The following is a 60948-nucleotide window of genomic DNA, read 5'->3' as shown; positions in this document are numbered from 1 at the left end:
AGTGGTTTTATATCTATATTTCATATTAGTACAGTACAGTAGCAATTTTTATTATTAAAAAAATTATAAAAAATCAACCAAATAATATTTTTCAAAACTAAAGGTTGTAGTATGTTTATCAGGTGTGTCTTTGATGACTACAAGTGATTTTATTTCTATATTTCATATTAGTACAGTACAGTAGCAATTTTCAGTATAAAAAATTAATAAAAAATCAATCGAATCATATTTTTTAAAATTAAAAGTTGTAGTATGTTTATCAGGTGTGTCTCTAAAGACTACAAGTGATTTTTTATCAATATTTCATATTAGTACAGTACAGTTGCAATTTTTAGTATTAAAAAATTCATAAAAAATCAAACGAATCATATTTTTCAAAACTAAAGGTTGTAGTATGTTTATCAGGTGTGTCTCTAAAGACTACAAGTGGTTTTATATCTATATTTCATATTAGTACAGTACAGTAGCAATTTTTATTATTAAAAAATTAATATAAAATCAACCGAGTCATATTTTTCAAAAATAAAAGTTGTAGTATGTTTATCAGGTGTGTCTTTGAGGACTACAAGTGATTTTATTTCTATATTTCATATTAGTACAGTACAGTAGCAATTTTTATTATTAAAAAATTAATATAAAATCAACCGAGTCATATTTTTCAAAAATAAAAGTTGTAGTATGTTTATCAGGTGTGTCTTTGAAGACTACAAGTGATTTTTTTATCAATATTTCATATTAGTACAGTACAGTTGCAATTTTTAGTATTAAAAAATTAATAAAAAATCAACCGAATCATATTTTTCAAAACTAAAGGTTGTCTTATGTTTATCAGGTGTGTCTCTAAAGACTACAAGTGATTTTATTTCTATATTTCATATTAGTACAGTACAGTAGCAATTTTTATTATTAAAAAATTCATAAAAAATCAACCAAATAATATTTTTCAAAACTAAAGGTTGTAGTATGTTTATCAGGTGTGTCTTTGAGGACTACAAGTGATTTTATTTCTATATTTCATATTAGTACAGTACAGTAGCAATTTTTAATATAAAAAATTAATATAAAATCAACCGAGACATATTTTTAAAAACTAAAAGCTGTAGTATGTTTATCAGGTGTGTCTCTAAAGACTACAAGTGATTTTATATCTATATTTCATATTAGTACAGTACAGTAGCAATTTTTATTATTAAAAAATTAATATAAAATCAACCGAGTCATATTTTTCAAAAATAAAAGTTGTAGTATGTTTATCAGGTGTGTCTCTAAAGACTACAAGTGATTTTATTTCTATATTTCATATTAGTACAGTACAGAAGCAATTTTTATTATTAAAAAATTAATATAAAATCAACCGAGTCATATTTTTCAAAACTAAAAGTTGTAGTATGTTTATCAGGTGTGTCTCTAAAGACTACAAGTGATTTTTTTGTCAATATTTCATATTAGTACAGTACAGTAACAATTTTTATTATTAAAAAATTTATAAAAAATCAACCAAATCATATTTTTTAAAATTAAAAGTTGTAGTATGTTTATCAGGTGTGTCTCTGAGGACTACAAGTGATTTTATTTCTATATTTCATATTAGTACAGTACAGTAGCAATTTTTATTATTAAAAAATTAATATAAAATCAACCGAGTCATATTTTTCAAAACTAAAGGTTGTAGTATGTTTATCAGTTGTGTATTTGAGGACTACAAGTGATTTTATTTCTATATTTCATATTAGTACAGTACAGTAGCAATTTTTATTATTAAAAAAAATTTAAAAAATCAACCAAATCATATTTTTTAAAATTAAAAGTTGTAGTATGTTTATCAGGTGTGTCTTTGAGGACTACAAGTGATTTTATTTCTATATTTCATATTAGTACAGTACAGTAGCAATTTTTATTATTAAAAAAAATTTAAAAAATCAACCAAATCATATTTTTTAAAATTAAAAGTTGTAGTATGTTTATCAGGTGTGTCTTTGAGGACTACAAGTGATTTTATTTCTATATTTCATATTAGTACAGTACAGTAGCAATTTTTAGTATAAAAAATTAATAAAAAATCAATCGAATCATATTTTTTAAAATTAAAAGTTGTAGTATGTTTATCAGGTGTGTCTCTAAAGACTACAAGTGATTTTTTTTATCAATATTTCATATTAGTACAGTACAGTTGCAATTTTTAGTATTAAAAAAATCATAAAAAATCAACCGAATCATATTTTTCAAAACTAAAGGTTGTAGTATGTTTATCAGGTGTGTCTCTAAAGACTACAAGTGGTTTTATATCTATATTTCATATTAGTACAGTACAGTAGCAATTTTTATTATTAAAAAATTAATATAAAATCAACCGAGTCATATTTTTCAAAAATAAAAGTTGTAGTATGTTTATCAGGTGTGTCTTTGAGGACTACAAGTGATTTTATTTCTATATTTCATATTAGTACAGTACAGTAGCAATTTTTATTATTAAAAAATTTATATAAAATCAACCGAGTCATATTTTTCAAAAATAAAAGTTGTAGTATGTTTATCAGGTGTGTCTCTAAAGACTACAAGTGATTTTATTTCTATATTTCATATTAGTACAGTACAGTAGCAATTTTTATTATTAAAAAATTTATAAAAAATCAACCAAATCATATTTTTTAAAATTAAAAGTTGTAGTATGTTTATCAGGTGTGTCTCTGAGGACTACAAGTGATTTTATTTCTATATTTCATATTAGTACAGTACAGTAGCAATTTTTAGAATAAAAAATTAATAAAACATCAATCGAATCATATTTTTTAAAATTAAAAGTTGTAGTATGTTTATCAGGTGTGTCTCTGAGGACTACAAGTGATTTTATTTCTATATTTCATATTAGTACAGTACAGTAGCAATTTTTATTATTAAAAAATTTATAAAAAATCAACCAAATAATATTTTTCAAAACTAAAGGTTGTAGTATGTTTATCAGGTGTGTCTTTGAGGACTACAAGTGATTTTATTTCTATATTTCATATTAGTACAGTACAGTAGCAATTTTTAATATAAAAAATTAATATAAAATCAACGGAGACATATTTTTGAAAACTAAAAGTTGTAGTATGTTTATCAGGTGTGTCTCTAAAGACTACAAGTGATTTTATTTCTATATTTCATATTAGTGCAGTACAGTAGCAATTTTTATTATTAAAAAATTAATATAAAATCAACCAAATCATATTTTTCAAAAATAAAAGTTGTACTTATTTTTCAGGTGTGTCTCTAAAGACTACGTATGATTTTTTTTTATCTATATTTCATATGGGCGTGTTACAGTAGAAATGCATTAAACGGCGCTGTGAATGTTTACGTTTTTAATCAGGGTCCGTACTTTGCAGACGGTCCCTTAAGAGCTTCAGCGCCCGCTGCAGCGATTCCTGCCATTTTCAGTAAATATTCTCGGAGAAACAGAAAGGTTGGGTGTTTTCAGAAAATCTGACGTTTGTAGTTTGTTCTCTGTTCTTCTGTGGTTTGGAAAATGTAATTTGGGAGAGTTTAGGACATTGCCTGTGAGCAAGAGAACGGCCGAAAGGCGAATCTCCGCTGAATATCGAATATCAAACTAACTTTACTCCGCTTTTAAAGACCTGGGGGCTAGAGGCATCCTGCTGCCCAAAGCAAGAAATCAGGTTATCGAAAGAAAGGAAGGAAAAAGAAAGAAGGCAGAAAGAGGGCAAGCAGCTGATGGTGGCTTTCTTTCCCGAAGGTAAACAGAGTTTGCTTGTTAAGCAAAAGTCCAATTAAAGTAAATGTAGTTCACTTCAGACATTTGCTGCTGATATTTTATGCTCGCATTAGCTTAGCTAGTTGCCAAACAGGTAAAGACATTGAGCCTCCTAACGTAAGATATCATCATTAACCAGTTTATAAACAAACAGTGGTATATATATATATATATATATATAATAACTGATCTCGATTTTAATCAAAAGGGCCCAGAATCTGCTACGCCCCTGGGTCCGCCTCGCCTGCAGTGATCGAGGTAACAGAGAAAAGAATCGAGGGAACAGAAAGGAGCCATAGCGGCCCTTAACAGAAAATATACATTAGTAAAGCCGAGCGTAGGGGTCCGCCTCGTCGGCAGTGATGGAGGTAACAGGGAAAAGAATAGAGGTAAGGGAAAAGAATAGAGGTAAGAGAAAGAATAGAGGGCAGAAAAGAGAGCCGTCACGTTCTTTTAAAAATAAATGTACATTAGTAAAGCCGAGCGTAGGGGTCCGCCTCGCTGGCAGTGATAGAGGTAACAGAGAAAAGAAATAAATGTACATACACTGAAAAAAATCATGTGTTGGATTTACTTAAAAAAATCAAGGCAATGTTTTGCACCAATTTTTTAAAGTAAATTCAACTTGATGAATTTTTAAGTAAGTTCAACTAAAAATATTTTGTTACACCAACTCATTTGTATTAGACTCATACAACTTAATATCAAGTCAGTCCAACTCAAAGAAATCAAGCTCAATTTACATATTCACCTTTAAATATTAAGTCAGTCTAACTCAATGAAATCAAGTTTAATTAACATATTCACCTTTAAATATTAAGTTAGTCTAACTCAATTAAATCAAGCTTAATTTACATATTCACCTTTAAATATTAAGTTAGTCTAACTCAATTAAATCAAGCTCAATTTACATATTCACCTTAACAAATTATAAATGTACAAATTGACTTATACAAAATGTATTACTTGAATTTATTTTTATTAATACATTTCTTACTCATACATTAACAATGCATGAAGTTGAGGTACAGTATTTTTAAATTCCTAAAATATTTAAGAATTGAAACCAAAAACTCAGTTTCTCAGTTCAACATACAGATTCAGATTAAGTGCAAAATGAACAAAACATGCAACAGACTCCTTAAAGAGGCCTTGAGACCTGCTGTATAGTTTTAAATGAACAAAAGCTTGCCAGTTTTAACAGTCAACTTTAACAGTCAATCATCTGAAAAATCCAAACATTTTAGGAGTTTTAAAATCCTAATGATTGATGGCTGACTAGTAAAAGTATGGAGGGGGGGGGGGAACTACAGTGCAAACAATAAACTGACAACTTCTTACAAAGACAACACTGTCATTAGAATATGCCAACAACATCAGTGACCATAAATTGCAGCAAGTTACACAAAACTAAAGAAAATCCATTTAAAATATTTTTTTTTCACTGCTGTTAGCCTATAAAGTGCATAAAACAAACTGAAAGTTGTAGTCAAGACAATGTTTCAATATTACAACATGACAACATGTCATTAGCCAAAAATAGCATCACTTTACACAAAACAAAAGTCCCTGAGACCTACTGCTTAGCAACTTGCACATACCTCTTTTGAGACACTGATATCCACACATTTAACTCAGCAACTTGGACTTCAGTGCGTGCACTTTTGGTGAAAGTTTCCCACTGTCCAGTTCTAACAGCATCTTTTGACAAAATTCAAACGTGTACCTGAGTTGTTTGGGGTAACTAAGGTTCACAGCATAGATCAGACCTAGTAACAAGGCACACGCCCTTGCTACACTGGACAACCCAGACAGTACTTCTCTGCCTTCCAGCACAATCCCAACATCCAACGGGTCATCCTCCGTAGAACCACCTTTGGTGACAATTTTGATTGTATGCTGTGCAAGATCCTCTTTTACTTCATCAGATGGAGCACCCTAAAATAAAAAAAGCATATTTAATGCTACATTTGGACAAATTTCTGCATTTCAAAATTAAGGGTTTTACACATTAAGCCTGAAAGAGGAATTAAACTAGCGACATTTACAATTTACACTAACTAGTATTGTTGTTGGGCCCCTTTTAGCACGTGGTCAGTGGCCATCTGGAGGGATATTAAGCTATGCAGTCTATATAGCCACCCACAGCTCCATGGTACTTTTGGTGCAGCACCTCTGGTGTGAATGGACTTCTACACCACATGTTGATACATTGATAGTTAATTGCTGTGTAATTCCTATCTTGTGACTGAAAACCATATTCACAAACAGCTGCAAAGCTATTGCCCAAACACTATTTAGAACCATGAATCTCTGTAAGTTTACTTACATGGTAATCCTTAATAAGATCATCTACACTTTCGGAGAAGTACACTAATAAGCAGCGGATCACCACATCTCGGCGCATTTCAGTAGTCTCTTCCTATTAATGAAAAAAGAGAAACATTTACAACATGTCTAATGTGTCTAAACTACACAGAGCTGAATTTTACCCTGCGTCTTTTCATTACATAATGGTATTATGATACGCACACTACTGGATACATTTTAATTGCCATACCAAATGAAGAATGTACCACCCAATGCTGATGCAGTCAAATGTTTTGTGCAAAAATTTATATTTATTCCATAATGTTTGAGGTTCCTTGATTTGTGCATGACGCTCACCATGGCTAAACAGTCTTTGTCCAAAATATCAATAAAAACAGAATGCAACAATGTACAAATAATTTAAAACGTATTTTTAATACTAAAATAATTGTTAAAAATAATACTGTTTTTGTTTTTTAATGCCCAGTTTGAATTTGATTCCAGCAACACCTCTCAAACCAAATATTTGTTTAATTGGCAATGATTGAATAATAAAAAAAAAAAAAAGAGACAGATTTTTGCAGAATTATAGGGGGGGGGGGGGGGGGGGTTCGTCACTCTGTAAAAGACAGCATGGGCAGTGCAACAATTCAAAAATAACATTTTTCAATGTAAAATGGTAAACCTTGGGACTCTTTTTACACCAATCATATATCTGGCTTGTAACCAAAAAAAACTATTTTGTTAAGTAGTATTACACAAATTAAAATCTTTTGCTGTCCCATCCCAGAATTTCTGGAATGTGTTGCTGGAAACAAATTAAATTGAGCATTTATTTTATTTTAAACCGTAAGATTTCTCAATTTTAAAATCAGAAATGTTGATTTTGTACTGCTTTCAACTAAATATATGTTTTGCAGTTTTTATTTGCAATTGGGGTGGGCAGTATGCCACACCTTGCAACCCAACGCAGTTACATTCTGGCACCTTGTAGATTTACAAAAGCACCAGTACATAGTTGTTGCACCATGTTGAAACCATTTTAAAACCATGGTAGTGCAACCCTGAAATCAAGATGTATTTTGCTTTTAGTGTGACTATCAATAGAAAATTTAAGGATCAGAGAGACAATACAAATTTCCTTTGTAGTTAATGTATGTAAACCCTAAAACTGTTTACGCAATACTAAGTCTTTTGCTGTTTGGTAATCCCATCATTAATTTAATTGGAAATTTAGTTTGTATGTATATGAAAGGAACTAGCTCTAAAAGGGTATATAATGTCTGTACAACCTGCAAGTTTGGCAGCATGTCAGTATCCTATAATATACAGTATGTCAACCACCATAATACCTGCTTCAAAAGATCCAGAAGTTGACTCATTTTCCGTCCAGCAGCACCTCCTTTAGCAAAGAACAAAGACAGGAGCCTCACTGTGTGCTTGTCCAAATTTGCAACGAATGTTGTTTCCAGCTCAATGGTTGTAATTTGAATTCTTCTTTTATCTACAAACATTGACAAATAAAAAAATCATTAATTCGATTGTTTAATTATGTCAATAAAAGTAATATTAGCATATTCACATTTCACATTAAGGGTAACTGTATAGGGTTTTTTAATGGTTCATAAATGGATAAGAAACAACAAGCAATTGTTATGTACCATTAAGTCAATTAATTAACAGTTAATGATAATGTTTCAAAAGATCACCTTTTTTAGGAAGAACAGTGCTGCAGAATTTGCAGTGCCACTTCATGAACACTAGAAAAGAACAAAAACATAACAGATGTTAATGCAAAAATGTTAAAATTAGATAGGGTGACACATATGTGAACAATCTTTGTTGACTTAACAAAGCCAATTAGTGTTTGTTGAACAGCGATTACAGCTGTAAAGGTGGATTTAATAGAAGTGTTAACAAAAACTACACCTAAGCAATGGTGCAGTTGGGGTTGGATCTTTGCCTGCCGGGAGACGGGCGGCAGTGGTGGGTCTGCGTGACGTCACCCGCCAGCCACTTTTTCATCGACCCGGCAGTGCCAGGCACGTACCCGGCAGTACTAAAAACTGACAGGGGGCTTCCTGACAGTACGCCGGCAGTTTTAAAAACTGTCAGGGGGCTTGCTGACAGTACGCCGGCAGTACTAAAAACTGTCAGGGAGCTTCCTGACAGTACGCCGGCACTACTAAAAACTGTCAGGGGGCTTCCTGACAGTATGCCGGCAGTTTTAAAAACTGTCAGGTAGCTTCCTGAAAGTACGCCGGCACTACTAAAAACTGACAGGGGGCTTCCTGACAGTATGCCGGCAGTTTTAAAAACTGTCAGGTAGCTTCCTGACAGTACGCCGGCAGTATTAAAAACTGTCAGGTAGCTTCCTGAAAGTACGCCGGCACTACTAAAAACTGACAGGGGGCTTCCTGACAGTATGCCGGCAGTTTTAAAAACTGTCAGGTAGCTTCCTGACAGTACGCCGGCACTACTAAAAACTGTCAGGGGGCTTCCTGACAGTATGCCGGCACTATTAAAAACTGTCAGGGGGCTAGCTGACAGTACGCCGGCACTACTAAAAACTGTCAGGGGGCTTGCTGACAGTACGCCGGCAGTATTAAAAACTGTCAGGGAGCTTCCTGACAGTACGCCGGCACTATTAAAAACTGTCAGGGGACTAGCTGACAGTACACCGGCAGTATTAAAAACTGTCAGGGAGCTTGCTGACAGTAAGCCGGCAGTTTTAAAAACTGTCAGGGAGCCTGCTGACAGTACGCCGGCAGTTTTAAAAACTGTCAAGGAGCTAACCTAGGATGGACTCTTTCATATGGAGGTGGACCTGTTTTGGCATTATGGAAAAATCATGAGAAATTTAATTTTAAACATGAATAAAATAATAATAATAATAATAATAATAATATAAACAATACAGTGAAATTTGCCCAAACTTGCAGAGGTGATAGCCTATGTTTTGGCATCAAATGCTAACAGTGGAACTGTTTTGGCATTATGGGAAACTCATGAGAAATTTAATTTGAAGCATGGATTGAAAAAAGTATTATTAATATAAAACTCTCTCTCTCTTAAACACTGATGGGATATTATATCAAATAGATAATGTACTGCACAAAATATACAGTGAGGTGAGTTATTTTAATTTCTGGGCTTAATGTATGTCTGAATTAATATAATAGACTGAAACGTGTCGGTCTCCCGTTCTCTGTGTTTTTTTAAGCGTGCTCTCCGCCTGCGGCTGTTTACCGTAAAATCGCACGTATACGTGAATCTTAATTTAAAGCGCGGATGACTTGACTGAGAATTTCCGAAGCGCGGATAGTTTGACTCCGGTCTTACTGTCAGCAAGCTCCATGACAGTTTTTAAAACTGCCGGCGTACTGTCAGCTAGCCCCCTGACAGTTTTTAGTAGTGCCGGCGTACTGTCAGCTAGCCCCCTGACAGTTTTTAAAACTGCCGGCGTACTGTCAGCTAGCCCCCTGACAGTTTTTAGTAGTGCCGGCGTACTGTCAGCAAGCTCCATGACAGTTTTTAAAACTGTCGGCTTACTGTCAGCTAGCTCCCTGACAGTTTTTAGTAGTGCCGGCGTACTGTCAGGAAGCTCCCTGACAGTTTTTAGTAGTGCCGGCATACTGTCAGGAAGCTCCCTGACAGTTTTTAATACTGCCGGCGTACTGTCAGCAAGCCCCCTGACAGTTTTTAGTAGTGCCGGCATACTGTCAGGAAGCTCCCTGGCAGTTTTTAATACTGCCGGCGTACTGTCAGCAAGCCCCCTGACAGTTTTTAGTAGTGCCGGCATACTGTCAGGAAGCTCCCTGACAGTTTTTAATACTGCCGGCGTACTGTCAGGAAGCCCCCTGACAGTTTTTAAAACTGCCGGCGTACTGTCAGGAAGCCCCCTGTCAGTTTTTAGTACTGCCGGGTACGTGCCTGGCACTGCCGGGTCGATGAAAAAGTGGCTGGCGGGTGACGTCACGCAGACCCACTATGACCACAACTTGGAGGACAATATGCAGTTAAACATTTGATCTTCGGACTAGGTAACTTTTTTTGGACGTTATGGTGACAGGTGCAGGAAATTGACATTATTAAAGAGTACATATCATTTTTTATTTATAATATATCAACATCATTGTTATAAATATTGTTAATCAGTATGAATATAGACTATTTGATTAAGCGTCATTTATTAATAATTATTTATTATTAATTATTTAGTAGATTATATTTTTGTATCTATTTAATTAATTAACGAATTTAGGTATTTATGAATGTATTTTTCTATTTGAAAATGCAATCTGTGCGGAAAATTGTTAGGTTGATTTTAACCAGTCAACACCACTCTGATTTGCTGAGACCGCACTGATCACAACCATAGACTGTATATATAAGTATGGACAGCACGACAGGGGTTGAAAAGTGACGCCACAACGTCTCTTACGCCCTCTGGTGGCTGGTTTCAGTACAGCTTTTAAACCTAAAGCCTATTTCCATTCAACTGAATGAAAGATGACGGAATTTTTAATCAAAAATTTCACATCCAGGATTTTTTTGGAAAGTTGATTTCTGTACATTCTGCAAGCCCCACTCCTTTGTTAATAACCCCAGTGTTTTTTTTTTTTTTTTTTTTTTTTTTACAGTTAATACATTTTATAGGAATTATTACGTGATATTTAAAGGAGTGTGGCGATGTAGTGATTTACGCCTGAGGGCAAGTTGATTGACAAGTCGCCTGAGAGCGTGAACGCGCACCGCCCCCACTGTGGCTCAGTCAGATCTTTCTGACATTCGGATTTTACTGTTAAAATTTACATTTCTGAATTAAAGCAAGGGCTTGTTCAGCAGTTACCTGTTGTAACAGACCCTCAGGAAAACTTTCTCTCCAGTTTTTTTTTTTTTTGGTAAGTGGATCATTTCTCTCCATCAGTTCATTAGTATTCATACTGTAGATCCATGCGGTTCTTGACTCACTTTCCAACTCGCGTTTTAGGTTTCCAAACCAAAGATTTATTTCTTTACAAAATAATACACAAGAAAACTGAACAAAAAATGCTTATAAACAGAGAACTAGGTACTTATATTCATGTTCCTAATTCCTAAATCCTAAAACTGCGGTCAGAAAAGGTGAGGCTCCTTTGGCTTTTTACTGCTTGTCTTGTTTTTTCTCCTGCCCAAAAAACACAGTAATTATCCGAATCTAACCACCTACAGGTGCCTAGTGGTAACACACATTTCTAATGCCGTTATTGTTATACTAATACTATCCCTTACACATACTTTGTTCTTCTCCCTTATTTTAGTATTTACGTTAGGTTTTTAACTTAGCCTTAGGTACTTAACGATAGTTAACTAGGTTAGCCAACTCAGGTTAGCTAAGTAAAGTAACTAAACTTGTTTGGTGAAAATTACGTGGAGTGGGCGGGGTTTGAGCAGTCACACGGCCCCGCCCCCCGCCTCCCACCTCTGTCACGCCAGTTCTGGCTCTAATTTGCCTCTACTGCCTCTGCAAGCGCAGGCAAGATGGCAGCTTCCATTTCGGCCATATTTTGGCTTTAAAACGCCTTAATGAGAGTAAATGGGGACCGTCCAGTCCATACTTTTATACAGTCTATAATCACAACCCAAACTCCACAACGCGCCAAGCAGCACATTTTTAGTTGCTGCGGAAGCACAGCTCATTTAGGCTCAGCTCAGCTCACCTCAGGACTTGTTGTGCTACTAAGATATAAGGTAAGTTCGACCAGGTCCTTTATTTTATGATCATGTATGTATTTGTAGTGTCTTACACCACCTGCACGTGCTGGCCTTGCCTCTCTTTCTAGGTAGTTAGCTAACGTTAGTTGTCTAAGGATAGCTAAACATTGCCATAGTTTAAATGTAATATGAATTGCATTTGAAAATGAGCAGATTTTTAAAACTTGTCTTATGAATAAGCTAATTTGAAATAGTTTTTTGTGGGAAAAACCTAGATAAAATAGCTTAATGACGAAGTGTGAGAAAATTAAAACAGCACAATATTTTTCCTCAGGTGTAAGCTTAGCGCTGTTAGCTTAGCATTTGCTCAGTGTTCGTGTGAAGAATAAAGTTAACGTTATATGTAAATTTCATATAAATAAGCCAACTTGTTGAAATTGTTTTGTTAAAATACTGCACATATTTCTGGTCAGGTGTTAAAAGTGTATCCCCGCATTAAATTAGCATTAGAAGTAACGTTAAGTAACTTACATGTAAATATTATGTAAATAAGCCAATTTGAAATAGTTTGTTGTTGGAAAATTTCAATAAAAAAGCCTAGCGATTAAAAAAAACCTTGCAAGATTAAAACTGCACATTTCTCGTCTAGAGTTCAATGAATGTGTATTCCCACCATTAGCTTAGCATCAGCATGAAGAATGTAAATATTATATAACGTTAAATAAGCCAACTTTAAATAGTTTGCTATTGGAAAAACTTAATTAAAATAGCCTAGGGGTGAGACAAGGTCTGGAAAGATTAAAACAGCGGAATATTTCCAGTCCAGAGTTAACTGTGTTTTTGTAAAAGTGTATGGCTCCCCCGCTGCAAAAAGCCTGCAGTGTGTGGAGCGGTAGAGCTTAGATCGGGCCCAAAAATCCAGCCCGACCCGGCCCAAATCCATGCACTTTCTGCCCGAGCCAGACCCGACCTGAGCCATAAACTGTCATTCTGAACCCGAGCCATTTTTTTAGTAATTAGAGCGTTAAAATTGAGCTATTTAAAACATTTTCGGGCTGTTTGAATTAGCGAAATCTGTTCAGAATTATGTTAAATAACCTTGCGAGGCTGAAGAAGCATAGACCTATTATTATTTCTTTTTTTTATTCGCTTCTTTCTTTATTTATTTCTTGTCTGTTGTACAGGCAGTGTGAGGTTGGTGGATGGTGGCAGTCGCTGTGCTGGGAGAGTGGAGGTTCTTCATAGTGTGTGGTGATGACTGGGATATGAGTGATGCTGCAGTGGTGTGTAGAGAGCTGGGCTGTGGAGAAGCTGTAGATGCACTGGGCAAATCTCACTTTGGATCAGGATCAGGACCAATCTGGATGGATGATGTGGACTGTAGTGGATCAGAGTTTACACTGAAGAAATGTCAAAGGAGAGGATGGGGTAAACATAACTGTAATCACTCTACAGATGCTGGAGTTATCTGTTCAGGTAAAACACTGTAAACAGGGACTGTACATTATCTGCCATGTAGGCAAAGTGTACAGCACATATGATTTTCCTTTTTAACCCACCCTAAATCTTTGTTGATTGCCAAGGTAAATTGGTATGTTTAAACTGAGCAATCACCAAACTGTGCTGTACACTGGAATTCTCAACCAACAATTAATTTACTGATTTTTTTTTACTGATTTCATAATTTTGCTGATCCATATTAATTTGTTTAATGTAATTCATAGCTTTACTGAACTTATTTTGAATCCTTATACTCTCTTTAGTTTTTTCCAATGCATTTATGAATCATTAATTCGATCTGGATGAGTCATGTGAAGTGTACTGGATCAGAGTCTACACTGAAACACTGTGGATCATTAGGGTGGGGTGAACACAGCTGTAATCATAATATGGATATTGAGCTTACCTGTTCAGGTATGTTTTAATTAGACAAAAACTGTAATACGTATGTATAACATGTATTACATTTGTGAACTTTCTGAGAATGTTTCGACACATCATAGACAAAATCAGAGATCATATGATGGAATGTCACTGTTTTGTATACCTATTCCGTATTAAATATTCTATTACATAGTAAATTCTGACAGTTACAGCTAATGTGAGAAGCAGTGATGTTTTTTTTTTAACATTTGCTTTGACTTTTATTTAATTGCTGAAAATATTAACCCAAGATATTGTCTAGTCAGTTTCATTTTGTTTGATAAAATTTAATTTAATAAAAAAGGGTCTGCAGTACTGATTTGCTAGAGCACAACATTTGTTTTCGAAATTATAACCTGAATGAAACAAAAGGCATTAGTCCTTTCCACTTCCAGACAACTTCTCAAACACTTTATGTGCCAAAACAAAACCAGTCAACACACTGTAATTAGAAACATAGTGCCATTTCCAGCTTAACAATTTAGTGCTGGACGATATGACAAAACTTATGTCACAATATATTAATTTTAGTCGATGTGTTATCGTTTTGATATAAATGTGTACAGCTCAACTGAACAACTTCCTGATGTGTACATTATCACACACTGAGATTGCCAGACTATGGTATTCTATACCACTCTGCTGTTTCGCTTAAAAAAGTAAAGTAAAGATGCTGTAAATACTGTACATATCTTAAAAAAATGTTATAAATTGATGCTCCTTTATTCGAATGCAGATTACAAAAAATATAAATGAAGGTCACACATGCCAGATATTCTAGGCTACTCTAAAATAGTTAACATTTTTACATTTATTATTACAATAACAGCTTAAATGCTTTGCTGTGTAATAATAAAATGTACCAGCCCTGCTTAAAATGATTAAAAATAATATGCAAATATGGACAGAATTAAGATATCAAATATGGACAGAATTTAGATATTTAATTATATTTTGACCAACAAAAAAGTCAGATTAAAAAAAAAAAAAAAATTATTGTTTTTTTCTATAAATCTTTTGTTATGATTTTCAAAATGGCGGATTAGCCACTATGGCTATTTGGCGATGCCAACTGTTTTCCTAGCTAAATTAATCTGTATTATTAACATGGATGAATTGGGTAGATTATGTGGTTTGATATGATCTGTGAACTGGGATCTAGCGTCGGAGGTCAGAGGGCACAAAGTAGGGTAATTAATGAGCAGTATTTTTGTTATTTGTGTTAATTTTTTTTTATTCATTAATGAAGTGAACATGTTAATTTGACAACTCTAGTATTTTTTCATCTCATTACTAGCCTTCTGTTTTGTTTAGCATTTGTCTATTATACAAGTCTTTATTTAATCTGATTGTGAGAGAGAGAGAGATTTAACATTTTTGCATTACACACAGATCACAGGACATCCAGACTTGCTGATGGTCCTCATGTTTGCTCTGGGAGAGTGGAGGTTTTTCATGGAGCGTCTTGGTTCACAGTGTGTGATGCTGACTTTGTCCAGCAGGATGCAGAGGTTGTGTGTCGAGAGCTGGGCTGTGGTTCTCCTGTGGAGATTCTGGGAGCAGCTGCTTTTGGTAAAGGGAAGGGTCAGGTGTGGTCAGAGGAGCTTCAGTGTAGAGGAGATGAATCTGAGATTACTCTCTGTCCAATAACCTCTTCACACAAATACAACTGCTCTCATGGTAATGATGTGGGAATTGTATGTTCTGGTACAGTTTAATATGTGATATTATTGTCTAACATTTCTTTATATAATATACAGTATAGGAGAGAACTTGCTCTTTTACGAGTCTCTTGGTTGTAAATTCAGGTCATACTCAGGCTCGGCTGATGAACGGCTCAGATTCCTGTTCTGGTCGAGTGGAGCTCCAGTACCTCAGTGAGTGGGGTACAGTGTGTGATGTAAGCTGGGATATGAGAGCTGCCAGTGTCCTCTGTGCTCAGCTGAAGTGTGGGAGTGCTGTGGCTGTGTTGGGGTCAGACTGGTTTGGGGAGGGGAGTGGCCGGATCTGGGCGGATGTGTTTGATTGTCAGGGGAACGAAACACACCTGTTAAAATGTCCCATTTCATCATGGAGTCGAACTGCATGCTCTCATAAACAGGATGTTGGACTCATCTGCAGTGGTGAGCTTTTAAGAATCTTAAACATTCTTATCAATGGGCTGTAAAGTGATTTTAGGAGGAAGTGCCCTTATAATGTTCTTATATATATATATTTTTTTTACTTCACTTCAATTAATTTACCAATGTATCTCAGTTTTGAACATGTATATACATTTCCATAGACAATTTTGATTTCTGAAAATCATTTTCTAATTTTGCTCCATATATAGCTCAGCTAATGCAGCAGTACCTGTAAAAAAACAATGTGTTTAATTTCTAAATCTGATTTATTTCAAGTGCTGTAAAAACAATCTTATTAAGCCTGTAAAATCTAAAATATATTTGTGGTACTTTCAGGTTCTTCTCTGGCGTCTCATGAGGGAGGAGTGCGGTTGTCTGGAGGGATGGAGTGTGAGGGGGAGGTAGAGGTTTTCTTCAGGCAGGAGTGGAGGAGAGTTCTGCTGGACTCCTGGAGTGAGTCTGAGGCCTCAGTGGTCTGCAGACAGCTGGGCTGTGGTTCTGTACTCAACACCTCCAGCTCCTCTTCATCCAGTCCTGAACACAGCTACGTGTGTGTGACGGGTTTCAACTGCTCTGGGAGTGAAGCTCATCTGAGGAACTGCAGCAGCTCACAAGCAGTTAACTGCAGCTCCACAGAACAGATCTACATCACCTGCTCTGGTACATTAATTCAAATTATTTGGAATTGTAGTGAATAATGCCTGTTGTTAGGGGGAAATTGTTTTATTTTGTTTTATTGTAAGGGTTATTATAATTATTATGAATCTGAAATGAACCAATCATCATGTGACTACGGGTGAACTAAGAAATCATACTTTGAACTGGTTTCTCTGAAGTTTAGGCTACAGCTTCATCAGGCTGGTTGGTTCTGGGGGAGACTGTGCTGGAAGGCTGGAGGTTTTCCACAGTGGATCATGGGGGACAGTGAGTGATGAATTGTGGGATATTGAGGATGCGCAGGTGGTCTGCAGACAGCTGCAGTGTGGAGTGGCCCTCAGTGCTCCAGTACCAGCCCGGTTTGGATCTGGAACTGGACCCATATGGCTGAATGAGGTGGAGTGTGAGGGGAACGAGGCGTCTATGTGGAACTGCAGATATCAGCTGTGTGGAGAGGATGAATGTGGACACAAGGATGATGTAGGAGTCGTCTGCTCAGGTACAGTGTGCTGATTGCTGGTGTTCTTACATTGAACACTTCACCTGTCAGACCTCTAAATTTTCTCTTCAGTGCTGAAAGTGAGACTTAGTTAAACTGTTAAAATAAGACTTGTTAAACCAATCTAAAGTTGTTGCCATGTGGGTCAGCCAGACCTCTTCCTGTACCTTTTTTTTCTTGTTTTTTTTTAATGTGCCAGAATGTATCTAAAGGGCAAACTAAATTGTTTCAAATTGATCTGTATTTTGGTGTCTTTTTTTTTTAGGTATTATGATAAAAGTGCAGTTTACTACAAAGTCAGCAGTAGAGTGCAGTAACGCATTCTCTTCTAACTTTACTACAGACTAAGACTTAATTTATTCTTATTTTTGCGCCAATTTCCAAAGCTTTCTTTAAAACAAATATATTCAGTTTTTTTTTTTATTTTTTTATTTTTTTTTTTTTTATACAATATACACTTTTTTTGGGGTCCTTTTCTGTTTAGGCCCTGGCACTGCTAACTTTTGTACCATTTGAGCACACTGGATTTTGTACCATTTCAGGTTATTAACTGGGCTGGAGAGCTTAAATGGCAAAAAATGGGGGTGTTCTAAAACTTTTAACTAATAGTGTAGATTCATTAAGTTTGTTTTAAACTACATGAAAACTCCAGGGTCTAACATAAAGCATTTTCTCTTATCAGAGTATAAAGAGATCAGACTGACTGAGGGCTGTGAGGGGAATCTGGAGGTGTTCTATAATGGAACCTGGGGGAATGTGTGTAACAATGGGATGGATGTAGAAACAATGGGTCTCATCTGTCGGGAGCTGAACTGTGGAAGATTTAAGACTGAGAGAGCTACCAAAGCACGAGTGGAATCAGCTCCTAACTGGCTGGATGATGTAAAATGTAGGAAACATGACTCTACTCTGTTTCACTGTCCATCTTCATCCTGGAGTCAGAACAGTTGTGATAGAAGCAGTGAGGTGACTCACATTACCAGCTCCGGTATGTTGTTTTTCTTTGTAGTAGATGAGCATGAGTAAAAAAGTTGTGTTGAAAGAAAGTGTTGTGGTGACCGGATCACCCTCACTTTTCCTCATCCTCTTTCCCTGTGTAAGTGTATACAACCTGAGTAAATATAAAATATTTTTCTAAATAATCATTTTATTTATTAAGGGAAAACAAATATCCAAACACCCCCTAAAAAATAAAATGTGATTAATTACACTTTTTGGATAGATGAGTATTCAGTTTCACTTAACTCAACCAGGCCTGATTACTGCCAGACCTGTAGAATCAAGAAAATCTTTAAATTCCTTTATTCCTGATCATTTAAAATGAGCTTTTTTTATGTTTACTCGGGTTATCTTTGTCTGATGTTAAAGTTTTTTTTAATAATCAGAAAAATATCAGTATATCTGTAGGGGGGCAAATACTTCTTCATGGCAATGTATGTGTGCAGCATTGCTTGATATTTTTTGGGACTACAAGCTACACCTTGCTGTGCGTTTCACACTCATCTGGTCATGCTGGGAACACATTTTAATAAAAAGTGTAAAGTGTATCAGAAAAAATTACATTTGTGAGTGAAATAATAAGATATTTTACATTGAATTACATTATATTTGGCAGATGCTTTTGTCCAAAGTGACTTACAATAATGGTGTACATTTACTAATAGGAGCCTGTTCTGAACGAAAATCGCACTGAAAAATTGTTTTTGTCATTGCTGGAATAGTTAGGTGGGGTTAGAGAAAAAGAGCAGTCTGGTGCAGCTTGAAGTTTCCTGTGCGCCCTGTTAGAATGCCTGGTGTTATTTGAAAATCAGCACAACCAGACTGACTTTTAATTCTGTGCGTTGGTGTGAAATGAGGGGGTTTGCCGCTCAATTGAAACTCTCAATTGTTATTGCTGAGATCATTATTTTAGTAATGAGTTTAGTAGTATTGATTTGATTTTTGTAGTATTTATAGCATGTGTCTCCATTTCTAGGAGAGAAGAAACAGCTTGCATTTGAAAACCTTCAAAAATTCTTCTTATTTCCAAACCAGGGTCAGTGCTCAAGTACGAATATTTGACTACCACTCCATTCACTACTTGAATAAGTATACATATTAATCAGATTTGTTTGTGCATACATTCTAACTTGTTTTGTCAAATAATTCTAAACTTCCCTTTTCATCAGTTGATCTTTGATTTGAGTGAAAACTGATTAAATAAAAACACTAATGCAGTTTGCTGTAGTTTTGTTATAAAAATTTAATATTATTCATGTGTCTGTTCATGTGTGATGTAGATTACATGCCTATTAGGTTGAGAGGAGGAGAGGAAATCTGTTCTGGGAGGTTGGAGGTGTATCATAATGCTGAGTGGGGGTCTGTATGTGCTGATCTGTGGGACATCAGGGATGCTCAGGTGGTCTGCAGGCAGCTGGGTTGTGGGCCGGCGCTGAGTGCTAATAGAAGAGCTGCTGATGGTTCTGGTGGAGGAACTATCTGGATGAACAGAGTGAAGTGTAGAGGGAATGAGATTCACCTGTGGGACTGTCCTCATTCCCTGAAGATCCACACTGGCTGCTCCCACAGTGCTGGAGTCACTTGTGCAGGTGTGCGAGAACGTTTTTTTAATCTAGTATTAACTTCTCTTAAGATAACTATGGTTATGTTAAGCAGTGTACTCTGTATTTCAGTCAGGTTCAATATTATTATTATTGTGCTCCTCTGACCTGTAAAAGGGAGAATAGCATTTATATTCTGGCTGATTTAGGCTCACAACACTGATAAATACACTAAGTAACATTGGCAGACAATAATGCAACAATATTTTTGAAAATACCTACAATATTACCATATCAGCCATATACTTCTTTTGTTTCAAAGACAAACACAAAAACAATAAATACCATTTCTTAAATAATGCTGCTCTAATCTCTTTCTCCTTCTGTAACCTCTTTTTCTTGACCATTTTTATGATATTTCTTTCAGACATATTTGTCACATTACCTTTTTCATCTGAAACAACTACAACTTACACCACAGGTACTCTTTTAATTAGTTCCTTTGTGTGATTTTTTTTAAACAACACTATGCAGTGTTCAACAGTGTTTTTATTCTGTGTTTTCAGTACCAGCACAGCTAACAGAGAAAAAGACAGTCCCTCCTTCAAAAATTCCATCATCTAATTTTCCATACATCTATCCAGTGTCTCTCCTGGTTCTGGGATCTGTGCTCTTCCTGGCCTTAGTGCTTCTGGTTGTGCTGTTTTATCAGAACAGAGTGCTCAGGAGAGGTAGGGAGATTCAGAGATCATCTAAAATCCACTTTCTGTACTTTCTATAATCATCATTAGTCCTTCAATCTGTCATCAGTCTTCTCTTCTACTGAACTGACTCCATGTTTCTTTCTTTCTCTCTCACAGGCGAGGAGGAAGACTCTGCTTGAGGCAGTCTATGAAGAGATTAACCATAAATGTGTCACTAACAGATATACTAAAAGAGGTAAATTGTATGTAGAGAGTTTCACTGAAGGCAGTCTATAGTTTCACACAGTATGTAAAGTGGATCTAAGGTCAGATATCAAATAGCAATTCTGAGTGTTTAAATGACTATAAATGAAAAAACTACATGCAGTAAATCAATTGTAGCATTGTTACCTTATCTTACAGGTTCAAAATAATATGTGTTACTCCACTGACTATAATAGGAAGAATTACATATCTGTTACTATCAATTCAGGCCTGTACTGCTGTTAAAAAGCAGAGGAAAGGGATGGGGTTTGTTAGCCAACTTTCCCATTTCACCTTAAATGGTGCGAGAGACAGCAGAGGCTGCATCATTTAAGGCGGAACAGAACAAGTAAATAAAATGAAAGCTAATCCGAGCTCCCCATAACAGGAATTAAGAAATTGACAATTGTTCCTTAATCACCAACCTTTCTGAAGACATACAATGCCATAAAATTAGCTAGGTTACTGAACCTTAGTGCTTCTGATGACGTATCTGGTGCATGAAGTGTTGTCCCAATTCTTATGGGGAGGATTTCACCCTTTACACTCAAAGAATGGTTGGGGTAAGTGGTAGGGCCATGGGGTGAAATGGGATTGGGCTTAAAGCCTCATCTCATTTTCAGACTTACAAATACATTTTTTTGCTGTAGATTTTGATTAAATAATTTAACTTTGGCATTCTGACTGTTCTGATCTCCTTTAACAGGAAGTTTTATCTCTGAAGATCAGCATTCAGGATATGAGGACGTAGATGAGGAGCTTCTCTCAGGTAAGTTGACATATACTGAATGTGTGTTAGAATTTTTAATGCAGAAGAAAAAACATATATTTTTTTTGTTTTATAGAAAAAAGTTCCATGCAATATGTGTAGGGTTCTGAAGTGTTTTAGCAGTTAGCATCAGGCTTCAGGCCGATAAGACTCGCCCCTGAACAGGGAAATAGTGAGCGTGGTTAGCGGGTAATGCTTATGCTAAATTCAATTTATCTTTGACTACTCCAGTATATCCATGTCTGGCACAAGTTAAAAACAATGTCTTGCCTACTGTACAGTTTGTAATAGTGATTTTAGGATTGCCCAGGGGTAACTAAAGGATTGCAAAAGGCATGTTGAGGTGAGTTAATATCCTTTGGTGTGTGGGAATTTTTTTTTTTTTTTTTTTTTTTTAAAGGGACACACTTTGATTTGTCAACCAGTTCTGATCGCAGAGGGCGACTGTACCAATACATTGAAAACCCCTTAGTATTTTAAAAGTTTGAGTCTTTGAGTAACAGTGTCTTGCTGCCATCATCCTGATGCTGCTGTGCTGCAATGCATTTTTTTATTTTTACAGAAAACTATGGCGAGGTCTATGATGATATCATACCTGCTGAAGAGAGCTCACACATTACAACAGGTTTGGATATTTTAATACGTACGATTTATTGTGGACACATGGTAAACATGCAAATTATATTTGCTTTTCACCTTAATCAAAAATATATCTATATATGTCTGTGCAGCATACATTATTATGGTTTTCTATTCTTTTGGTATTAAATACTGTTAATGGAACTAATCATCTTCATCGCTGTATTTAAATAAATTATATTTCTCTGATTAAACGAAATTAAATGCAATGACAAACTGAGACTTCCAGCACTAATACTTGCTTCAAATATAATTTCTATTATGTATATGCTGTTTTCCTTCAGTTATATTAAGACTATGATGATGTGGTGGAGGATGTACAGATGTCTGAAGAAGACGAATAGACCAACTGACAGAGATCGACCAGTCTGTCTACTCAGAAAAATCACTTTTAATCCATCTGAAACAAAACATGCAAATTGTTTTTAGGTATCTTTTTTATCATTTTGTAACAAATATTATTCCTTTTTGCTGGGTTTCTGCTATCTGAATTGAAAACAAAATATATGTATGTTTTATATATATATATATATATATATATATATATATATATATATATATATATATATATATATAATGTAGCTGTGGAGCTGTGTTAATTAGTGCTGACGCTTTTTAAAAATATGGAGAAATTAAAAAATGCTTCTTCTGATTTGTCACTGAAAATGTTTGATAATTTCCTCTCCTCTTTCTAATAAGGTCATAGTGAGTGTGATTGGCCGCTGTGGGGAATCTCTCTCTCTCTCTCTCTCTCTCTCTCTCTCTCTCTCTCTCTCTCTCTCTCTTGAGTCTTATCTGGCTGAGTAGAGGTGAAGCTTGTTCTGCTGCTGAGTTGAGCAGTGTGTGTGCAAGAGATTGACATCCCAGTTCTACTCATTTTTCTATTGACCACTGTCACTCTCGTCACATCTGGTAAGTATAATATACTGGTAAAATATATATATCTTTACACTAACTTTGTGGACTGTATGTACACTGGCCTCTTTTTCTGTAAGGGTGTTATTGAAAGGGCAGTGAATGGTATGAATTCCTTTATCCTTGAAGAACTTAACTACTTTCTCCACATCGGGCCAGGGATTATCATGCACCATGGGGAAACCCTTACTGATCCACTACCAAATCAGACATGCTGAATGAGGTTGCATAATGTGGCATTTAATTGAAAACACTATTAACTTCAAACTGAGCAGGTGTCTCTGATAAGTAAATGAACAAGAATTATGTGAGAACTCTTTAAATAAACTATATAGAGTATATATTTACTTTTTCATCTTACATTCATGTGATGTACACTTTGCTATCATCCTGTCAGCCCATTTTAGTATTGCTATAGAAGTACAAATTAGTGAACTGATTTCTTATGATCTCTAAATGGGAGCGTTTGGTATCCAGTAAGGTGTAATGATTTGGTCTAAACTGTATTTCAGCCTTATTTGAGTATTATTATTTGAGTATAAGTGTAATTATTCTCTGATTATCAGTATGTTTGTTTTTTTCTCCACACAGACAGTGTGAGGTTGGTGGATGGTGGAAGTCGCTGTGCTGGGAGAGTGGAGGTTCTTCATAGAGGACAGTGGGGAACAGTGTGTGATGATTACTGGGATATGAGAGATGCTGCAGTGGTGTGTAGAGAGCTGGGCTGTGGGGAAGCCATAGATGCACCACGGAGAGCTCGATTTGGATCAGGATCAGGACCGATCTGGGTGGAATATGCTAACTGTGCTGGATCAGAGTCTTCACTGAAGAACTGTAGGTCTTATGATTGGGGTAGACAGAGATGTAATCATGATGAAGACGCTGGTGCTGTTTGTGCAGGTAAGATGCAAAAAAATAAAACACATTACACAGAGATGTAAACAAATGTGATGAGGCCTGTGTTGGAATGTACTGAATGAATTAAACAACTGTTAGTTGTTTTATATACACCCCTGTAAAAAAAACTTCTTTGTAACATGAAAAGTTTAAGCCTGAACCTAAATTCACTTTCATACACTTAATAAATGGATTATTACAGAGGTGGTTTTGAATGCTTTGGTTTAGAATTAGCAACTAAGAAATAATAAATATATTTTTTTAACATCCTTGTATTTCAGTTAATGAAAAGTGCAAAATATAAAAATCACTGCCCCATATAAGTTTAATTCCCTCCTATTCAAATTAACCTCCCAATGCTGTGTGTTAATATTAACATACATGTTCTCTTTGCTCTTATAAACACATTGTAGAAGTCAGACTGGTGGGCAGATCTCGCTGCTCTGGGAGAGTGGAGGTTCTTCATGGAGAGAGCTGGGTCACAGTGTGTGATGCTGACTTTGACCAGCAGGGTGCAGAGGTTGTGTGTCGAGAGCTGGGCTGTGGTTCTCCTGTGGAGGTTCTGGGAGCAGCTGCTTTTGGTAGAGGGGAGGGTCAGGTGTGGTCAGAGGAGCTTCAGTGTAGAGGAAACGAATCTCAGATTCACTTCTGTCCAAAATCATCTTCACTCAAACACAACTGCTCCCATGATAATGATGTGGGACTGGCATGTTCTGGTAGGTATTTCACTTCCTTTTGTCAATTTCACACAAAACACTGACAAAAACACACATCCACCAAATTCAGATAACAGACAGGTGAAGGAGACACAAATCCACCAGTTTGATTGATTTCTGTATTGCACAATATTATGAAAAAAGATATTAAGACATTAAGAAACCTTTAATTTGATTTGTCATTTATGTCCTTGAGGGCTAACCAGACTTTTTAAGTTTACAAGGAGTGCTGCAGAGAAGTCAAAAAGCAAAAGTTTTATACATTTGAAAAAATGTTTAGACTTTGACTATGTTGAATTGTTTTTGGTGACCATTTTAAAAGAAACTTACAAAGTCTTATTTTTTTATCTAAAACTACAAGTATGTTTTTTTTTTATTTTTTTTTTTAATGTCTACCATTGATTTACAGGCAGTGTGAGGAATAATAAATTATTTCATTTAGACTAAGATGAGTAATATTTAAGGAACTACACATGCAGTGTGTAATGCAACATGTCAGATGTGTGGCATTCCTAATGTGCTTTCACTAATGTGATTTTGCGATGTGGTAGAGTGCTGATCGTGGGTCCAACAGTATCCAGCACTTTTTAGTGGATTAGTGGATTGACCTGTCAATGTGTTTAGCCATGGCATAGCACATCTTTCTTCTGACTAGCCTTGTAATCTGATGCTTTCTTCTGGGTGCAGTGTTTTTTGATGATCAATGTACACAAATACTATACTGTAGGTGACAAGCGAAGACTTGTTGGTGGTCCTCACGCGTGCTCTGGGAGAGTAGAGAAGCTTCATCGGAATTCTTGGCTTCCAGTGTGTGATGCTGACTTTAACCAGCAGGATGCAGAGGTTGTGTGCAGCTGGGAGCTGGGCTGTGGTTCTCCTGTGGAGGTTCTGGGAGCAGCTGCTTTTGGTAGAGCAGAGGGTCAGATGTGGTCAGAGGAGCTTCAGTGTAGAGGAAACGAATCTCATATGTACCTCTGCCAGACATCTCCTTCCTTGAAACCCAACTGCTCTCACAACAAGGATGTGGGACTAAGATGCTCTGGTATGATGAAGTATGTTTGTAAAAGATTTAGATTAGTACTAAACTGTGAGCAATTAGTTTGTAATTACTGTATTTTTTTTTATTATTGTATTGTATTATTGTTGCCTACTATTTTTCCTCTGTAAATTCAGGTCACACTCAGGCTCGGCTGATGAACGGCTCAGATTCCTGTTCTGGTCGAGTGGAGCTCCAGTACCTCAGTGAGTGGGGTACAGTGTGTGATGTAAGCTGGGATATGAGAGCTGCCAGTGTCCTCTGTGCTCAGCTGAAGTGTGGGAGTTCTGTGGCTGTGTTGGGGTCAGACTGGTTTGGGGAGGGGAGTGGCCGGATCTGGGCTGATGTGTTTGATTGTCAGGGGAACGAAACACACCTGTTAAAATGTCCCATTTCATCATGGAGTCGAACTGCATGCTCTCATGAACAGGATGCTGGAGTTATCTGTAGTGGTGAGATCTTACAGTTGCAGTATAATAAATAACTGAAAGTTTATTACTCCCTCATTTTAAGCCAAGTAATATTTTTTTTTCTCTTCAGGTTCTTCTCTGGCGTCTCATGAGGGAGGAGTGCGGTTGTCTGGAGGGATGGAGTGTGAGGGGGAGGTGGAGGTGTTCTTCAGGCAGGACTGGAGGAGAGTTCTGCTGGACTCCTGGAGTGAGTCTGACGGTGAATTTACACTGCTCCGACGCGACAACGCACAGCGACGGATCCCATTCATTTTCAATGGGAAGCGCCGCCTCCGTCAGACGCAGTCGCGCGGTGCATCATGGGTCCGACGCGTCGAGAGCGGGGGATGCGATGCGATGAAAAGTTGAGCCGAGCTGAACTTTATTCAAATGAGTCCGTCCAACGCAATGCGTCTATCCAATCAGAGAGCAGGTGTTTGCCTGATACACGTCCTCAGCACAGTGTATGAAAACATTTTAGTTCCGCTTTCAAACGTTCCAGAAAACCATGGAAGAAAAGCTAATCATTGCGGTTTCAGGCTTCCCAGTGCTTTATGATCAGTCCCTGCCGATTTACAGGGACTCTGATCAGCGCAATGCAGCATGGAGAAAGGTTGCGGAGATAGTTGGGGTCTCTGGTTGGTTATATTAATTTAATATAATTTAATTGAAAACATCTAACTTTTGTTAGCCTATATGTTGCTCACCACACAGTGTTATGAAGCTCAATAGAACATTTACATTCATAAATATACATATAAATATATTTATATTTATTAGTTTATAAAAAATAAAGCTTGTATAAAACAATTTTCCATTTATTAATACCTCCTTTACGCTTCTATTTACAACTAATTGAATTTATGATTGAAAAATGTATTAATTTGCAAAAAATAGTTTCATTAAATTTATTTGAGTAATGCATTCAAAATAAAGATTTGGTTTAAGATTTCAGTGTATGTTCACAATTGTCCATTTTGCAATTTAAAAAAAAAGAACTGTATAGGGAGATAAATTAAATATATATTTCTCTTATTCTGTTTTAGAGGAAATCTGCCGTGCACGGTGGAGAAGCCTCAGAGATGTATACAAAAGGGAAAAAAACAAAGAAAAGGAAAGGAACAGGAGTGGGGCTGGGGCCTCATCTCATAGGCCATGGAAATATAGTGCAGTGATGGGGTTCCTGGCCCCTTTTGTGGAAGGCAGGCTCACCAGTGGCAACTTGCCACGCCAAGCTTCTCAGGCAGGGCCAGCTATGTCCAGTGACCAGCCAGCAGCAGCTCAGGAGCAGCCAGCAGCAGCTCAGGAGCAGCCAGCAGCAGCTCAGGAGCAGCCAGCAGCAGCTCAGGAGCAGCCAGCAGCAGCTCAGGAGCATTTGGAGGCATTAAACCTCAGCCAGACAGAAACAGTCCCTGAACCTCAACAGTACCCTGTTGAGTACCCTGTAATCGTTGAGGTAGCAGCAGTGGCAGAACCTGTTCCTGACACCCCTGGGTTTAGGGCAGGAAGAAGGAAGCGCCAGACAATGAGCCCCTTTGAGCGAGAGCTTCTGGCATCTCTTGGGGATGCATCTGTTCCGGCAGCACCTCCACCTCCCCCTCCCCCAAGCACAGATGAGGATGAGCTTTTTTTCCTCAGTTTAATTCCGTCACTAAAAAGGCTGTCTGTAGCAAAAAAAGCAGAGGTAAAGTTCAAGATTCACAAACTAATTTTTGAGGCTGGGCAGGAGAGTGAATGACTTCCTGAAGTAGAAAAAGATAAAGTGTAAATAGTTTTTTAACTGAATACTTGAAACAAAAAAAGTCAAAAGTGTAAATAGTTTTTTAACTGAATACCTGAAACAAAAAAGTCAAAAGTGTAAATTGATTTTAGTATGTTATAAATGGTTCATATGAGTTCAATTAAATATTTGTTTATAAAAAAACATTTGGAGTGAATGGTCCTCTTTATTGTATAATAAATAAAATTGCAAATGTAAAAAATAACTATTAAAAAAATAAAAGTAACTAACAGTGTAACTGAATATAATCATTAAAAAAACTTGATGAGTTTCCTAGTCCATATACTAAGAGTATTATAAATTTGAGAATCAAATGTATCTACAGAAAAATGAATATGTATGTTGTACACTAAATTATATTTTCACAATGATGTTACAGCTGTAAAATGAAATGTTATTTTCAGGTTTATACTGGTGTTTGTGCTTGTGCAGACTGGAATTTTGCACTTTAATTTGAATTTGTGGGTGGCTCTTAAAAGAGCCTTTGAGTTGCACTGACTAAATGCGGTCTTGCCAGGATACAGCACCCTCTTGATTGAAGAAAGAGGTGAAAGTTCCCCTGATGGTTATGGCCTCTCTTGTGGCGTTGTTTGTCCCCATCCTGGATACTTCCTGGAGAGCTACATTAGTGTCATCCTCAGGTGCAGGGTTAGGATTTGACACCCTATGCTCCCCCCTCAGGCTTGTGACCCTAAGAAAGTTATGCAGAATGCAGGTGGCTTTGACACACACCTCGGCAGTGGCAGGACTGACTCCAATAACTCGCCTGTACATCCTCCACTGGGAAGAGAGTATGCCAAAGGCACATTCTACAACCAGCCTGGCACGGCTGAGGCGATAGTTGAAGACCCTTTGCTCTCTTGGAAGGTTTGTGCCGGGGAAAGGACGCATCAGGTTCCTGCGGAGGGGGAACGCCTCATCTCCCACAAAGACATGTGGTATGGGCCCACGATGATCTGATCCTGAGATCACAGTGTCTTCTGGAAGCTGAAGGGTGCCATCTCTGAGCCTCTCACCAAAGGCTGAGTTATACAGTGACCCACCGTCACTTGTTCTTCCATACCCACCGATGTCAACAACCCGGAACAGGTAGTCTGCATCAACAACTGCCAAGAGAACAATGGAAAATGTTCCCTTGTAGTTGTGATACAGGGAGCCAGAGTTTGGTGGAGCTTGGATGACAACATGTTTTCCATCTATTGAACCGAGGCAGTTGGGGAAATTCCAGCGATGGTAGAACCCCTCGGCTATACTTTCCCAATCTTCTGAAGATGGAATGGGCATGAAGTCATTCAAGAGGGACAACCAGATAACTTCCGCCACCTCTTTAACAATCCCAGCCACTGTGCTGTGCCCCACTCTGTAGTTGAACGCTATTGTCCTGAACGAATCCCCAGTTGCAAGATATCTGTAAATTCACATAGAGAGAATTCTTATTAGCTTGTGCATAAAATGTTAATGCCACACAAACACTGTTGACTACCCTTCTAAAAGAAAAGTGTATTAAGTATATTTTTTAAAAGTATGCTTAACATGGAAAGGTACATACTTTTTAAAATTAAAACATACTTAAATACATACTAAATGTACCATTTTGGAACATAAGTATATTTCAATTGTAATGAAGCTATATTTAAACAACATACAAGTATTAAATTGTGCTTTTGAGTTCTTTTTCTGTACAACTTTTGCAAACTTTAGATTTAAGTCTGTGATTTTTAAACAACTTTTTAATATACTTTAAGTATGTTGTAAATATACTATTGGCATATTGATGCACATATTGTGTGCACCTTTAATGCTACTGGGAAATAAATACTCAGTACAGTATTTATTGCCACTATATATATATTTTCAACGTACACCATGTATAATTTAAACCATGGCTTATAAAAACATTATATGGAAATACAGAGAAAGCGTATTTAATGTGTATTTTCATTAAGTATATTAAATTGAATATGAACCATTAGTATTGTTTACCTACTTCGAACATAATTTTAATGCTCTTAACTATACTTCCTTTTCACAAGGGTAGTAATGTTAGATTTTAAACAGTGTAGCAATTATTTGTATAGTATTTGGTATTACATTAAAAGGTTTATGGTCATATTTGATCACACACTATACTATAATGGCTGGAATTAACTCTGATAAATTTTAACACTACCTGTTCAGAAAATCTAACAGTTCACAGCGGAATATGATAACGTATTATGATATAATAAATGTCAGACAGACACTATTCACTGAGTAATTAATTCATAATAATTTACAACATAATTATAAAAATAGAACAGTAAGTTACCTTAAACAAATTGCAAGGCGTTCAGCAGCACCAATTGCTTGCCGTAAACTGGTGTTGATCCTCGTAATCCGGGGTCCGACTCGTCCCAACAGGTTATCAAACTGGCCTTTGGACAGTCTAAAATACTGCTGGAACAGGACATCATCCAGGCGAAGCTCTTGTACCAAGCGGTGGTACTCCCCTTGCTGCTGCCGGCCACGCAGTATCTGGTGAACCCAGACAGACCGGCGGCGTTTTCTACGCAGATACAGGAAGGCAATTGCGACAATCCTCTTTTTATGATCCATAATGAATAAAAACAGCAATTCGAGGGTGCCCATATTTATACTCAACAACATTCCCTCCAAAATTCAAAATCCGGGCGGGAAAATATATGGTTGGGTGGAAATATCAAGAAATAGCTGACGGATACTCGAGCGTTCGTCACCGCTGCACCGTTACCCCTGGAAACATACACAAACGATTTGATTGGACGACGCAGGGAACGCCTTCGTCACGCCCACATGCGACCGGTTGGAGGGGGGTAGTGCGACCGTGTGCGTTGTCGCGTCGGAGCAGTGTAAATTCACCGTGAGGCCTCTGTGGTCTGCAGACAGCTGGGCTGTGGTTCTGTACTCAACATCTCCAGCTCCTCTTCATCCAGTCCTGAACACAGCTACATGTGTGTGACGGGTTTCAACTGCTCTGGGAGTGAAGCTCATCTGAGGAACTGCAGCAGCTCACAAGCAGATAACTGCAGCTCCACAGTACAGCTCTACATCACCTGCTCTGGTAAGCATTGCACAGTTAATATATGTATAATTTTATTTGTATGTATGATAACATGCAAAAGTGCCTCTATTATCCATATTTTTGAACATTCGAGAATAATTATTTGGCAAATATGAGTACATATACACAACACATATCTTGTGAAAGGAGTTTGAAAACATCTTTTGTATTTGTGTAAATTTTAGGTACATCTAACACAGTCCACAGCTCCATCAGGCTGGTTGGTTCTGGGGGAGACTGTGCAGGAAGGCTGGAGGTTTTCCACAGTGGATCATGGGGGACAGTGAGTGATGAATTGTGGGATATTGAGGATGCGCAGGTGGTCTGCAGGCAGCTGCAGTGTGGAGTGGCCCTCAGTGCTCCAGTACCAGTACCAGCCCGGTTTGGATCTGGAACTGGACCCATTTGGCTGAATGAGGTGGAGTGTGAGGGGAACGAGGTGTCTCTGTGGAACTGCAGATATCAGCTGTGTGGAGAGGATGAATGTGGACACAAGGATGATGTAGGAGTCGTGTGCTCAGGTACTTCGTATCTTGAATTGCTCAGTTTGTAATGATCTTGTAATCAAGTACAAATGCCCTATCTATGTACAACTGGAGGTACATTTTGAATACCGTAATTAAAGAAGAAACTTTTGCACGTTTAAATCAATGTGCATAACTAGCTAGCTATCTTTCTCCCGCCAGAGTATAAAGAGATCAGACTGACTGAGGGCTGTGAGGGGAATCTGGAGGTGTTCTATAATGGAACCTGGTGGAATGTGTGTGTAAATGGGATGACTGATGAAACGGCAAAATTGATCTGTCGAGAGCTGAACTGTGGAAGAACTGGCAGTGAGTCTTGGTCTAAAGCAAGAGTGGAATCAGCTCCTAACTGGCTGGATAATGTAAAATGTAGGAAACATGACTCCACTCTGTGGCACTGTCCATCTTCTTCCTGGGGGGAGAACAGGTGTGATAATCGCAATGAGGTTGCTTGCATTACCAGCTCAGGTAGGCAGATATGATGAGGTGTTAAAGACTTTAAAGAATGCTAGAACTAATGTAGTTTGTAATTGGAATTTCATAATATTTGATTTTTTGTCCTACCACAGAGAATGGAAATACACTAGATTTGACAAATTGGCTGTGTGATTCATCTCCTCATGAGAGACCGTGCTCAAGTAAGAAAACTTATCATTATCAAAATGGTCATGTCTTTGATAAACTACATTTTCTTTCTTTTTGACTGCATGTTCTGCCAGCATGCTTTCACTAATAAACAATTCTTGTCTTTGCTCGCACTGTTTTATTTGTAGTTTGCATATTTTTTTGCACTTTAACATATTTTAGATAACACTTCTACAGTGATATTTTTAACAAAGGTTTAGAGAGGGATTCTGGGTAATGGAGTCCATCAGAGTGTCTATGTAAGTCTGAGGAATTCAGGTGTAGACAGGACAGGTGTGGTGGATGGGGGTGGGTAATATGGCCCTAAAACAATATCACGATATTTCATGGCATTTATCGCGATAACAGTACTCTTGGTGATATGACAAAACACTGAATTAAAGATATTATTTTAAAAATACACTACTGAAACAAAATAAAAATTAAATTCCGTTTTTGCATATGATATGGCACCCCCCCCCCAAACTACGATATAAAAAAATACAAGACTTTTTATCAGATGGTAACAGACATCAGTGATCAAGAAAGTCATGATACTATTAATGCACTCTATATAATCGAGGATTAAAGTAAAATGAATAATATTGGACAGATAAAAACAGCAACCCCAGTGGTGCCCTGCAGTGGTAATTAGGGGTGGGTGATATGGCACGATATTTCAGGGTATAGTATTGTTTTTTGCGTTTGATACGATATGGCACAGCCCTAGTGGTGGAAATAACAGGTGTAACAGACAGCTTGCTGAAGACAGACAAACTACACTCTATTAGAAGCAATATCTTATTTAAAAAAATATTAGTTTAAAAAAATCAACTGTTTCAACTAAAACGGTAAAACAAGGTAAGTGCTTTTTTTTTACTATGGCTACTTCTGTTTTTTTTTTTCTCCTGCTCTCTTCTGCTTGTATATATTTTTCATCTTACAATGCTTTTTTGTGGTTTACCACATCTCTATAAGAACATATTTCATCATACAGTATATACGACTGTTGTAAATGTTTGTAAGACTTTGATGGATAATCATTTTTTTCCCTCTGTGGTGTGTTTCCTCTGAGGCTGAGGGGAGGAGTAGGAAGCTGTTCTGGATGGCTGCAGGTGTATCATAATAAAACATGGGGGTCTGTATGTGGTGATCTCTGGGACATCAGGGATGCTCAGGTGATCTGCAGGCAGCTGGGTTGTGGGCCGGCGCTGAGTGCTAATAGAAGAGCTGCTGATGGTTCTGGTGGAGGAACTATCTGGATGAACAGAGTGAAGTGTAGAGGGAATGAGATTCACCTGTGGGACTGTCCTCATTCCCTGAAGAACCACACTGACTGCTCCCACAGTGCTGGAGTCACTTGTGGAGGTCAGAGGAACAGACACAACTGAATATATTTGCCTCCTAACTGTTACAGAAACTTTACACATGCTTGAGAAAAATACTTACATCACATTGTTATTTTATGCTCACTCACTTCCTGTATCATACTTTCCCTTTAAATAATAAAAGAGGACAGATGGGACATTTTGTCTTGCAAGGTCAGGGACCACTTTTCTCCATTGTAAACAGGCTTGATAGCAACTTCGGAAACTATTGTTGATCATAATGTTGGTCACACACATTTGGTTTCCATCATTTAATAATTGTAATGTTTTTGGGAAGGATAGAAAGTAACAATAGTGAGAGTCTGTATGTGCTTTGCACCAGTCTGTCTAGATCATTCTGTGTTTATAGACATTTCATATGTCATCTTCCATAATATTCATCACAAAATAAAAATTCACATCCAATAAAAGGACTGTGTTCATGTATAAATTGTCTATACATTTTGTATATTTGTTTTTTAGATTCTCAACCACAGACAAGAAGAATCATAAACTCCTCCACCAGCTGTTCCCTCCATCTATCCAGTGTCTCTCCTGGTTCTGGGATATGTGCTCTTCCTGGCCTTAGTGCTTAGTGCTGTTTTATCAGAACAGAGTGCTCAGGAGAGGTAGGGGGATTCAGAGATCATCTACAATCCACTTTCTGTACTTTCTCTAATCATCATTAGTACTTCAATCTGTCATCAGTCTTCTCTTCTACTGAACTGACTCCATGTTTCTCTCTGTCTCTCTCACAGTGATCTCTAAGAGGAGGAAGACTTCAGCTGAGCCTGTCTATGAGGAGATTGACACCAGGCTCATCCCTAAAAGAATTACTGTCTCAACTGAAAGTAAGAGTAAAATGTTTTTTTTTTTCTCTCAAAGCAGAAATGTCTGGTATTTACAGAAATAATGTAGCAGTTAATCAAATACTTGTCAGATAACTCTCTTTTCATATTGTTATATTTTAGTAGTGTTTTTTTTTTTGTAGATTTTCTTCCTTTGTTAATAAATTACACCAATTTATCTATCTTTTCTTCCCACTGAATAATGTTACACACTTACACATGTGAAGATAAAATTATGTTTTTAGGAATAAAATATATGTAAATGAAATAAAAAGCCAACTGAAAATACATATTAGTAATATCAGTTTATTCTAATATGTTTTAGGTAAAGCAGATAATGAGGAAATGCAGTTAAGTTATGATGTCATTTTTGCTGGACAAACACCTGACAGTGCAGCAGGTATGTTTCAGTTTTTTTATCTGTCCTTATCACTAATGCCTATTTGCATCTCTGCAGAAAAAAAAAATATATATATTTCTTCAACTTTCCCATGTATAAAGCTAGCAATTTAAAAGAGAAAGATATCAGATGAAATGACCAATATCAGTCATTAAGAATTTTGTTTCTTTTTTTTTTTGCAGAGGAAGAACCAGATAATTACGATGATGTTATTGTGGAACAAAACTCAAACATTGTGATGGGTCTGTAGAGTTATGTATGAGTGAGCAAATTCTAATCTTAACAACTAAAACATCCCTAATAAAAGTCATGTTCACTTTATTTTTGTTAGGAAACATGCTGGAGCACTGTGAAGTTTTAAATTAAGGGATGAAATTAGTCCCCCTGTGTTAAAAAAAGCTTCTTTTACCCGGTGAAAATAGTCACACTTCCATTACATTATGCTAACATTACTTTGTTTTAAAGCAACTGACCTATAAAGATAGTGAGCCAAATTTAGGTCGAGCCAAGTTTATGAAACTACACACTTTTACTGCAGTACAGATTTACACTCTCTACTAAATAATCCATCTCAAAAGCAGAAAAACTTACTTTATACTGGGAGGCTAGATCGTTAAATATAGGGAGTATAGGGAATGTTTTCTTCTGATTTTGAGCTGGACTTTTTAGCAGGGTCAACATTACTGGCTTTCAGGAGCCTAATCTTTAAATTCTTAACAATTAGCTATATTGTAGCGAAGCTGCTTTTATATTCTGTTCACTGTGAATTCACTGTTCTGTTCTGTGCTGGGCTTGTGATTGGGGTAGGGGGAGGGGCAGAGCAGGAAAGCGCGTGTGTGTGTGTGTGTGTGTGAAGGGAGAGAGAGAGAGAGAGAGAGAAGAGCTGCCCGTGAGTGTGTGCTGAGAGTGAGAGCTAGAGTTAACCAGTTAGCACTAGCCTTTTGTTATTTTTCGTAGTGATGGGCATAACAGCTCTTTTAGATGAACTGAACCATTAGAATAAGATATCGTTAGATACGATATACGATATACGATACCATTAGATATCGTATAATAAACCCAACATTTAGTTACATATTTCAATATTTGTTATTTATATATATTTTTACAACACTTGTAAAAAAAAACGGGAGACTTTTCGTATTATGTTATTTGTAATGTGATTTATATATATAAATCACATTACAAATAACATAATACAAAAAATAAGTATGAACTTCTGCAACATAGATATTACATTAAGAGCAAAATTAACATAAAAACATTTACATTCAGAAGAAAGTATCAACTTCAATGTGCAATCAAATTGAAAATAAATAGCGTAACTGTAGTGCAAAACAAAAGGTCAAGAAACTAAAATAAATACATATAAATAAAACAAAGACACATCCATACGCTCACTGTTGTGGGTGCAGAACAAATTAAATCCAAACAGGATCATCATGATAAAGGTGGCCTTATGCCCTTTACTTCAGAAACTTTGTCTATTGGTTATGAATATGCTTGTTATACAACTATTATTACTAATAGTAATAATATTATAAAAAAAATAACCACGATAACAATATACGTTATTATTACTATTACCAGGCCTCAACCTTGTTTTAATTTTCTCGAGAGCGCCAGCCCTGATAACAGTTCAGTGAGTGACCGAATCACTGAGTGAACGAGAGCACCAGCCCTGATAACAGTTCAGTGAGTGACCGAATCACTGAGTGAACGAGAGCACCAGCCCTGATAACAGTTCAGTGAGTGAAGGAATCGCTGAGCATTGAGCAAGTTTCCTCGCAATGAGAGTCTCCGCCACCAGATTCGCCGGTGATTCAGTGATTCACAGACCACACAGCAGTTCCCCTGCCGGCCTGTGGGGTCGCTGCTGAGCTTAACTACTGAACTGAGAAATGAACGAAATGAACAGCAACCTGTGTTCTAAGTTAAGTCAATAAAGCGAATTAAACTGCCTACTCGGTCCTTCTTTCAGAGTCCAGGCGGACGCTACAATATATTTAAAACCCCTTTAGTCCAGTAACAGCTGTGTTTATTTGTTTTTTAAAGTCACTGGTTAGCACTGGTTGATCTCTGTTCATAATATTGCAGCAAATATCCAGCACAACAAACCCAGCTTTAAACCCAAACCATCACTGTATAAACAGAGACAGAGGAGAAGTTTTCTTTCAGAAACAGCGAGGGTTACCTGCGTGTTTACTAATCCGTTACTCGTTCGTGCTGGCGTTAAGATCATTTGCACGTTAGGTGGATTTACAGGGCTAACGTGTATTTATCTTATTAATCTTTAGTGATAGCAGGTAAAATCTTGGCAATGAAAGCTATGAGTCTCGTGGCTCGAGTTTATGGGGCGTTTGGGGACAGTAGAACCAAAACAGCTTAGCTATGTAAGTTAGTTTGCTAACTTACGGAGCTACTTCATGACGCAGATTAGTCCATTCATCATTAAATTATCATACAATGCAAAGAACAAATGCTGTGTTCAGATGATGTGGTAAACTATTCATCTACATGTTGTTCTTTCTTAGCTATTCATGTGATTTTCTCTATCATTAACAGGGTGGTGAGCTTCCTGAGGGCTTTGAGGATAGTTATCCTGGTGCGTGTCTTTCGTCTGGCCTCTCAGAAGAAAGATCTGGAGAAGGTCACTAGAAGAAAGGTGAGGATCTAAATGGGTGCTGGCCATCATTCTTTTATTTTAATTAAATTATATCAATTATTCATATAGATTCTAATGAAATGTTAAACTTAATTACAGTTTGATTATTTCATCATGATTCAGAGAGAATTAAATAAAAAATTAAACAATTTGATGTATTTAGAAATAGGTTGGAAAATTATTAAAATCCATCAAAACCTTTTAAAATACACCCAAGTTACTGTTTGTATGCTGATTTGTGGCATTTGTGAATCTTGCAGGTATCTGAGAACAAAAGGCGGTAACAAAAAGGATGGATTTGATTTGGATCTCACCTATGTCACAGGTTGGGATGCTTTACCTAATTATGTAATCTTATTTGAATCTAGATTTTCTGCTTTTGGTTTGGGATCCAATAGTTAATAATGTTTGTTGCCGTGTCTTTTCCCTCACCTGGAAAGCAGGCACTCTACAGAAATCCCATAAAAGTAAGCTTAACAATTAAGAAAATAAAATAAAACTGAAAAGTCTGTAGAAGGCAATTATTTTAGCTGAATTATTGATTTAAACAGATTTTTATGTAACAATGTTACAATTTGCTGTATTTAGGAAGCTGCCATATTTCTGGACACAAAGCATCCCGATCATTACAGAGTTTACAATCTCTGCAGTAAGTTAGATCATGAAAAACCTGGAAAAGGCAAGGAACTTGAAAATAGTCATTTTCAGGCCTGGATAAGTTTTGGAAAAAAAAACAAAAAAAAAACAAAGTCAAAGTCAAATTTACTCTTTGTGATCTTTGTGTTTCCATTTATTGACTCCGTTTATCGACTCCGTTTATCGACTCTGTTTGTCGACTGAGAAAAGCTATTTAAAAAATAATTTGATAACTTGATTGGAGTTTCAGATGGAATATAACTGTAAATTCACAGAGAAAAATCTAGGTGTTTAGGCTGTAATTTAGCTCTTGCTCTCTTCCACTCTTTGGGAAGCATATTGGTTATATATGCAAGTAAATTACCAGTAATGGTGACAAGAAGGCAACATTTAAACAGATGCATTTAAAAGCTGTTAAAAAAATAAAGAATCTACACAATATAGACACAACCTAAACATATTCCCTGACAGCCAGATATATGCCAAATTAGTTTATTTAAAAATTGATTCTGTTCAAAGTTTTAAACAGAAGATTCTATATCATGTTTGATGAAAGTATGAAATACTGTTTACAGGTTAAACATTAGAAATGTTTATCAGTGTTTAAAATGGGCCTGAGCTGATTAATACATCAGTGCAGAGTGAAGTAATTTAGCCCTACATTATGGAGCGCTCAGAATTTGACACATTTTATTATTGAAGATTGTGTCTTAGCATTGCTTAAATAAATGTTTTTTTTTTATTATTTAAATATATTTAATGTAAATATAGGCCTACTATAATCAGTTTTGATATACATTCTTGTCTACTCTGATGTTTTAAACACGCTATGGTCATTAAAATGTGCTGCGAAAGCATAGAAAAGGCACAGAAAATAATTTAAATTTATAGGTTAACACTATTTGTAATCTACATGTGTATACATATTTTACCCTTGTTTTCTTTTTTTCCAGAGGGAATTATAAAATAAGCTAAAGACTTTCATGTTTACTACAACTTAATTATTAATCATGTACCAGTGTTTTATAGCAAATGTAACCAAAAAATGTCCCACATTATATGTCCCAGGTTATAATTTTTTGCATTGTCAGCGATACCAGACGCACATTCACACACACACAATGGAAACATGAAAAGCTAGACGTGCTAATGAAACGTAAAATACTACTGCTTTTACTACTGTTGATGTTTGGTGCAGCCATCTTGCGTTCTGAACTTGTGGGTTTATTCCAGTTGAAATGTTCTACTTAGAACTTGGAAATTTCCAGTTCTGAATTCCTACTTCAGATGGAATGCAGTATAAGGATTCACATTAGAGCTCGACCCAACCTGCCCCATACACTGTCATTTTGAGCCAAAGCCCGAATTAAACCTGACATTTTTTGAGTAAGTAGAGCATTAAAACTGAGCTTTTAAAAACATTTTCGTTCTGTTTAGAATGAGTGAAGAATGAATAAGACCTATTATTTAAGAAAAATATTATTAATTATTAGGAACAGATCTCCAAAAGATTATAACATGAACAATGCAAACAATGATCCAAAGGCCTAAACATTAGGCTACAATGTCTGAATGACTTTCCTCTAATCTAGTATAATATAACATGGTTTAAAAAAAGAAAATAAATTCTTTTATAATTTTATTTATATTTTTTTCCCATTTTCTCCCCAATTTACACAGCCAACCCACTCGTTAGGACTCCCCCTATCACTAGTAATGCCCCAACACACCAGGAGGATGAAGACTAGCACACTCTTTCTCCGATACATGTGAAGTCAGCCACCGCTTCTTTTCGAGCTGCTGCTGATGCAGCATTGCCAAGCAGCCAGCACATTTGGAGGAAAGCGCAGCGGCAGGTGAAGTGCGTAATATGGACAGTGTGCACTTTGCACTTTTTAAAAACAGTTTGATTTGTTTCTGCTATATTTTGATTCATAGCTTTATATAAAATGAAAATAACTTATAACTATATTATTTTCTTTAGCCCGAGGAACCTGAGGAAAGTGGTGGGAAATCTCGAGCCAGGTCAGACCTTGGGTTGGGTTTGGGCAGAGAACCTAAGCTCTTATTCACATATTGAACTTTGTGTGTGTTCTCAGTGACATGTTGAACTACACTGCCAGTTTGAGGGAATGTCATTGCCATCCACTGCAAAGGAGGCAAAGGTGATGCTGAAGTTTTCACTGATTTAAAGACATCATCAATGTTTTCTATATGCATTTGATTTGATTTTTAGGTTAACCCATCACCATAGTTGTTCAGCTGAATGTCTAAAGCCATATCCAAACTGGATTCACTTATTCATTTTAGCTGAGGAGGTTTTTTTTTTTTCTTCCTTCATGGCACGGATATGTCAGGGTGTAGCAAATCTCAGGTGCATGCTTTATACAGCAGTCAAATTCAGAAGGTGAACCACATGACTCCTCAGAGGTGCAGAGCTTCTCTCAGCTTAAGGCAAGTGATTGTGTAGCATAGCCTGTTGCCTACATACAGCTCTGAAAAAAATAGAGACCACTTAAAAATGATCAATTTCTTTGATTTTACCAATTTTTACCAAATTGAATATAATCAAGAGGAAGATGGATGATCACAAGCCATCAAACAACAAACAAAGCTGAACTGCATCTTTTTTTGGTATTTCAGCTGTTTATAATTTTCTGCAAATAAATGCTCTAAATTAAAATATTTTTATTTGGAATTTGGGAGAAATGTTGTCCATAGTTTATAAAATAAAACAGCAATATTCATTTTACTTAAACATATACCTATAAATTGCAAAATCTGAGAAACTTGATTCAGAAACTAAAGTGGTCTCTTTATTTTTTTCCAGAGCTGTTTGTTATGAACATGTTACTGTATTTCTGTATTTATTGTAAGTTGGTTATAATATTCTTATCACATGTTTTTGATGGGGAATGCAATACGTAAAATGATTAGCTGCTCCCACCTGAGTCATTTAAGCAAAGAATACTGTATTTTCCTGATGTCATGAAGAAAAAATGCATTACTCCATAGATAAAGCTAATCGCTTCACAATAGGGTTTATGTTGGGTGTCTGAAGTTTGCTCTGCAGCTTAACTCCGTGGGTGATCCAGCCAAAATCTGCTGGACACTTATAGCCACTTTGTTAGTCCTGGGCAAAAATCAATATGCAGTCACTTCTAACTGCAGTTAGTTGTCTCAAATAGATTTGCTTACGAATTGACTTGACTTGAATTGTGTGACCAATATTTTACTCTCCATAAAAGCAGAAAAAGGTTTGTTGCATAGCTACAGTTTGTACTTCTGTACTTTTTTATAGAGAAGTGTTACACGGGGGGTCATAAACCTGAAGAAACCTAAAGCAATTCTGTTTGAGAGAGTTGTTTTAGGCAGGTGTGTAAGACTTTAGGTATAAAGTTCACACATGACTGTCCTGGTGACTGCAACAATCAGGGGAAACAGTGAGGAAACTAAAACTAGCAAAAGTATTTAATCAAGATTTTGATTAATTTTACTGTTTTTCTGTTTTTATTGTCTCTCCATCTCTGCTACAAATGAAAGGCTTAATCTCTGTTTGGGAAACCAAACCATGGACACAGAACACAGTTAATTAAATGGAATTCAATGTTAAAGATACAGTACTAATAATATTCACTGCTGAAATGGTTCCCACTTCCTGCTAAGGTGCTGCTACATGGCTACTGTGTTGTGTTCCTAGCTGATTTCTGTGCAGTTGTATTCCAGATGGTTGCTAGGGTCTTTAAGGTGGTTGTCGAGTGGTTACTCTGGTAACCCGTTTAACAATGAGCCAAATATATTTTGTACCAAATATAGATGTAGAATGTTGTACAATTTTAAGATCTTTTAATAATCGCATGAGGTTTAGTAAATTTCGAAAGTAGACGCTGTATTTTATTTTTCATATTGTACACTGTTTATGCTTATGCCCGGCTGTCCTCTTCTTCTTACGTATGTAGTCTCATAGACGGCAGGGGTGCCACACTAAAGAAACAAACACACAATGGCTGACCAGCTGAATTTAAGTTAAAAGAAAATGTGTTTGTAATGTAATATTTGATAAGGGCCCTTGAGCATTTCGAATCAAGTCAGCTTGAGAACTGTTTTTTTTCTGTTGCAACAGGGCGCACGGGTACGATGGTGTGTACATGGTTGATTGACAGCGTTTAGTTTGAGAGTGCGCAGGTACTGTATTTCTCCTGAGGTGAGGTGAATGTGTATGTATATATTCAGTGTGTCAGAACTGCTCCTTTAGTTTCTGCTGTGCTCAGTTGAAGACTGAGACCAAGTAGTTAAACATACAGCTCTGGGGAAAAAAAATGGTTTTCATGCATCTTGGCATGTTCTCCTCCACCAGTCTTACACACTGCTTTTGGATAAGTTTATGCCATTCCTGTTGCAAAAATTCAAGCAGTTCAGCTTGGTTTGATGGCTTGAGATTATCCATCTTCCTCTTGATTATATTCCAGAGGTTTTCAATGAGATTTTTAAGTGTTTTTTTTTTCCAGAGCTGTATGTCTGCACTCTCCTACAAAAGTATTGAAACACTGAGGCCAATTGATTTTTTTTCTTCTGCTCTAGTGAAAACATTTTGGTGTAACAAAAATATAATTTAAAGATGAATATTGAAGACAAATTGGTAAGTTCGGACAAAAGCTGAATTGTTGACCTTTTGTCTCCTATTCATCTTTTAATGTCAAACCCAATTTGTTTTCAGTCTAAAGCAGAAATAAAGAAATGAGACTGACTTATCAAGTACTTTTGGGGGGCAGTGTATGTTTAGGGGCTGTTTCCTGTGTAGTTCCAATTAAAATCTGCAGTCAGTCTGCTCCTTTCAGAGTGACTGCACTGTTATGTATATTGGTTATGTAATTTAATGCTCCTGGGCATTGCTGTGTTTGTTGTGCAGGTGTGGGAAAGGGCAATGGCAGTGATCTGAAGGTGCGGATCATAGTGAAAAGAGAGCAGGTGTTCCAGTGTGTCTGTGCCACGCAGACGAACTGTAGGGTAAGCTAACTTTTAAAGGTTTTCTACAGTATAAACCTGTATTTACTTCCTCATAGTCAAATGACAAGAGTAGTTTCAGTACAAAAAAGTGAAAAACTGTGAACCTTAAACACAGTGGTTTCCTAATTAAAACCAGAGCTATATGGCATATCCAGAACAGACATGTGAAGTGGGCTAATCCCACAACCCCTAAATGATTTAGTAGTTTAGGGTGATTTCACACCTACTTTTTTATGTGTCAAAATAAACTGTTCATATTTACGTGTAGTGCTGTTTGTTTGGACATGGATGAGTACAGTAATCACAACTGCAATGAGACTGCTGAGAACTGTTGGTCTTAACTCTGAATTGGTTGGTTTGTGATGTGAACATGATCTGACCTTGATCCAACCCATCTGTCAAGCATACTCTGTCAGTTTTAAGATGTGGAGTCAGTCAAATGAACACATGCCACCTCTGCTGTTGTTCCATGTTAAACTGCACAGAAATCTGTTTACTTTCTTGCTCCCAGCCAAGACAGCTCTGACCAACAACCAAACAGATTACAAAGATTGTTGTGACTCGTTTTGGTGAGCTTGAATTTTATCCTCTGTTAAAACAACAAACCATGAGGGAAATGCTCCAAGAGAATCAATTAATTACCTGACTTGGACCAGAGCAAACAAACTATAGTGTGAAAAAACATACACTATTAAAAGATTTTGTACATACATACACTAGTGAAAGCGTTTGTGAATCGGTATCATCTTAACCCCAAATCATATTTTAAATATGTACTAAAGAACAACTTTTAAATATTCAATAAGCTCATAATATTGAACCTTTAAAGACAGTAGCAGCCCACTAAAAACATAAATCACATTGTAATTGTTGGGAAAGGTCTTTCAGATGTTTGTCTTATGTTCCTTTGTGTTTATTTTACTGTTCGCTCATATACTGTGTTCTCATATTTTACCAGCTGTTCCCAGATACTGAAAACAATGCCGTGGTGATCAGCTTTCAGGAAGGGCCAGTGGTTTGTGGTGATGTTAAGGTCATGTTTGAATCCAGGGCTGTAAGTTCCCAATCTATTGTAACGTAAGAATGATTTTATGGACATCGTTTTTTCCAGTTGTTTGGCAAAATGTTTTTTCTCTATTGTTCTCTATGCCCAGGGTCTTCCAAAGGGGTATGAGGACTATCCTTTCTATTTCTGGTTCAACACTTCATTTGTAGAGAACAACAGGTGAGTTTTTTGCTGTCCATTGTCCTCAGAAGCAGACACTGGCTTTGTTTACCTACCAGACCACTCTGGTTTTAGATTTTATATATAAAAATGCCAGGCCACTTAATTCATTAATTAGAATATTTTGATATTTTGTCCCCTCTCAGTTTAGTAACATTACTGCTTTCAATGTAAAACGAAAAATCATATGGACTGCTGCTTGAATGCAATCTATAATGCTTTGGTCCCAAAACAGGCTCTATCTGTCAAGGGAGGAACTGGACAACCCACGTAAGTCCAAAACCTGGGACATCTACAAGGAGGACTTTGGTGTGACCGTGTCTTTCAGTGACCCTGCACTTATGTAGCAGACGACACTTGCTTGTGTATCTCAACTAAAACCCTTAAGCCCTGCACAAGGTCTAAATCTTTGCTCTAATGTAGGTTTTCACACACTTATAAAAGGTGAGTGATGTTTAGGGATTGGATTCGGGCTATATAACCTCAACTTTGTCCATCCCCCATCTTCACTGTAAGAGCTTTTTACTGAGCCGTGCGTTACACCACAATATTATGCATTTGTTTGTCAAATGTTTTTTTTGTCTTTAAATGAAGACAAATGTTTGTGTCAGTTTAGCATATTAAGCCTCCAAAATGTAAATCTTACTCTTTAAGCTTGAGTGTACATCAAATAAAGCAATCGAGGCTGCCACTGTGAAATGGTCAATGGTTATGTGTGCAGAAACATGTTTTTGTAGTACACATGTATTGAAATAAATACTAATGTCTCTGTAACACTTGTCTGTCACTTTTTTGAATTAACAACTGATCTGGGTTACTGAATTTCTGCAATTGTTTTTAAGGATAGATCTGAGTGACTTGTTTTTTTAGAAGTAAAAAGTCTGGTCTTACAGGTGGGCATGCAACTCTAAACTCTTTAGAATCAGCAGTTTTAGAGGTGACCTTTTTCAGAAGCGCTGTCAGTGCCATTCTCATATAAAAGGCTTAAAATCAAATCTCAAATGTGCAGCTTATAATAGTAAATAAAATAATGTACTATGTAATTGTGTAGAACACAAACTGTATAAACACAAACTTTAATTCTAGAATTGATATACACTATCTGCTGCTCTCAGTACAAATGGATGGCTGGATCAAAAATCAGAGGGAAAATATTAAACTGGGGATTCACAAAAATGCTTTTTCTTAAGTTCTTAAGTTTATACTTAACTTAAGAGGTCTGTTTTGGTTATTTTTCTTAATGTTTATTTTGTACCAAAAATTCCAAAAATGGAATAATAATATATATACCTTTATGATACACTCACATTTCAGTGCTTGGTTTGACTCTGTTTTTTTATTTTCCTAATGTTTTCTTAAGCCTTCACATCAGTGTCTCAGCACTGGCATTCAGAGCCCCTTATTCACCATCGTACTCCATTGGACATTTCAGGGACAACAGCCTTTTTTGCCCAATTATAAACACTCTTCTTGTAAAAGTTATCCAGACATAGGTTAAAAAAAAAACAAAAAAAAAAACAGTTGAACTATAAAGTATTGAAAGACTAGGATACTAAAAGCCAGTAATGCTAGCCCTGCTAAGACGTCCCTTTGCTGGTTAACAAGATAGCCTCACAGTATACTGTATGTTTTTTTTTTTACTGCCCTTGAGCTTTTATTTTTTTTTATTTGTACTGCAGTAGAAATGTGTTTTTAGAAACTTGGCTTTATTTGTCTCACTATCTTTATATATCAGTTGCTTTAAACATTATAATGTTAAGCATAATTTTATTTATAAATTTAAATATAACAAAACATAAATGTTGTTTTAATAAACGTTAGCAATAAATAATCTCAAAATAACACATCTAAAATACAGCAGACTAATAGTTTAAACCATTAAACCCAGCCTTTCATTGAGCTGAGAGAAAATTAAGTGTGCCGTTCAATTTCCAACGTTAAGAAATGGGTTAGACAAGCTATACTAATGCACCATCCATCATCTCATCATCTCATCATCTCAAAAGTCACAGTTCAGCTGTGACTTTTGGAAGAAACCAAAGTCAATGGAAAAGAGGGGGTGGGTGGGGGTGGGGGTTGTCTGAGATTTAATATAACAATATTATTTTAATATAACTGTTCATAGTTAATTAAAATACTTACTCTGAATTACATAAGAGTGCTAGTAAAATATAAAATAAAATAAAAAAATATATATATAAACATTTCGGGCACCGTAGCCCCCACACCTAGTTTTGAATGGTCGTGTCTCCTGTGATTCAGTCAGTAACAACAAGACGGTCGCCCTTTTCTCCGGGATCTTCAAGGAGTTTGCAGGAGGTGTAATTTATGGGGAACAATCATTAATGTTGGGTTAAATCTAGTGTTTTTTCACTCTAGTGCTGAAGGTCCGCTGCGCTGCTCTTTATATTGTGTTTCCCCTTTACTCTGTTTTCATTAAAAGCCCCTCAGTCTTAAAACAGCGGCAGTAAAACAGGCGGAGCGGTGGGCCTCCAGCAGCAGTAGTGATAACTCTGCCGGTGTAGAGTGGAGCAGCGCGAAGGGAGCTCTTTCAGTCCCGGTGAGTAATTTAGCTAGCTGGCTGTTTTAGCTCTCGGTGAAGCGCGGTCTTATTATAATACTAAACTACAGCGTGGTGAGACTATTTAAACTGAAGCGTGTTAATGGCGAATAACGCTGTAAGATAGCTTGGTGCAAACCGAGCTACGGTGGAGCTGGCTAAGCTAATTAGCTTAGCCAGCTCCACCGTAGCTCGCTAGCCTTAGCTTCAGTTAGCCCGATTACCTGCAGCAGCTGCCCGTTCAGAAAAAAAAACACAACCAGCGCTGTTTAAGAGCTGCTTTACAAGCTTCTCTCCCAGCATAGGGTGTGTTTTTCTCAATCAGCAGCTGCTTTTAAACCACGCTGTAGTTTAGTAATAAGATCGCGCTTCACCGAGAGCTGAAACAGCCAGTTAAATTACCTAACAGGACTGAAAGAGCTCCTCGGTTCTCCGGTCTAATTCGGTGTAAATAAACCAAAACACCTTTGGTTTATTTAGATTTAAGTTAGCAGTTTGTTCTCTTTAGACAAAAAACGAAAATAAGAATAAAAAAAAAAAATGAAAAAAAAAAAATAATAAATAAATAATAAATAATATTTATTATTAATAAAATAATAAATAATAATAAATCTGGCGCATGCGCAGAAGACCGCAAAAAAATCGGTCTTCTGCGCATGCGCCAGATTTTACGGCCGCGCATGCGCAGAAGACCGCAAAAAAAATCGGTCTCTGCGCATGCGCCAGATTTTACGGCCGCGCATGCGCAGAAGACCGATTTTTTGCGGTCTTCTGCGCATGCGCGGCCGCAAAATCTGGCGCATGCGCAGAAGGCCGCAAAAAATCGGTCTTCTGCGCATGCGCGGCCGCAAAATCTGGCGCATGCGCAGAAGGCCGCAAAAAATCGGTCTTCTGCGCATGCGCGGCCGCAAAATCTGGCGCATGCGCAGAAGACCGATTTTTTTTGCGGTCTTCTGCGCATGCGCGGCCGCAAAATTTGGCGCATGCGCAGAAGACCGATTTTTTGCGGCCTTCTGCGCATGCGCCAGATTTTACGGCCGCGCATGCGCAGAAGACCGATTTTTTTGGCGGTCTTCTGCGCATGCGCGGCCGCAAAATCTGGCGCATGCGCAGAAGGCCGCAAAAAATCGGTCTTCTGCGCATGCGCGGCCGTAAAATCTGGCGCATGCGCAGAAGACCGATTTTTTGCGGTCTTCTGCGCATGCGCGGCCGCAAAATTAGGCGCATGCGCAGAAGACCGATTTTTTGCGGCCTTCTGCGCATGCGCCAGATTTTGCGGCCGCGCATGCGCAGAAGACCGCAAAAAATCGGTCTTCTGCGCATGCGCGGCCGCAAAATCTGGCGCATGCGCAGAAGACCGATTTTTTGCGGCCTTCTGCGCATGCGCCAGATTTATTATTATTTATTATTATTATTTTATTAATAATAAATATTATTTATTATTTTTTTTTTTTTCATTTTTTTTTTTATTCTTATTTTCGTTTTTTGTCTAAAGAGAACAAACTGCTAACTTAAATCTAAATAAACCAAAGGTGTTTTGGTTTATTTACACCGAATTAGACCGGAGAACCGAGGAGCTCTTTCAGTCCTGTTAGGTAATTTAACTGGCTGTTTCAGCTCTCGGTGAAGCGCGATCTTATTACTAAACTACAGCGTGGTTTAAAAGCAGCTGCTGATTGAGAAAAACACACCCTATGCTGGGAGAGAAGCTTGTAAAGCAGCTCTTAAACAGCGCTGGTTGTGTTTTTTTTTCTGAACGGGCAGCTGCTGCAGGTAATCGGGCTAACTGAAGCTAAGGCTAGCGAGCTACGGTGGAGCTGGCTAAGCTAATTAGCTTAGCCAGCTCCACCGTAGCTCGGTTTGCACCATAGCTATCTTACAGCGTTATTCGCCATTAACACGCTTCAGTTTAAATAGTCTCACCACGCTGTAGTTTAGTATTATAATAAGACCGCGCTTCACCGAGAGCTAAAACAGCCAGCTAGCTAAATTACTCACCGGGACTGAAAGAGCTCCCTTCGCGCTGCTCCACTCTACACCGGCAGAGTTATCACTACTGCTGCTGGAGGCCCACCGCTCCGCCTGTTTTACTGCCGCTGTTTTAAGACTGAGGGGCTTTTAATGAAAACAGAGTAAAGGGGAAACACAATATAAAGAGCAGCGCAGCGGACCTTCAGCACTAGAGTGAAAAAACACTAGATTTAACCCAACATTAATGATTGTTCCCCATAAATTACACCTCCTGCAAACTCCTTGAAGATCCCGGAGAAAAGGGCGACCGTCTTGTTGTTACTGACTGAATCACAGGAGACACGACCATTCAAAACTAGGTGTGGGGGCTACGGTGCCCGAAATGTTTATATATATATTTTTTTATTTTATTTTATATTTTACTAGCACTCTTATGTAATTCAGAGTAAGTATTTTAATTAACTATGAACAGTTATATTAAAATAATATTGTTATATTAAATCTCAGACAACCCCCACCCCCACCCACCCCCTCTTTTCCATTGACTTTGGTTTCTTCCAAAAGTCACAGCTGAACTGTGACTTTTGAGATGATGAGATGATGGATGGTGCATTAGTATAGCTTGTCTAACCCATTTCTTAACGTTGGAAATTGAACGGCACACTTAATTTTCTCTCAGCTCAATGAAAGGCTGGGTTTAATGGTTTAAACTATTAGTCTGCTGTATTTTAGATGTGTTATTTTGAGATTATTTATTGCTAACGTTTATTAAAACAACATTTATGTTTTGTTATATTTAAATTTATAAATAAAATTATGCTTAACATTATAATGTTTAAAGCAACTGATATATAAAGATAGTGAGACAAATAAAGCCAAGTTTCTAAAAACACATTTCTACTGCAGTACAAATAAAAAAAAATAAAAGCTCAAGGGCAGTAAAAAAAAAAAACATACAGTATACTGTGAGGCTATCTTGTTAACCAGCAAAGGGACGTCTTAGCAGGGCTAGCATTACTGGCTTTTAGTATCCTAGTCTTTCAATACTTTATAGTTCAACTGTTTTTTTTTTTGTTTTTTTTTTAACCTATGTCTGGATAACTTTTACAAGAAGAGTGTTTATAATTGGGCAAAAAAGGCTGTTGTCCCTGAAATGTCCAATGGAGTACGATGGTGAATAAGGGGCTCTGAATGCCAGTGCTGAGACACTGATGTGAAGGCTTAAGAAAACATTAGGAAAATAAAAAAACAGAGTCAAACCAAGCACTGAAATGTGAGTGTATCATAAAGGTATATATATTATTATTCCATTTTTGGAATTTTTGGTACAAAATAAACATTAAGAAAAATAACCAAAACAGACCTCTTAAGTTAAGTATAAACTTAAGAACTTAAGAAAAAGCATTTTTGTGAATCCCCAGTTTAATATTTTCCCTCTGATTTTTGATCCAGCCATCCATTTGTACTGAGAGCAGCAGATAGTGTATATCAATTCTAGAATTAAAGTTTGTGTTTATACAGTTTGTGTTCTACACAATTACATAGTACATTATTTTATTTACTATTATAAGCTGCACATTTGAGATTTGATTTTAAGCCTTTTATATGAGAATGGCACTGACAGCGCTTCTGAAAAAGGTCACCTCTAAAACTGCTGATTCTAAAGAGTTTAGAGTTGCATGCCCACCTGTAAGACCAGACTTTTTACTTCTAAAAAAACAAGTCACTCAGATCTATCCTTAAAAACAATTGCAGAAATTCAGTAACCCAGATCAGTTGTTAATTCAAAAAAGTGACAGACAAGTGTTACAGAGACATTAGTATTTATTTCAATACATGTGTACTACAAAAACATGTTTCTGCACACATAACCATTGACCATTTCACAGTGGCAGCCTCGATTGCTTTATTTGATGTACACTCAAGCTTAAAGAGTAAGATTTACATTTTGGAGGCTTAATATGCTAAACTGACACAAACATTTGTCTTCATTTAAAGACAAAAAAAACATTTGACAAACAAATGCATAATATTGTGGTGTAACGCACGGCTCAGTAAAAAGCTCTTACAGTGAAGATGGGGGATGGACAAAGTTGAGGTTATATAGCCCGAATCCAATCCCTAAACATCACTCACCTTTTATAAGTGTGTGAAAACCTACATTAGAGCAAAGATTTAGACCTTGTGCAGGGCTTAAGGGTTTTAGTTGAGATACACAAGCAAGTGTCGTCTGCTACATAAGTGCAGGGTCACTGAAAGACACGGTCACACCAAAGTCCTCCTTGTAGATGTCCCAGGTTTTGGACTTACGTGGGTTGTCCAGTTCCTCCCTTGACAGATAGAGCCTGTTTTGGGACCAAAGCATTATAGATTGCATTCAAGCAGCAGTCCATATGATTTTTCGTTTTACATTGAAAGCAGTAATGTTACTAAACTGAGAGGGGACAAAATATCAAAATATTCTAATTAATGAATTAAGTGGCCTGGCATTTTTATATATAAAATCTAAAACCAGAGTGGTCTGGTAGGTAAACAAAGCCAGTGTCTGCTTCTGAGGACAATGGACAGCAAAAAACTCACCTGTTGTTCTCTACAAATGAAGTGTTGAACCAGAAATAGAAAGGATAGTCCTCATACCCCTTTGGAAGACCCTGGGCATAGAGAACAATAGAGAAAAAACATTTTGCCAAACAACTGGAAAAAACGATGTCCATAAAATCATTCTTACGTTACAATAGATTGGGAACTTACAGCCCTGGATTCAAACATGACCTTAACATCACCACAAACCACTGGCCCTTCCTGAAAGCTGATCACCACGGCATTGTTTTCAGTATCTGGTAAAATATGAGAACACAGTATATGAGCGAACAGTAAAATAAACACAAAGGAACATAAGACAAACATCTGAAAGACCTTTCCCAACAATTACAATGTGATTTATGTTTTTAGTGGGCTGCTACTGTCTTTAAAGGTTCAATATTATGAGCTTATTGAATATTTAAAAGTTGTTCTTTAGTACATATTTAAAATATGATTTGGGGTTAAGATGATACCGATTCACAAACGCTTTCACTAGTGTATGTATGTACAAAATCTTTTAATAGTGTATGTTTTTTCACACTATAGTTTGTTTGCTCTGGTCCAAGTCAGGTAATTAATTGATTCTCTTGGAGCATTTCCCTCATGGTTTGTTGTTTTAACAGAGGATAAAATTCAAGCTCACCAAAACGAGTCACAACAATCTTTGTAATCTGTTTGGTTGTTGGTCAGAGCTGTCTTGGCTGGGAGCAAGAAAGTAAACAGATTTCTGTGCAGTTTAACATGGAACAACAGCAGAGGTGGCATGTGTTCATTTGACTGACTCCACATCTTAAAACTGACAGAGTATGCTTGACAGATGGGTTGGATCAAGGTCAGATCATGTTCACATCACAAACCAACCAATTCAGAGTTCAGACCAACAGTTCTCAGCAGTCTCATTGCAGTTGTGATTACTGTACTCATCCATGTCCAAACAAACAGCACTACACGTAAATATGAACAGTTTATTTTGACACATAAAAAAGTAGGTGTGAAATCACCCTAAACTACTAAATCATTTAGGGGTTGTGGGATTAGCCCACTTCACATGTCTGTTCTGGATATGCCATATAGCTCTGGTTTTAATTAGGAAACCACTGTGTTTAAGGTTCACAGTTTTTCACTTTTTTGTACTGAAACTACTCTTGTCATTTGACTATGAGGAAGTAAATACAGGTTTATACTGTAGAAAACCTTTAAAAGTTAGCTTACCCTACAGTTCGTCTGCGTGGCACAGACACACTGGCACACCTGCTCTCTTTTCACTATGATCCGCACCTTCAGATCACTGCCATTGCCCTTTCCCACACCTGCACAACAAACACAGCAATGCCCAGGAGCATTAAATTACATAACCAATATACATAACAGTGCAGTCACTCTGAAAGGAGCAGACTGACTGCAGATTTTAATTGGAACTACACAGGAAACAGCCCCTAAACATACACTGCCCCCCAAAAGTACTTGATAAGTCAGTCTCATTTCTTTATTTCTGCTTTAGACTGAAAACAAATTGGGTTTGACATTAAAAGATGAATAGGAGACAAAAGGTCAACAATTCAGCTTTTGTCCGAACTTACCAATTTGTCTTCAATATTCATCTTTAAATTATATTTTTGTTACACCAAAATGTTTTCACTAGAGCAGAAGAAAAAAAATCAATTGGCCTCAGTGTTTCAATACTTTTGTAGGAGAGTGCAGACATACAGCTCTGGAAAAAAAAAACACTTAAAAATCTCATTGAAAACCTCTGGAATATAATCAAGAGGAAGATGGATAATCTCAAGCCATCAAACCAAGCTGAACTGCTTGAATTTTTGCAACAGGAATGGCATAAACTTATCCAAAAGCAGTGTGTAAGACTGGTGGAGGAGAACATGCCAAGATGCATGAAAACCATTTTTTTTCCCCAGAGCTGTATGTTTAACTACTTGGTCTCAGTCTTCAACTGAGCACAGCAGAAACTAAAGGAGCAGTTCTGACACACTGAATATATACATACACATTCACCTCACCTCAGGAGAAATACAGTACCTGCGCACTCTCAAACTAAACGCTGTCAATCAACCATGTACACACCATCGTACCCGTGCGCCCTGTTGCAACAGAAAAAAAACAGTTCTCAAGCTGACTTGATTCGAAATGCTCAAGGGCCCTTATCAAATATTACATTACAAACACATTTTCTTTTAACTTAAATTCAGCTGGTCAGCCATTGTGTGTTTGTTTCTTTAGTGTGGCACCCCTGCCGTCTATGAGACTACATACGTAAGAAGAAGAGGACAGCCGGGCATAAGCATAAACAGTGTACAATATGAAAAATAAAATACAGCGTCTACTTTCGAAATTTACTAAACCTCATGCGATTATTAAAAGATCTTAAAATTGTACAACATTCTACATCTATATTTGGTACAAAATATATTTGGCTCATTGTTAAACGGGTTACCAGAGTAACCACTCGACAACCACCTTAAAGACCCTAGCAACCATCTGGAATACAACTGCACAGAAATCAGCTAGGAACACAACACAGTAGCCATGTAGCAGCACCTTAGCAGGAAGTGGGAACCATTTCAGCAGTGAATATTATTAGTACTGTATCTTTAACATTGAATTCCATTTAATTAACTGTGTTCTGTGTCCATGGTTTGGTTTCCCAAACAGAGATTAAGCCTTTCATTTGTAGCAGAGATGGAGAGACAATAGAAACAGAAAGACAGTAAAATTAATCAAAATCTTGATTAAATACTTTTGCTAGTTTTAGTTTCCTCACTGTTTCCCCTGATTGTTGCAGTCACCAGGACAGTCATGTGTGAACTGCATACCTAAAGTCTTACACACCTGCCTAAAACAACTCTCTCAAACAGAATTGCTTTAGGTTTCTTCAGGTTTATGACCCCCCGTGTAACACTTCTCTATAAAAAAGTACAGAAGTACAAACTGTAGCTATGCAACAAACCTTTTTCTGCTTTTATGGAGAGTAAAATATTGGTCACACAATTCAAGTCAAGTCACTTCGTAAGCAAATCTATTTGAGACAACTAACTGCAGTTAGAAGTGACTGCATATTGATTTTTGCCCAGGACTAACAAAGTGGCTATAAGTGTCCAGCAGATTTTGGCTGGATCACCCACGGAGTTAAGCTGCAGAGCAAACTTCAGACACCCAACATAAACCCTATTGTGAAGCGATTAGCTTTATCTATGGAGTAATGCATTTTTTCTTCAGGACATCAGGAAAATACAGTATTCTTTGCTTAAATGACTCAGGTGGGAGCAGCTAATCATTTTACGTATTGCATTCCCCATCAAAAACATGTGATAAGAATATTATAACCAACTTACAATAAATACAGAAATACAGTAACATGTTCATAACAAACAGCTCTGGAAAAAAATAAAGAGACCACTTTAGTTTCTGAATCAAGTTTCTCAGATTTTGCAATTTATAGGTATATGTTTAAGTAAAATGAATATTGCTGTTTTATTTTATAAACTATGGACAACATTTCTCCCAAATTCCAAATAAAAATATTTTAATTTAGAGCATTTATTTGCAGAAAATTATAAACAGCTGAAATACCAAAAAAAGATGCAGTTCAGCTTTGTTTGTTGTTTGATGGCTTGTGATCATCCATCTTCCTCTTGATTATATTCAATTTGGTAAAAATTGGTAAAATCAAAGAAATTGATCATTTTTAAGTGGTCTCTATTTTTTTCAGAGCTGTATGTAGGCAACAGGCTATGCTACACAATCACTTGCCTTAAGCTGAGAGAAGCTCTGCACCTCTGAGGAGTCATGTGGTTCACCTTCTGAATTTGACTGCTGTATAAAGCATGCACCTGAGATTTGCTACACCCTGACATATCCGTGCCATGAAGGAAGAAAAAAAAAAAACCTCCTCAGCTAAAATGAATAAGTGAATCCAGTTTGGATATGGCTTTAGACATTCAGCTGAACAACTATGGTGATGGGTTAACCTAAAAATCAAATCAAATGCATATAGAAAACATTGATGATGTCTTTAAATCAGTGAAAACTTCAGCATCACCTTTGCCTCCTTTGCAGTGGATGGCAATGACATTCCCTCAAACTGGCAGTGTAGTTCAACATGTCACTGAGAACACACACAAAGTTCAATATGTGAATAAGAGCTTAGGTTCTCTGCCCAAACCCAACCCAAGGTCTGACCTGGCTCGAGATTTCCCACCACTTTCCTCAGGTTCCTCGGGCTAAAGAAAATAATATAGTTATAAGTTATTTTCATTTTATATAAAGCTATGAATCAAAATATAGCAGAAACAAATCAAACTGTTTTTAAAAAGTGCAAAGTGCACACTGTCCATATTACGCACTTCACCTGCCGCTGCGCTTTCCTCCAAATGTGCTGGCTGCTTGGCAATGCTGCATCAGCAGCAGCTCGAAAAGAAGCGGTGGCTGACTTCACATGTATCGGAGAAAGAGTGTGCTAGTCTTCATCCTCCTGGTGTGTTGGGGCATTACTAGTGATAGGGGGAGTCCTAACGAGTGGGTTGGCTGTGTAAATTGGGGAGAAAATGGGAAAAAAATATAAATAAAATTATAAAAGAATTTATTTTCTTTTCTTAAACCATGTTATATTATACTAGATTAGAGGAAAGTCATTCAGACATTGTAGCCTAATGTTTAGGCCTTTGGATCATTGTTTGCATTGTTCATGTTATAATCTTTTGGAGATCTGTTCCTAATAATTAATAATATTTTTCTTAAATAATAGGTCTTATTCATTCTTCACTCATTCTAAACAGAACGAAAATGTTTTTAAAAGCTCAGTTTTAATGCTCTACTTACTCAAAAAATGTCAGGTTTAATTCGGGCTTTGGCTCAAAATGACAGTGTATGGGGCAGGTTGGGTCGAGCTCTAATGTGAATCCTTATACTGCATTCCATCTGAAGTAGGAATTCAGAACTGGAAATTTCCAAGTTCTAAGTAGAACATTTCAACTGGAATAAACCCACAAGTTCAGAACGCAAGATGGCTGCACCAAACATCAACAGTAGTAAAAGCAGTAGTATTTTACGTTTCATTAGCACGTCTAGCTTTTCATGTTTCCATTGTGTGTGTGTGAATGTGCGTCTGGTATCGCTGACAATGCAAAAAATTATAACCTGGGACATATAATGTGGGACATTTTTTGGTTACATTTGCTATAAAACACTGGTACATGATTAATAATTAAGTTGTAGTAAACATGAAAGTCTTTAGCTTATTTTATAATTCCCTCTGGAAAAAAAGAAAACAAGGGTAAAATATGTATACACATGTAGATTACAAATAGTGTTAACCTATAAATTTAAATTATTTTCTGTGCCTTTTCTATGCTTTCGCAGCACATTTTAATGACCATAGCGTGTTTAAAACATCAGAGTAGACAAGAATGTATATCAAAACTGATTATAGTAGGCCTATATTTACATTAAATATATTTAAATAATTAAAAAAAAAACATTTATTTAAGCAATGCTAAGACACAATCTTCAATAATAAAATGTGTCAAATTCTGAGCGCTCCATAATGTAGGGCTAAATTACTTCACTCTGCACTGATGTATTAATCAGCTCAGGCCCATTTTAAACACTGATAAACATTTCTAATGTTTAACCTGTAAACAGTATTTCATACTTTCATCAAACATGATATAGAATCTTCTGTTTAAAACTTTGAACAGAATCAATTTTTAAATAAACTAATTTGGCATATATCTGGCTGTCAGGGAATATGTTTAGGTTGTGTCTATATTGTGTAGATTCTTTATTTTTTTAACAGCTTTTAAATGCATCTGTTTAAATGTTGCCTTCTTGTCACCATTACTGGTAATTTACTTGCATATATAACCAATATGCTTCCCAAAGAGTGGAAGAGAGCAAGAGCTAAATTACAGCCTAAACACCTAGATTTTTCTCTGTGAATTTACAGTTATATTCCATCTGAAACTCCAATCAAGTTATCAAATTATTTTTTAAATAGCTTTTCTCAGTCGACAAACAGAGTCGATAAACGGAGTCGATAAACGGAGTCAATAAATGGAAACACAAAGATCACAAAGAGTAAATTTGACTTTGACTTTGTTTTTTTTTGTTTTTTTTTTCCAAAACTTATCCAGGCCTGAAAATGACTATTTTCAAGTTCCTTGACTTTTCCAGGTTTTTCATGATCTAACTTACTGCAGAGATTGTAAACTCTGTAATGATCGGGATGCTTTGTGTCCAGAAATATGGCAGCTTCCTAAATACAGCAAATTGTAACATTGTTACATAAAAATCTGTTTAAATCAATAATTCAGCTAAAATAATTGCCTTCTACAGACTTTTCAGTTTTATTTTATTTTCTTAATTGTTAAGCTTACTTTTATGGGATTTCTGTAGAGTGCCTGCTTTCCAGGTGAGGGAAAAGACACGGCAACAAACATTATTAACTATTGGATCCCAAACCAAAAGCAGAAAATCTAGATTCAAATAAGATTACATAATTAGGTAAAGCATCCCAACCTGTGACATAGGTGAGATCCAAATCAAATCCATCCTTTTTGTTACCGCCTTTTGTTCTCAGATACCTGCAAGATTCACAAATGCCACAAATCAGCATACAAACAGTAACTTGGGTGTATTTTAAAAGGTTTTGATGGATTTTAATAATTTTCCAACCTATTTCTAAATACATCAAATTGTTTAATTTTTTTATTTAATTCTCTCTGAATCATGATGAAATAATCAAACTGTAATTAAGTTTAACATTTCATTAGAATCTATATGAATAATTGATATAATTTAATTAAAATAAAAGAATGATGGCCAGCACCCATTTAGATCCTCACCTTTCTTCTAGTGACCTTCTCCAGATCTTTCTTCTGAGAGGCCAGACGAAAGACACGCACCAGGATAACTATCCTCAAAGCCCTCAGGAAGCTCACAACCCTGTTAATGATAGAGAAAATCACATGAATAGCTAAGAAAGAACAACATGTAGATGAATAGTTTACCACATCATCTGAACACAGCATTTGTTCTTTGCATTGTATGATAATTTAATGATGAATGGACTAATCTGCGTCATGAAGTAGCTCCGTAAGTTAGCAAACTAACTTACATAGCTAAGCTGTTTTGGTTCTACTGTCCCCAAACGCCCCATAAACTCGAGCCACGAGACACATAGCTTTCATTGCCAAGATTTTACCTGCTATCACTAAAGATTAATAAGATAAATACACGTTAGCCCTGTAAATCCACCTAACGTGCAAATGATCTTAACGCCAGCACGAACGAGTAACGGATTAGTAAACACGCAGGTAACCCTCGCTGTTTCTGAAAGAAAACTTCTCCTCTGTCTCTGTTTATACAGTGATGGTTTGGGTTTAAAGCTGGGTTTGTTGTGCTGGATATTTGCTGCAATATTATGAACAGAGATCAACCAGTGCTAACCAGTGACTTTAAAAAACAAATAAACACAGCTGTTACTGGACTGAAGGGGTTTTAAATATATTGTAGCGTCCGCCTGGACTCTGAAAGAAGGACCGAGTAGGCAGTTTAATTCGCTTTATTGACTTAACTTAGAACACAGGTTGCTGTTCATTTCGTTCATTTCTCAGTTCAGTAGTTAAGCTCAGCAGCGACCCCACAGGCCGGCAGGGGAACTGCTGTGTGGTCTGTGAATCACTGAATCACCGGCGAATCTGGTGGCGGAGACTCTCATTGCGAGGAAACTTGCTCAATGCTCAGCGATTCCTTCACTCACTGAACTGTTATCAGGGCTGGTGCTCTCGTTCACTCAGTGATTCGGTCACTCACTGAACTGTTATCAGGGCTGGCGCTCTCGAGAAAATTAAAACAAGGTTGAGGCCTGGTAATAGTATAACGTATATTGTTATCGTGGTTATTTTTTTATAATATTATTACTATTAGTAATAATAGTTGTATAACAAGCATATTCATAACCAATAGACAAAGTTTCTGAAGTAAAGGGCATAAGGCCACCTTTATCATGATGATCCTGTTTGGATTTAATTTGTTCTGCACCCACAACAGTGAGCGTATGGATGTGTCTTTGTTTTATTTATATGTATTTATTTTAGTTTCTTGACCTTTTGTTTTGCACTACAGTTACGCTATTTATTTTCAATTTGATTGCACATTGAAGTTGATACTTTCTTCTGAATGTAAATGTTTTTATGTTAATTTTGCTCTTAATGTAATATCTATGTTGCAGAAGTTCATACTTATTTTTTGTATTATGTTATTTGTAATGTGATTTATATATATAAATCACATTACAAATAACATAATACGAAAAGTCTCCCGTTTTTTTTACAAGTGTTGTAAAAATATATATAAATAACAAATATTGTAACTAAATGTTGGGTTTATTATACGATATCTAATGGTATCGTATATCGTATCTAACGATATCTTATTCTAATGGTTCAGTTCATCTAAAAGAGCTGTTATGCCCATCACTACGAAAAATAACAAAAGGCTAGTGCTAACTGGTTAACTCTAGCTCTCACTCTCAGCACACACTCACGGGCAGCTCTTCTCTCTCTCTCTCTCTCTCTCCCTTCACACACACACACACACACGTGCTTTCCTGCTCTGCCCCTCCCCCTACCCCAATCACAAGCCCAGCACAGAACAGAACAGGGAATTCACTGTGAACAGAATATAAAAGCAGCTTCGCTACAATATAGCTAATTGTTAAGAATTTAAAGATTAGGCTCCTGAAAGCCAGTAATGTTGACCCTGCTAAAAAGTCCAGCTCAAAATCAGAAGAAAACATTCCCTATACTCCCTATATTTAACGATCTAGCCTCCCAGTATAAAGTACGTTTTTTCTGCTTTTGAGATGGATTATTTAGTAGAGAGTGTAAATCTGTACTGCAGTAAAAGTGTGTAGTTTCATAAACTTGTCTCGACCTAAATTTGGCTCACTATCTTTATAGGTCAGTTGCTTTAAAACAAAGTAATGTTAGCATAATGTAATGGAAGTGTGACTATTTTCACCGGGTAAAAGAAGCTTTTTTTAACACAGGGGGACTAATTTCATCCCTTAATTTAAAACTTCACAGTGCAGTTTACATTACACTGAAAAAAAAAAAAAAAAACTAGACATAAAATATATGCAAATTAAGACAAATATATGTGTATTAAGCAAAACAAATCTGCCAATCGGGTAAGCAAAATTTTCTTAGTAAGATTTCTTACAAAAAAGCAATGGCAAAGTCTCAAAATGAGTGAAGTAACACCTAAATCAAGCAAAAAAGTCACTGCTTATGGACACAAGAATCCGAATAACTTGATTGCTGCTTGATTGTGCTTATTTTGAGTTCAAACTACTTAAAATAAGGTACAAATTCTAAGTAACAATGATTAAGATATTTAACCCTAAAATAAGCAAAATAATCTAACACTTACACCATGCTTAGTAAGACAAAAAGTCTTATCAGAGAAGAAAATAAGATTTATTGCCTTAAATTTAGATAATTTCACTTGCTAAGATTTAGTTTTTTGCAATGTAATGACTGTGAACAACTTATTACAATATAGATAACTAACTACCTATGTAGTTATGTATGCATTAGTATGGTACCTAAGCTGTCAGTCCTCTGCTATTCTGAGCACTTCAGAATAAAGATGAATCATATTTGTCAGCAAGTTCTTAGATTTTAAAATGCTATTTTATTATATACACACACACATATATATCATATACATATATATACATATATATATATATATACACATATATATATATATATATATATATATATATATA

The 60948-nt window shown here is 36.6% G+C and overlaps 2 protein-coding genes and 2 long non-coding RNA genes across 24 annotated transcripts; 2 read left to right on the top strand and 2 right to left on the bottom strand.

Moving 5' to 3' along the window:
• Positions 1-5049: 5049 nt before the first annotated feature.
• LOC125801758 (uncharacterized) lies at positions 5050-6148 on the bottom strand. Its single transcript, XR_007438920.1, has 2 exons — positions 6084-6148; positions 5050-5692 (listed from the first exon to the last, which is right to left on the bottom strand). It is a non-coding gene; the product is annotated as an uncharacterized LOC125801758 (long non-coding RNA).
• Positions 6149-11198: 5050 nt separating this feature from the next.
• On the top strand, positions 11199-44800 carry LOC111194502 (scavenger receptor cysteine-rich type 1 protein M130). 21 transcript variants are annotated; one of them, XM_049478633.1, is made up of 26 exons: positions 11400-11797; positions 12946-13675; positions 15077-15364; positions 15493-15807; positions 16144-16467; positions 16649-16963; positions 17646-17951; positions 18939-19010; positions 19243-19551; positions 19931-19984; positions 20070-20234; positions 34004-34096; positions 34419-34493; positions 34676-36188; positions 37059-37158; positions 37419-37483; positions 37602-37625; positions 37747-39180; positions 39475-39655; positions 39779-39819; positions 39894-39959; positions 41918-41979; positions 42704-42801; positions 43760-43855; positions 43956-44026; positions 44262-44800. In XM_049478633.1, the coding sequence occupies exons 2-14, from the start codon at positions 13564-13566 to the stop codon at positions 34741-34743; spliced, it is 2496 nt and encodes an 831-aa protein (XP_049334590.1). In that variant the 5' UTR covers positions 11400-11797; positions 12946-13563; the 3' UTR covers positions 34744-36188; positions 37059-37158; positions 37419-37483; positions 37602-37625; positions 37747-39180; positions 39475-39655; positions 39779-39819; positions 39894-39959; positions 41918-41979; positions 42704-42801; positions 43760-43855; positions 43956-44026; positions 44262-44800. The 21 variants fall into 21 exon arrangements, with proteins under 21 accessions (XP_049334603.1, XP_049334605.1, XP_049334606.1 ...); XM_049478636.1 differs by lacking the exons at positions 37602-37625; positions 37747-39180 and adding an exon at positions 43313-43370; XM_049478640.1 differs by lacking the exons at positions 37602-37625; positions 37747-39180 and having other exon boundaries at positions 11399-11797; positions 15493-15804.
• LOC125801702 (deleted in malignant brain tumors 1 protein-like) lies at positions 22447-26255 on the top strand. The gene is made up of 6 exons (XM_049478651.1): positions 22447-22770; positions 23365-23673; positions 24084-24386; positions 25114-25428; positions 25560-25874; positions 25963-26255. The coding sequence occupies exons 2-6, from the start codon at positions 23463-23465 to the stop codon at positions 26238-26240; spliced, it is 1422 nt and encodes a 473-aa protein (XP_049334608.1). The 5' UTR covers positions 22447-22770; positions 23365-23462; the 3' UTR covers positions 26241-26255.
• A 5563-nt stretch (positions 44801-50363) lies between the features above and the next one.
• LOC125801701 (uncharacterized) lies at positions 50364-57040 on the bottom strand. The gene is made up of 7 exons (XR_007438863.1): positions 55974-57040; positions 55499-55679; positions 55195-55375; positions 53175-53236; positions 51309-52450; positions 51138-51208; positions 50364-50902 (listed from the first exon to the last, which is right to left on the bottom strand). It is a non-coding gene; the product is annotated as an uncharacterized LOC125801701 (long non-coding RNA).
• Positions 57041-60948: the final 3908 nt, after the last annotated feature.

Source organism: Astyanax mexicanus, chromosome 4 (assembly GCF_023375975.1).
Source record: "Astyanax mexicanus isolate ESR-SI-001 chromosome 4, AstMex3_surface, whole genome shotgun sequence".
In the NCBI taxonomy this organism is placed as follows: Eukaryota; Metazoa; Chordata; class Actinopteri; order Characiformes; family Acestrorhamphidae; genus Astyanax; species Astyanax mexicanus.
This window is presented reverse-complemented; position numbering and strand designations above follow the sequence as displayed.

Coding starts and splice junctions, on each gene's coding strand:
- LOC111194502 (XM_049478634.1), top strand. CDS start 13,564: ATGAGTCATGTGAAGTGTACTGGATCAGAGTCTACACTGAAACACTGT. Junction 19,011..19,242: donor AAACCAGGGTCAGTGCTCAA/GTACGAATATTT, acceptor TGTGTGATGTAG/ATTACATGCCTATTAGGTTG. Junction 19,985..20,069: donor AACTACAACTTACACCACAG/GTACTCTTTTAA, acceptor CTGTGTTTTCAG/TACCAGCACAGCTAACAGAG.
- LOC125801702 (XM_049478651.1), top strand. CDS start 23,463: ATGAGAGATGCTGCAGTGGTGTGTAGAGAGCTGGGCTGTGGGGAAGCC. Junction 24,387..25,113: donor TGTGGGACTGGCATGTTCTG/GTAGGTATTTCA, acceptor ACTATACTGTAG/GTGACAAGCGAAGACTTGTT. Junction 25,429..25,559: donor TGTGGGACTAAGATGCTCTG/GTATGATGAAGT, acceptor CTGTAAATTCAG/GTCACACTCAGGCTCGGCTG.